At 31.7% G+C, this 52,625-nt stretch overlaps 6 protein-coding genes and 4 pseudogenes across 7 annotated transcripts; 8 read left to right on the top strand and 2 right to left on the bottom strand.

Moving 5' to 3' along the window:
* Window positions 1–5,863: 5,863 nt before the first annotated feature.
* LOC107017463 lies at window positions 5,864–7,317 on the top strand (annotated as a pseudogene).
* A 1,703-nt stretch (window positions 7,318–9,020) lies between these two features.
* Window positions 9,021–10,675, top strand: LOC107007505 (protein DMR6-LIKE OXYGENASE 2-like). Its single transcript, XM_015206156.2, has 3 exons — window positions 9,021–9,652; window positions 9,829–10,156; window positions 10,235–10,675. Exons 1-3 carry the CDS (start codon window positions 9,180–9,182, stop codon window positions 10,487–10,489), a joined length of 1,056 nt encoding a protein of 351 aa, XP_015061642.1. The 5' UTR covers window positions 9,021–9,179; the 3' UTR covers window positions 10,490–10,675.
* A 677-nt stretch (window positions 10,676–11,352) lies between these two features.
* LOC107007498 (receptor protein kinase TMK1-like) lies at window positions 11,353–22,997 on the top strand. 2 transcript variants are annotated; one of them, XM_027919230.1, is made up of 4 exons: window positions 11,353–12,669; window positions 19,867–19,903; window positions 20,423–21,298; window positions 22,256–22,997. In XM_027919230.1, exons 1-4 carry the CDS (start codon window positions 11,356–11,358, stop codon window positions 22,780–22,782), a joined length of 2,754 nt encoding a protein of 917 aa, XP_027775031.1. In that variant the 5' UTR covers window positions 11,353–11,355; the 3' UTR covers window positions 22,783–22,997. The 2 variants fall into 2 exon arrangements, with proteins under 2 accessions (XP_027775031.1, XP_015061628.1); XM_015206142.2 differs by lacking the exon at window positions 11,353–12,669 and having other exon boundaries at window positions 18,776–21,298; window positions 22,256–22,972.
* A 181-nt stretch (window positions 22,998–23,178) lies between these two features.
* On the top strand, window positions 23,179–24,925 carry LOC107031618 (annotated as a pseudogene).
* Window positions 24,926–26,075: 1,150 nt separating this feature from the next.
* Window positions 26,076–27,538, top strand: LOC107031567 (salicylic acid-binding protein 2-like). Its single transcript, XM_015232985.2, has 3 exons — window positions 26,076–26,788; window positions 26,884–27,021; window positions 27,241–27,538. Exons 1-3 carry the CDS (start codon window positions 26,348–26,350, stop codon window positions 27,523–27,525), a joined length of 864 nt encoding a protein of 287 aa, XP_015088471.1. The 5' UTR covers window positions 26,076–26,347; the 3' UTR covers window positions 27,526–27,538.
* Window positions 27,539–30,467: 2,929 nt separating this feature from the next.
* On the top strand, window positions 30,468–31,829 carry LOC107028447 (salicylic acid-binding protein 2-like). The gene is made up of 3 exons (XM_015229523.2): window positions 30,468–30,923; window positions 31,024–31,152; window positions 31,341–31,829. Exons 1-3 carry the CDS (start codon window positions 30,516–30,518, stop codon window positions 31,623–31,625), a joined length of 822 nt encoding a protein of 273 aa, XP_015085009.1. The 5' UTR covers window positions 30,468–30,515; the 3' UTR covers window positions 31,626–31,829.
* Window positions 31,830–32,312: 483 nt separating this feature from the next.
* Window positions 32,313–34,861, top strand: LOC107009079 (polyneuridine-aldehyde esterase-like). Its single transcript, XM_015208350.2, has 3 exons — window positions 32,313–32,757; window positions 32,845–32,976; window positions 34,346–34,861. The coding sequence occupies exons 1-3, from the start codon at window positions 32,365–32,367 to the stop codon at window positions 34,628–34,630; spliced, it is 810 nt and encodes a 269-aa protein (XP_015063836.1). The 5' UTR covers window positions 32,313–32,364; the 3' UTR covers window positions 34,631–34,861.
* Window positions 34,862–35,939: 1,078 nt separating this feature from the next.
* On the bottom strand, window positions 35,940–42,165 carry LOC107009072 (3-hydroxyisobutyryl-CoA hydrolase 1-like). Its single transcript, XM_015208340.2, has 14 exons — window positions 42,085–42,165; window positions 41,839–41,919; window positions 41,331–41,399; window positions 40,550–40,607; window positions 39,874–39,953; window positions 39,703–39,786; window positions 39,135–39,219; window positions 38,748–38,833; window positions 38,182–38,303; window positions 37,788–37,848; window positions 37,562–37,660; window positions 36,617–36,718; window positions 36,511–36,552; window positions 35,940–36,419 (listed from the first exon to the last, which is right to left on the bottom strand). Exons 1-14 carry the CDS (start codon window positions 42,115–42,117, stop codon window positions 36,282–36,284), a joined length of 1,140 nt encoding a protein of 379 aa, XP_015063826.1. The 5' UTR covers window positions 42,118–42,165; the 3' UTR covers window positions 35,940–36,281.
* Window positions 42,166–46,646: 4,481 nt separating this feature from the next.
* On the top strand, window positions 46,647–47,511 carry LOC107026313 (annotated as a pseudogene).
* A 1,058-nt stretch (window positions 47,512–48,569) lies between these two features.
* On the bottom strand, window positions 48,570–50,757 carry LOC107026305 (annotated as a pseudogene).
* Window positions 50,758–52,625: the final 1,868 nt, after the last annotated feature.

The following is a 52,625-nucleotide window of genomic DNA, read 5'->3' as shown; positions in this document are numbered from 1 at the left end:
GTGTACTAATTCCATACGAACATCTACTTTTAGGTGCAGGCACAGGTGGACGCTAGAGCTACAGGTTCGTTGTTGCAGCTATCCGGACGTCAGTATTCATCCGGAGTTTGGTAGGTCCTCATGCTTTCGAGGATGCTACTGTTTTACATTCTAGCGTAGTTTTAGAGTTGAGCTAGTGGAGCATGTTCCGCTAGCGTTTCTTTCCTGTTTTGGTTCAGACTTTGTATTGGTGCTATTTTGGCCGATATACAATTAATACTTAATGAATTATTTCTTTCAGTTGCCTATCTCTTAAATGTTAGATGGTTGATGATGAACGATTACGAAACGCTAAGAATGTTTAGCAAGTATGATTAAAGAATCAAAAATTTCGAATTTTCCGCTAAAATTAATCTATGTAAAGTAAGAATGACGTAAGTAGGCTTGTCTGCGACCTCTGAGAGGTCAACGACGCCGGTCTCGTCTGGGGTCTAGATTCCGGTCGTGACAATCTTGTTCTTGGTGTAAAAAGGTTGGGTTAAGTGGATGACGTCTATCTCTCTTGATTAGCTTCGTTATGCCTTTGCAGGGATATCTGAAGTGGCTGAAGCATATTTAGCAGCAGTGAAGAGTGTATCTGCTGATTCACATGAGGTTCCACAGAAATCAATCCAGGAGAAGGCCAATGCATATGCTGAGAATCTTCGTGCTGCTCATAGCACAGCCATGGGCAAAATTCAGGACGGCCTTCAATATTTACCGTACAACCTCAATGCCTGCTGTTTGAAGAATTTCTTGATGCAAAATTTCACACTTAGTCCTCCTTTTAGCTTTCCTTTTTCTCTCCCTCCGCACTCCTCTCTCTTTCCTGTAAATAACTGTATTTGGTTAGTTCTCCATATACCTTTATCCCTTGAGACTTGTAAAATCTGGGAGTGCTGTCTTCCATTCTTCATATGGTGAACTTGTGCGATTGATATCTCACATTATTTGTCCTACCCCATTAAATTATTTCATATAATGAGTTTTGTCCATTCTACTTTGTAAATATGGGACTGCTGTCTTCCATTCTTCATATGGTGAACTTGATATCTCCATTAACTCTTAGCTACAGAGAGTTTTACTTTCCTTTCTGTTTTTATCTAAAGGAAAGAAATAAATTTTATTTTATTGAAGAATTCAAGTCTTAGCCTTTGATACATCAAACATGAACCTTCTTATTTTTGGCTTTCTCTTGTGAGACGTGTGGATCTATTGCTTTAGTAATAAGTAATTAGAACAGTCGACTATATATGTGACTTTTTCTTAAAAAACAGTAACCTAAGCTACTAATTTTTTAAATTCAAATCTGGCCATGTCTCCTCAAGATATTGATTAGTTACATTGATCTTTGTAAATCTTGTTAAGTACATAACGTTAAATATGAAGAATTATAGAGGATATGATTTCTTATCACCATTTTCAAAATTTAATACTTCCCTTCTCATACGTGTAAGATTTCTTATCACCATTTCCAAAAGTTCTATTCCTGAACAGTAGATCGTCTTTAAAACAATTTTCTAATAGACTAACTAAATTTAGATACACTAATACGTGGTTTTAAACACTTGCAGGGCGTGAGACTCTTGATAAAAAGTCAAGAGAAGTGCTGAAAATATCCCTAAAATTAACGAGATTTAGGGGTGTATTTCACTCTTGTTACAAAATCGGAGTGTACTAAAGTTCAATTAGTCGAATAAGAAAATGATTTTAACGCGATCATTAGTTCAGAGTTGAAACTAATAATTCACGCCAAATTTAATAGTGTTTTTATTACTTCTTTTAAAATTTACTTCTCTTAAGATTAAATTTGTGAAAGACTACAAAATCAAATTGAACAAAATTAAATTTCTTTTCTTTTTTCCAAATAATCTCTTGACCATTTAAATAGAAAAAAAAATGGGCTTTTCATATTTCTAATAATAAAATTAAAATCAAATTTGCATTGCTAAAGAAACAAATGTCTCAAAGTTAAAACAACTTGAGAAAATGCCAAATATCAAAATATGTCTATATTCAATGTAGCCATTCAGTCTTATCGCTATATACTAGTTCTGGAAACGTGCCTTGCACGTTTGACCTCTGTTACTGTTATAATTTATATAAGTCCAAGATATAAATTGCTCGACATTATCTGATGTACTCCTATATGTCTTTTTGTGCATATAAAATAAACTTTTTTTAGTGTTTACTTTTTCCTTAAAACTTAAATATCAACAAATTTTTTGGTGGATGATGAGCAACTTGGAAGGCTAGAACTAAGCCCCAGTGCTGAAATTTCTTGGGATATAAATACACTAACAATCATTAAAAATAAAAAAATGAATGAAGGACACAAACCAATAAGAAAAATAGTGACCAATAAAAAAATATTACAAGAACTATTACATTATGTGTTTCTCCAACAACCATGAAAATAAAAAATGAACGAAAGCACAGATCAATAAGAAAAATATTGACCAATAAATACTACTTACAGAAGAACTATTAGATGATGAAAACAAAGTGTGGTGGATTAATATTATCCAATTTATAAAGGGAGAAATTAAGTACATAAAAGGTTTGTGCATGAATGTGTTTAATGTAGAAGCTAAAAAGTTTTAACAATCAAATTCATTAAGAAATGAAAAATGATAAGTTGTAACATCTAATCATGTATTTAGTCGAGTTTTAATTGTCATTATTGATTTAATTTTAAAAATTAGTAAAAAAAATTATAATTTAAAAAATTGGCGAAGGGCATTTTCGTAATCTAATTGTGAAAGACTACAAAATCAAATTGAACAAAATTAAGTTCTTTTCTTTTTTCCAAATAATTTCTTTGACCATTTAAATAGAAAAAAAGTGAGTTTTTCATATTTCTAATAATAAAATTAAAATCAAATTTGCAATGCTAAAGAAACAAATGTCTCAAAGTTAAAAACAACTTGAAAAAATGCCAAATATCAAAATATGTCTATATTCAATGTAGCCATTAAGTCTTATCGCTATATACTAGTTCTGGAAACGTGCCTTGCACGTTTGACCTCTGTTACTGTTATAATTTATATAGGCCCAAGATATAAAATTGTTCGACATTGTCTGACGTACTACTATATGTCTTTTTGTGCATATAAAATAAACTTTTTTTAGTGTTTACTTTTTGCCTAGAACTTAAATATCAACAATTTTTTTTGGTGACTGATGAGCAACTTGGAAGGCTAGAACTGAGCCCCAAGGCTGAAATTTCTTGGGATATAAATACTCTAACAATCATTAAAAATAAAAAAATGAATGAAGGACACAAACCAATAAGAAAAATAGTGACCAATAAAAAAAATTATAAGAACTATTAGACTATGTGTTACTTCAACAACCATGAAAATAAAAAATGAAAGACAAATCAATAAGAAAAATATTGACCGATAAAAAAATACTCCTTACAGAAGAACTATTAGATGATGAAAACAAAGTGTGCTGGATTAATATTATCCAATTTATAAAGGGAGAAATTAAGTACATGAAATGTTTGTGCATGAATGTGTTTAATAGTAGAAGCTAAAAAGTTTTAACAATCAAATTCATTAAGAAATGAAAAATGATAAGTTGTAACATCTAATTAATCATGTATTTGGTCTAGTTTAATTATCATTATTGATTTAATTCTAAAAATTAATAAAAAAAATTTTAATTTAAAAAATTGGTGAAGGACATTTTCGTAATCTAATTGTGAAAGACTACAAAATCAAATTGAACAAAATTAAGTTCTTTTCTTTTTTCCAAATAATTTCTTTGACCATTTAAATAGAAAAAAAATGAGCTTTTCATATTTCTAATAATAAAATTAAAATCAAATTTGCAATGCTAAAGAAACAAATGTCTAAAAGTCAAAAGAACTTGAAAAAATGCCAAATATCAAAATATGTCTATATTCAATGTAGCGCTATATACTAGTTCTGGAAACGTGCCTTGCACGTTTGTTCTCTGTTATTGTTATAATTTATATAGGCTCAAGATATAAATTGTTCGACATTGTATGACGTACTACTATATGTCTTTTTGTGCATATAAAATAAACTTTTTTTAGTGTTTATTTTTTGCCTATAACTTAAATATCAACAATTTTTTTGGTGAATGTTGAGCAACTTGGAAGGCTAGAACTGAGCCCCAAGGCTGAAATTTCTTGGGATATAAATACTCTAACAATCATTAAAAATAAAAAAATGAATGAAGGACACAAACCAATAAGAAAAATAGTGACCAATAAAAAAATATTACAAGAACTATTAGATTATGTGTTACTTCAACAATCATGAAAATAAAAAATGAAAGAAAGCGCAAATCAATAAGAAAAATAGTGATCAATAAAAAAATAATGCTTACAGAAGAACTATTAGATGATGAAAACAAAGTGTGGTGGATTAATATTATCCAATTTATAAAGGGAGATATTAAGTACTTGAAAGGTTTGTGCACTAATGTGTTTAATGGTAGAAGCTAAAAAGTTTTAACAATCAAATTCATTAAGAAATGGAAAATGATAAGTTGTAACATCTAATCATGTATTTGGTCTAGTTTAATTGTCATATTTGATTTAATTTTAAAAATTAGTAAAAGATTTTTTAATTTAAGAAATTGGTGAAGCGCATTTTCGTAATCTAACTTTAAACTTAAAATCTTCCCACTTATAATAATACTAGTTTCTGATAACGTGCGTTGCACATTTAATTTTTACTATTGTTATATAATTTAAAATTGTGCTATCAAATAGAAAATGTTTATATCAACAATATTAATTTTCCCAATTATATTTCATGTATCAACAAAAATAAATAAAAAGGAATTCTGCATTTGGCATCAAGGAAAAAGTATGTGAAATTAATTAATATAACATAGTCTCCTTTAACTTTGTATAAGTCTTTTTTATGATCTAAATATTAGTGATACCTTTTATAGCTATAAATGAATATTAAAAATACATGAACACTTATCGATAAGATTTCTATTTTATTTTAATCAGAAACGATAGAGTGAAATATTTACATTATTTAAGTAAGGTTCTAAAATTAAAAGACAGTATTATCAAAATTATACAAGATTAAAAGCAATTACATTTAAAATATAAAATTGACAGATATATAATTTAAATACTGAACTTCATACATACATCTATTTCAAAAGCTCATAATAATAGCTAAAAGATTACAACACCACAATGATTTTATTAGAAATGCAAAAGAAATTAGAAACAACAATAATCTTCGTGATGGAGAATATATATCGAAAGAGATATGAGGACTTAGGCATGTCTAAGAAGAAGTCTTCAAGTTCTTCTCCCCACTTCAAGTATTCTATTTTTTCATGGTTTTTTTGTCTATCATAGATGGAATAGTTTTTTGATTATCAGAATGACAATTTCTTTCATTTTTCAATGGTTATCACCTAGTTCTTAAATAGTAGTAAAAATGTCTGTTTAAATTCTATATTTTTCAGTTCTAAATAATAGTCTTTAATATATACATAGATAAAAAGATGAAAAATACAAATCATAGTTAAACTTAATAAGAGAATTAACATTACCACTAATAATTATTGCTTTGAACTTGGAATCTAATCTAGTTTGAATAATTAATTAAAAAGATGAAAAATACAAATCATTATAATTAATAATAAATGAGGCAATACAAGTCATTTTAATAATTTATTATTAATTCATTCATATATAATAACACACTTTTAATATCTTAATAATAATAAATCAAATAAATAAAATCAGCCCACACGAGGATTAACTCCAAAGTTAAAAAGAACTTGAAAAAATGTCAAATATCAAAATATGTCTATATTCAATGTAGCTATTCATTCGTATCGCTATATATCATGTGACAAATTACACAACAAAATTCTCCTCTAACTTGTAACAAAAGAAAAAGAAAGGAAGAAGTGAAATATCTATTATCTATCATGGAAAATATGGATGAATCATTTTTTCAAGAAACAGAGCACAGGCCAAAACAGAGTACAATTGAGGCAGAAGACATACCCATAATTGATCTCTCTCCCATTTTAACCTCTGATTCTTCAGAAATAACAAACCTTGTTGCACAAATTGGTGATCAAAGGAATTCTTCTTGCTTCCAACTGAAGAGAAGAGGAAAGTGAGTAGAGATGAAGATAACCCTATGGAGGTTTATGATACAGAGCATACCAAGAATGTTAGGGATTGGAAAGAAGTTTTTGATTTTGTTGTGGAGGATCCAACTCTCTTGCCTGCTTCTCATGAACCCCATGATACGGAACTGAAGAATCAATGGCCTGATTTCCCTATCAATTTCAGGTATTTTGACTTTGGCATGGAATTTATGAATCTAGTGGAAAACTTACTAGGATTAATTTTATTTTTTTGTCGCAAACTTACTGGGTGTGCCCCATTTCCCCCTTTTTCAATTTTTGAGGCATCATAGATTGTATCGTATCAATAGGTGCTTTTAGAATTGATTCTATGATCTAATGGAGTAGTTTGGAATTTACAGGGAGGCATGTGAAGAATATGGACTGTCCTACAAGTTGCTAGAATTAATTGCTCTAAGCTTAGGCCTGTCATCCAAAAGGCTTAACAGCTACTTTAAGGACCAAACAAGTTTTATGCGATTAAATTACTATCCGCTATGCCCAATTCATCATTTGGCTTTGGGGGTTGGGCGGCACAAGGATGCTGGTGCCCTGACTGTTCTTGCTCAAGATGATGTTGGAGGCCTCGAGGTGAAACGCAAAACAGATGGAGAGTGGGTACAAGTTAAATCAACTCCAGATGCTTATATTATCGACGTTGGTGACATAATTCAGGTATGGCTACTGTCCAATACTGCCTAATTCTGGATAGAAAACCAAAATACTTTGATTGAGCTCGCAAAAAAAATATCACAGGTTTGGAGCAATGACATATATGAAAGTGCGGAACATAGGGTGATAGCAAGCTCCAAGAAAGAGAGATTCTCCATTGCATTTTTCTTCAACCCGTCTCACTATGTAATGGTTGAGCCTCTGGAGGAACTGACAAATGAAGAAAGTCCAGCAAAATACAGGGCTTACAACTGGGGAAAATTTCGCACTACAAGAAACCTTAGTAATTTAAAGAAACTTAATGTCGACACGTTCAAATATATCATTTTAGAAATGGGTGACCTGTAATGACAAATCATGTAGTGTATGAGAAGTATTATTAAGGTGTTGTTTTCAGCTGGAGGGAAATAAAGTGGTAGTCTTTTTCTTGTAAATGATTTGCTCATCTTTTTATAATCTTAAAGGCATTATTTAGAATTACAAGTTTATGATCTGTAAATCAAACCAGTGAAAGATGCATGCAAGAAGTGGGGATGCCAAATCAATCTTTTGACTGCACTCTAAGGACACTCCCCATGATTTATTACTCGGAAGAATCCCAGTTCTTGCATATTGGATGGAAGTCAGTTAACGAAAGTCATATTTTTTATTAATCAATTACTCATTTTTGGGATTATTGAAAAAAATAAAATTTTTAAAAAAGTGTTTAAATTGAATTTAAGGTTGTTATAGTTATTTGTGAATTTTTTACTTTAATTTTATATTTTTTTCATATTCTTCCTATTTTTTTTTTATTATAATCAATTACTCATTTTCGAAATTTATTAAAAAAAATAAAAATTAAACAAAATTGTTGAAAATCGATAATTTATTTAAAATGGGATTGATATATGGGTGAGATTAGATGTTTATGAATCTGAATATCTTTCCATTTTCATATAAAGGTCATGTGGTAAAGTCAAAATGACATAACAAATATATTTCAATTTACATATAAATGTCATGTGGTAAGGTCAAAAATGACATGACAATTGAAAAATGAGTTGAATATGTCCAACATAGCAACTAACGCCCATAAGGGCATATTTAGACCAAAAGTTGGACGGCGAGTGCATGAGTGAACCAAACTTTAAACGGAGATTATATCTGACATTTTCGAATAGTTTAAGGGCATATTTGACCCCTTTTTCCTTTATTCAATGATAAGCTTCCTTACCAGCTTTATTCTATATCTTTTTTTCTTTGAGTCATTAAAGTTGCTTACTCTATCCAATTAAATCGAATCTCTTCCTCTCTTTATTTAAGATATAATTATTGTATATAGTGAAAGATGTAATTCAGTTCCAAAATCTCCTCATCTTCCCTTATTTAAGACTCATAAATCATACTTTAATCATTTTGATTAGGAAAATCATTTCAAAATTAAGATTTTATTGAATACATATGAAAGTTTAAAAAATCTAAAAAAAAAAAAAACATATATAGATGCTGAGTTTTGGAGGTGTGAATTCACCATTTTCATTTCCCAACTATATAGTTATATATAGATTTTCTAAACTAAATTTCGAGTAAAATTAAAATTGCACGATAGGTAATTTTTTTCTAAAAACAAATAAATAGAATGAAGTTGAAGCAAAGATCCGTTAATTATATTTTAATGAAATGATAATAATGAGAAAAGTTTTTGGATATAAATGTTAATAATGTGCCAAATTTATATTAATTCCTTAATTTTTTAGTTTATAAAGAATAAAAATACACTTACCACTTTTATTAATATATATATATATATACTATTTTCATTAAATTTATTAAAACATTTTAATTTATGGGAGGATAAAATCGTAATTCAACTTTTGACTCGAATATATATATCAGAATAAGGTGCCGATATCAAGTCAATTGAACTTTTTGAGTATTTATTTCTCTTCTTTTATTTGATGGTGAATGATTAAACTTTGGTTTACTTGACCGAAAGATGAAAGAAGAGAAATGACAAATGTAGTCTATGAGAAGTATTGTATTATTATGCCAGTGGGAATAAGGTGGGGCTAGTTTTTTTCTTGTAAATGGTTTGTTATATTGATAACCTTAAATCATTATTGAGAAACTACAAATGACATGAAGTGGGAAAGGTACTAATTACCTACTTTCATAATTTAATCATCTAAAGTTGATGCAAACAAAACTCCTCCAATGATTGTAATAAAGAAATGTAGCAGGTAAATGGTATCTTGGCACGGAGTATGTGCTTGAGCCATCGTTGTGATTATAAAACTCCAGTAACTTGAAACAATTTTTGTACGACAATTGTGATCCTCTAAGCAAATAATTGTGCAATGGTAGAAGTCCATCCAGCAATCATCCAAGATGTTGAACACAGGCCAAAACTCACCAAAAGTACTGAAGCAGAGGGCATTCCAGTGATTGATCTCTCAATACTGAATTCTCCAGACACATCGACTGACGCGGAGTTATCAAGTCTAGTTGGTGAAATAAGAAATGCATGCAAGAAGTGGGGATTCTTCCAAGTGATCAATCATGGGGTGTCCTTAGAGTGCAGGGAAAAGATAGAATTGGCATCAAGAAAGTTCTTTGCTTTACCTAAAGAGGAGAAGATGAAAGTGAAAAGAAATGAGGTGAACTTCATGGGATATTATGATGCTGAGCTAACCAAAAAGATCAGGGACTGGAAAGAAGTCTTTGATTTTACTGTTGAGAAGACAGCTATGGTCCCACTTTCTCAAGATCCTAATGACAAGGACCTCAGGGAGTTTCACAACCAATGGCCTCAGTACCCTCCAGGATTAAGGTAATTAATTATATTCTACCATCAAAAAAATATCTTAGGGAAGAAATTTTATTCCTGAATTTGAAAAACACCAAAAAGCTGTTTTTACTCCAAAATGATTTTTTAAATGTAAAGGGTATAATTGATCCCAAAGTATAACGGAATATTTCGCGATTTACTTATGATTGGATTTTCAGGGAGGTGTGTGAAGAGTATATTCAAGAAATGCAAAAGTTGGCTAACAAGTTAGCAGAACTGATATCACTCAGCTTAAGCTTGCCAGCAAAAAGGCTGAATGAGTTCTTTGAAGACCAAGTTGTTTTTGGAAGGATAAATCATTATCCTCCTTGTCCTGTCCCTCATCTGGCATTAGGAGTTGGTAGACACAAAGATGCTGGTTTATTCACCATTTTGTCTCAAGATGATACCGGAGGGCTTGAAATAAAGAGGAAAACTGATGGAGAATGGATAGGAGTTAAACCTACTCCTGATGCATACATTGTAAATCTTGGTGACGCTACACAGGTACGTCTTATCAAAGAAAATAATGTATTGTTGATATATATATTATATAACTGGTACTTATAAATGATCGATCACCAGGTGTATAGCAATGATGAATATGAGAGTGTGGAACATCGCGTTGTGCTGAACACTGAAAGGAGTAGATTTTCAATTCCTTTCTTCGTCAATCCATCGCATAGTACTTGGATACAACCCTTGGAAGAGAAGGTCAATGAGAAGAACCCTGCAAAGTATAAGGCCTATAACTGGGGAATGCTTTTCACTCATCGCAGAAAACACAATCCCAAGACGCGTGATGAGGAAAACCTTACACTTGATCATTTCAAGGCTTGAAACAAATCAATTTTATGTTTATGTCTTCTTCAAGTAAATGTGTCATGTAATATCAATAATAACATCTTTATTAGTGTCTATGTCTACTTAATTTCCTATATGTGTAATCCCAGCAAATGTGTCAATGTAATTGTTTTCATCTCATCTTATATCATAATGCTTAATGTGATCTTATCTTTGGTTTAACATATCATATCCAAGAATAGTTCTGTGACTGATGTCCATGCAGAACAGGAAAAACTTACTGTCAGACTGATTTCCTCGCAAAAAGTAACAAGTCTTAGATATTTGAATGACTCTAAATTTCATAATTTTATTAAGGGTAAAAAGAGAATATTAATGTAATGTTGTTTTTAATTATAAAAGGATAACATTTTTTTGGGAATGAATTGTAAAAGAAAAGTGTGTCAAATAAATTTGTTGTATCTAAATGAGCGTTTTTCTTCTTAATCTTAGTATTATGATGTCATTTAGGTAGAATTTTCATTTCATAATAATTTTAGAGGAAAATAGAGAAAAAAATATGAATATGAATTTGTTATGGAGCACAATTATGCAAATTTTGTTATAGCATACAAATATGAATTTTTTATTTGCTATATGTGAAAGTTACCCAAAATAAAATTATACTCTTTAAGAGAGTTTCTTGGTAACAATATCTTGCTATAGTAAATTTCTTCCCTAAATTTATTATTAATATTTGATTTAACCAAAATCCAACCATTAAATTACCATCCATAAAAAAGGGCAGAATAAGCGTATTCTTTCTTCATGAGTCAAACTTACCATTTGGAACTCTCATACTTCTATAAATTCATAAAGAAGGCAAACAAAAATTGCACATTCTTAAACATTTGTTGAACACAATGAAATCGAAGAAACCCCATTTGAGTCTTGTGTGTTTCTTTATACTCTTTTCCAACGTTGTCTCTGTTTACTCTCAGGGCAGTGCTGCTACAGATGCTGCAGTGATGCAAGAATTCAAGAAACAAATAATAAATCCGAATCCACTTAACTGGAACGATCCAGATCCTTGTAAATGGGATAAAGTTCAATGTACTAAGGATGGTCGCGTAATTAGGATTCAAGTAGGGGATCAAGGCCTAAAAGGAACTCTCCCATCAAACATTAATACCCTTACTGAATTGCAAGTTTTTGAAGTTCAAAGAAATACATTCACTGGTCCGCTCCCGAGTTTTTCTGGATTAAACTCATTGCAGACCATTCTTCTTAATGGCAATGGGTTCACTTCAATTCCTAATGATTTTTTTCAAGGTATGACTAATTTGCAAAGTGTTTACTTGGATTCAAATCCCTTTTCATCATGGACTGTACCAGAAAGTCTGAAAAGTGCTACTGCTCTTCAAATTTTCTCCGCTTATTCTGCTAATATCACTGGTAAAATCCCTGATTTATTTGGTGGAAATACATTCTCTAGTTTAACAACTTTGCATTTGTCGTTTAATAATTTGGAGGGTCCTCTGCCCTCGAGCTTTTCGGGTTCTTCTATCCAATCGTTGTGGTTAAATAGTATTAGAGGTAAGTTAAATGGCTCAATAGATGTGATACAGAACATGACCAGATTAACCCAGCTCTGGTTTTCAGGCAATCAGTTTTCAGGCCCTTTGCCTGATTTTTCGGGTTTAACTCAGTTGGAAGATTGTAATTTGAGAGATAATAGCTTCACTGGTCTAGTCCCAGACTCTTTGGTTAATCTTCCTTCATTAAAAGTGGTTAATTTGACAAACAACATTCTGCAAGGGCCTACGCCACGATTTCCATCTTCAGTACGAGTGGATATGTTGGATAATACCAATAGTTTTTGTTTGTCACAACCTGGTCCTTGTGACTCGCGGGTTAGTACACTGTTGGATGTGGTTAAGGACGTAAGGTATCCCACGAAGTTTGCTGAGAACTGGAAAGGGAATGATCCTTGTTCGCGTTGGCTTGGCATAACTTGTGATGGTGAAAACATTACAGTACTCAATTTTCAGAAAAGTGGACTTACTGGGATCATCTCTCCAAACTTGTCGTCTATTACGTCAATACAGAGGTTGATCCTAGCAGACAATTCTCTTACAGGGACTATCCCAAATGAGCTCACATTGCTGCCAAACTTAACGGAATTGGATGTTTCTAACAATCAACTGTATGGGAAAATCCCACAATTTAAGAGCAGTGTAGTGGTTAAAACTGAAGGCAACGTCAATATTGGGAAAGATAAGCCACCTACATCTGCACCTTGAAACGCGTTCTGATAAATGTATTAGCAAATGTAATCTATAAGAAGATTTGTACTATATATTAAGCTATTCATCTAAAGTTATGGTTCTCGTTTTTTTCGAGATAATATTTCTTGTAGTCATTCAACTAGTAAGACTTAATTTTGATATCAAAACTCACTATAACTGAAGGGGCATCTCAATGATTGAATCTCAGTATCTATTGAAAAAATAATATTCAAAAAGGAAGAATTAAATCAATGAACAAAAAAACAATGGACATAGGAAGATTAACAATATCACGTACCAAAACCTATTTATTTCTTCTTTTTTTTTGGCCATTTATCAAATAAGGAAAAATTATATAAATTGATATATTTTAATAAATAATTACAGATTTTAGCTATACTTTTTATTTATTATCATTTATAGCAATACTATGTTAAATCTGCAATATGTATCAAAATTGAATTATGTATGCAATTTATATGAATTATAATTGTTTTTTTAAAATATATAATGTTTGTTTGGTAAAAATTTGACACATTGTATTATAAGTGTATTAAAATGTGTGATAAATGTATTAACTATCAATAAAACTTGTATTATATGTAAATGATAAATTGTTCTTTGTAATGTGTATTAAACTTGTATTATAAATGAATTAAAAGTGATTAAATGAAAAAAATATTATTATTATAAATGGTAAATATTTTTTATTAGTAGTATATTTATGTAAATTTTCCAATTTTAAAATACAAAAAGTTCACCTAAATATTAAAGATATTCACATCTAATTATTTCTTTATCAATAGTCAAATTTAATTTAGTTTATCATTAAATGCTATTATTTTCTTTTCCTAAATATTTCTCAGTTCCTCCGTTTTCGTATTTTCATTTCTTCCCTATTTCTTTAAATCACCTTTTCCCCCTTTTCAGTTTCTTTTTATTTATTTTTTAATTTATCCAATTCAAGAAACTTGTATTTCTATATAGTAATATATATAAAGTCTTCTTTTTGAAAAAAATAAAAATACGATTTTGTTCCCTAAATCATCACTTATGATATTTATAGCATCTTCTTAAGTCACGTCTTCCTTTCTTATACTTTTTTACTTTTTATTTACTTATTCACGTCAAGAAATTGATGTCTTTATTTAGTATAAAGGTTTCTTTTATCTTATCTTTTTCCTTCTTTAGTTATTTTTAAAACCATATCTTATATCTATTAAACTTCTATATTAAAAATAAAATTAATTTCATGACTTTTAATTTACATATTCACAACTTCTAACTATGAAATTATAAAATTTAAGGTACTTTATGATGTTTCTTCATTTTTGTCAATATAAATGCATAATTTTTTGTTTTATGAAATTTCTACTCAAGATTATTTTTTTTATATTTTATTATTTTTTGTAGTATTATTCTATCATCAAATTCAGGTGTTAACTTGACACGATGAAGAAGACTCTTGAATGTTGATTAATTTGACAAAAAAAGTGGGCACTTATTTTGTTTTCTTATTTTTCTCTATTTTCTTATGATAAAGATTATAAGGAAGATGTGTGTGTTTGTGTGTTTTTTTATGTAACTTCTTTTAGTTTGAATTTGTATAATTTTTTTATTATTGCAAGTTTATATTTTTGTTTAGATGCAAATTAGTTATTGTAACTTTGTGTTTAATAATATTAACTACTGTCCAATGTTCAACAATATTATTGTACAAAAAATTATTTAAGTTTTTTTTTAAAAGATTCATCTATTTTGTTCATATAAAATTATAATTTTTTATTTCATGAAAGTCCTATTCAAGATTAATCTTTTTATTTTCATATTGGAAGTCGTGTTTTCCATGTTTTGTTACTGTAGTAAAGGTAGACTCAATAAAGAGGACTCTTAGATATTGATCAGTTAGTCGGAGAAAGTGTTGATAAGAGCTCAAAAATTCATACGTCATACATGAGTGCACACTTATCGTTCTGATTCTAGAATTAGAACAACTTCTCCTTCCTTGTATCAAAAGGAGGGCAAGATCAACTTAAACTTAGCATTCGAGCTTTGGCTTTCTGCGCTCTAGGCTAAAAAATTCATCCTTGACTTAGTGAAATGTTGTCTGAGTGAGAATGATTGAACCAACACAAGTCGTAATTAATTACTAAAATAATGTGATTAGTTATTCCATGAAAGATGGAATAGCTAATTTTATGGTATATTTTTGTCTGTCCAATTTTAACCAGAAAAGGACACTGAAATTGCAGTGATTTAATTTTATGTTTAGGTAACAGTTGACTTTGATAGTAATTGGTATCCATTCTTGTCATAGAAATAGACAAATCAATCTAATGAGTCAATCTTCAGAGACACACTTATATTATACTAAGGTTCTATTATTCCAAAATTTATTTTATAAATAATTTTCTGTTTTTTTTGGGCCTACGTGGCACTAGATTGAAAAAAAAAGCAATCGGCGTTCGACTCATAAGATAGTGTCACGTAAGCAAAAAAGGGATAAAAAATTATTAATAAAATAAGTTCGAAAGTAATATGACCTTAGTATAGTATAAATGTGTCTCTAAGATTTCGGACATAGATTGAAGGGATACTTGTGCATTATGAAATAATGAATCATCAAACGTCCAAATTTTTTAATAAATATCCATCACTATTAATGTAAAAGGAAAAAATAACACACATATTCAATATAAAATTCCCAACAAATAATACCTGGCAACAGGGAATTAAGTTAGAAGGTCAAACACCTAGAGTATCTATCAAGTTGACGTTATAATGGACCATACAAAATTGAATAGCGGTGCAGTTGGGTTAAGCTTCCACAAAAATAATAATAAGAATATAATCACTGAATTATATTTTGATGACCTTTGGTCAATTTAGTATGGGGTGTATAATTAATTTATTAATTACATTATTGATGTATGTGATAATTGATAGAAGAATTTTCAATTACCCTTTACTTTGTTGTTGTCTGCTACTGTAACGGTTGAAACAACTTTCACAATAATGAAGTTATGAAATTTTAGATGATTGCATATATAGTACCTTAAATAGGAAAAAAAAATGTTTCTTACTATTTAATTGATCTATTCTAAAATATTTTAGGAGATGAAACCTTGTTTAATATAATTGTTAGTAATATATTTAAGTTATGTTATTAATAGTAATTTTTTCTTCATGTCTTCTTATGATAGTTTCAAACTATGCGATCACTGATTTATTTTAAAATTTATAATTTAGTAATTTACTATTGGTTGATTGGATTTTAATTTTTTTTTATACACCTAGTCATTGGAGATATCTTTTTATGTCTGAATATTATTTGTGGAATTTCTAAGTATGACACTATATTACCGTACGTATATGATTGATATTTCTACGTAAATAAACCAAAACAATTTTATGTCGTTATCGTTACTTAATTTGTATTTTCTGTTCCTTTCTTCTTCTTTTTTTGGCTTGTCATTTTGCTGTTGTGTTCAAATTTTGTCCCCACACACTGAAAATGAGACCACCAATAGTACACCCAACAGAAATAATTAGGAACTATTTTATGCTCTTCCTAGAAAGAATATCTCGAGGTTTAATTTTTACTAAATATTTTGAAAGTTATATAAATATTTTTTTGATTGAATTTCTTTATATGTTTATTAAAATATTTTAGTTATTAATTACTGTGGTTTTCGATAAGCACAATTCCGGACAGAAGAAGTATATAGTTGAGACTTAAAAAGTTTTTAATAAAATTCAAAATTTAATCGTACTTCAATATGAAAATCGAACGCGGAATAAGAAAAAGAAAACTAGGTACGTGGTTGGCTTCATTAAATACGAAAAACGGCGAGCTTCCTGAATACCAAAAGGAAGCATTGAAAGCTAACTATTGTAGTACTGAAGTAATTAAGATGATGCATTCATAATTATTTAACTAATTTTCGGAGCTGCACTCCCAAATTATTATTGTTGTCTTGAAGAAATTTTAGACTAAAGATGGTCATCACTGATATCATTTATGTATGGAACTTCCTCGAAAAATTATACAATATATATGTTAAATGACAATCTATAACATAATAATAAAGATATACATGAAGATCTCTAGCATAATGAAAAAGGCCTATATAGGATATGCCTGAAATTATAAAGATATAATATGTAAATACGATCCTTAATTTGACGTCAGTTCATAACTATGATCTTTAACTTTGGGTATGCATAAGTAGACACTTAAATTGTATAAAATTGAACAAATATACACATTCATCCTACATGACACTCTACTAGACAATTTTGTAACTTACGTGGCGTCTTACGTGTATTATGTCATGTAAGACACATGTGTTTGTTTGTTCAATTTTATATAAATTCAAGTGTCTATTTGTGCACACTCAAAGTTGGAGGACATAATTATTTACTGAAACCAAGTTAAAGATTATGTTTATGTATTGACATAATATATAAATATGTCCTTTAACTTGGCTTCGAATCACATTTATACCCTTCAACTTTGGGTGTGCACAAGTAGACGCTTAAACTTGTATAAAGTTGAACAAATAGACACACATGTCCTACATGTCATTTTTTGTCCTACGTGGTGTCCTACGTGTATTGTGTCATGTAGGACTCATGTGTTTATTTATTTAAAAGTTGGATAGTTAAAGTGCTTGTTTGTGCATTATGAAAGTTGGAGATCAAAGTTAAAATTTGAAGCCAAGTTTAGGATCAAATATATATATATATTATGCCTTATGTATTATGCCAATACTATAAAACTATATTAAACTTATACGACACTCAGGTTTAATTATTATTTCAATTTGATAAATGATCAGTCTCCTAGATGGGAAGTGTGTAGGATCCCTCTCTTTGCCCAAGTTACCATCATTCTTGTACCTTTGCGGTTAGGTCTTTCACCTATTTAAATAGGCAAAACAAAGGTCATTTTACCAAACCTAACATCAAGGCATTATACGTTGACGATGACAATTTTTTTTTTTTAAAAAAATATAACGCAACGATATATGTCTTATAAGAGCGATCATCGATCCACTTGTTTTTAGTTAAATTTCATCTAATATTTAATATTCGTATCAAAATTTAATTAAATTCATATATAAAAAAAATCTCAATTACGCACTATATTCTAACGCGACATTGTTGTCATCTCCAAATATTAATAAGATTGATCTCCTTGTAATAATTAGAGTAAATTGGCCAAATAATAACTTGTTATGTTGATGATAAATAGGTTAAAAATACTATTAAAACAAAATAAACATAATATTAATTAGAATTATCCTAAAAATTAATCAAGCATGTCCACATTAAGACCAAAGTGGGGACCCCACGCGCAAGTGACAGCTGTATTCATTTATTTTTTCTCTCACTTCATTACCCACAAGAGACTTCGCCCTTTTATAGAAAGCCTAACAACTCCCATATTTATCATCCCTTTACCTTTTGCACCCCTAATATATACACTATTTTGCATGTTCTAAACCCACTTTTTAAATAAACTTTTTTTTTAGTGATACGACTACATTTCACCTCAAATAAAATCATTTTAAATTGTATAAAGATAACATTCTTAAAAGAATGTGTCAAATAAATTGATACTAAAGAATTTATTTAAATAAATTTGTTTTATAAAATTATTTTTATAACTTATATTACGAAAATCTAAGTTTGACTATTGATAATTTATGTTAATATTCAATAATAAAAATAATATACTTGTTGACCTTTCACTTTCCTTAATAACTTATTTACTATTCTACTAAATTATTTTTATTCATCATATTTTGAAAATCTAATTGAATTATTGATACTTGGTAGAGATACTCAATAATAAATATAAATTTTTTTTATTAAACTAAAATTGCATAATTTTTTTTTTAGGACAAAATAGAATGGAGGTGATGATGACAAATTTGTAAAAATAAAATAAATTTAGCAGCACGGGGTTAAAGTGGAAAAAAGTTGTATTTATAGGTATCGGAAATGCAAAAAATACATATATATATATGTTCTCCCCACTCCTACTCACTTGACTTTTTTATCCACTCTATAAAGAAAGCAAACAAAAATTCCAAATTCCCAACCTTTTTCCTCTCCCCTTTCTTCCCACAGTCTCCGCCGTTCAATCTGCACAACTTTTTCATTGTCACACTCTGCGATTCTTCTTTATACCCAACTGGAAGAAAACCCTAACACACTTCTCTTTAAGGAAAAAAAGTTAAAGTTTTTGAGTCATTCTGTAGAATTTTCTTGAACAAAATGAAGTTGAAGAAACCCCATCTGGGTTTTGTGTGTTTCTTGATATTATTGTCGTTTGTTGTCTCTGTATACTCTCAGGGTGCAGCAACAGATGCTGCAGTGATGCAAGAGTTGAAGAAGGGAATCAGCCCACCGAGTTCACTAAAATGGGACGATCCAAACCCCTGTAAATGGGGTAAAGTTCAGTGTACTAAAGATGGTCGTGTAACTAGGATTCAAGTAGGGAATCAAGGGCTAAAAGGTTCTCTACCACCGAGCATGAATAACTTGACGGAATTGCAGGTGTTTGAAGTTCAAAATAATGCACTTACTGGGCCGATTCCGAGTTTTGCTGGGATGAATTCGTTGCAGACCATTCTTCTTGACAACAATGGGTTCACTTCAATTCCTATCGACTTTTTTGAGGGTATGACTAATTTACAAACTGTTAACTTGGATTCCAATTCCTTTTCGCCATGGTCTGTACCAGAGAGTTTGAAAGATGCTACTTCTCTTCAAAGTTTCTCTGCTAATTCTGCTAATATTACTGGTAAAGTCCCTGATTTCTTTGGTGGAGATACCTTTGTTAGTTTAACTGATTTGCATATGGCCTTTAATAATTTTGAGGGTCCCCTGCCCTCGAATTTTTCGGGTTCTTCTATCCAAACGTTGTGGTTAAATGGTATCCATGGTAAGTTGAATGGTTCAATAGATGTGGTACAGAACATGACCGCATTAACCCAACTCTGGTTTTCAGGCAATGAGTTTACAGGCCCTTTGCCTGATTTTTCGGGCTTGACTCAGTTGAGAGAGTGCAATTTGAGAGACAATAGCTTCACTGGTCCAGTGCCAGACTCATTGGTTAATCTTCCTTCATTAAAGATGGTTAATTTGACAAACAACTTTTTTCAAGGGCCTACGCCAAAATTTCCATCTTCAGTGCTAGTGGATATGTTGGATAATACCAATAGTTTTTGTTTGTCACAGCCGGGTCCTTGTAACTCACAAGTTAATACGCTGTTGGCTGTGGCTAAGGATGTGGGGTATCCCACGGGGTTTGCCGAGAATTGGAAGGGGAATGATCCTTGTTCGTCTTGGATTGGCATAACTTGTGATGGTGGGAATATTACAGTGCTGAATTTTCAGAAAATGGGACTTACAGGGACAATCTCTCCCAACTACTCGTCAATTACGTCGTTACAGAAGTTGATCCTAGCAAATAATTTTCTTACAGGAACTATTCCGAATGAGCTCATTTCGCTGCCAAACCTAAAGGAATTTGATATTTCTAACAATCTAATTTATGGAAAAATCCCACCATTTAAGAGCAATGTACTGGTTAAATATGATGGCAATGTCAATATTGGGAAAGATAATCCACCTCCTTTTGCACCTTCCGGGAGCACTCCTAGTTCACCCGATGGAGGTGGACAAACTCATGGGAATGGTAATAAAAAATCTTCAACTGGAGTTGTTGTGGGCTCAGTGATAGGTGGTGTTTGTGGAGCCGTTGCGGTTGCTGGATTATTTGTGTTTTGTCTTTACAGGACTAAGCGTATGCGGTCCGGTAGAGTTCAGAGTCCACACACAGTTGTTATTCATCCTCATCATTCAGGATCTGACCAAGATGCTGTTAAGATCACAGTTGCTGGTTCAAGTGTCAATGGAGGGACAACTGAAACGTACAGTTGTGGAAGCAGTGCACCTGGGGACTTGCACATTGTTGAGGCTGGTAACATGGTGATTTCCATCCAAGTTTTGAGGAATGTCACGAACAACTTCAGCGAGGAGAATATATTGGGGAGAGGTGGATTTGGAACTGTTTACAAGGGGGAGTTGCATGATGGAACTAAAATTGCTGTTAAGAGAATGGAATCTGGTGTTATGAGCGAGAAGGGGTTGGATGAGTTCACGTCTGAGATTGCGGTGCTTACTAAGGTCCGCCACAGGCATTTGGTGGCACTGCTAGGATATTGCTTGGATGGAAATGAGAGGTTACTTGTATATGAATATATGCCACAAGGGACAGTCAGCAGGTATCTTTTCAACTGGAAGGAAGAAGGGATAAAGCCCCTTGAATGGACAAGGAGGCTAATCATTGCACTGGATGTTGCAAGGGGTGTTGAATATCTTCATGGTTTAGCTCAACAGAGCTTCATTCATAGAGATCTGAAGCCATCTAACATTCTTTTGGGAGATGATATGAGGGCTAAAGTTGCAGATTTTGGACTTGTTCGCCTTGCTCCTGAGGGAAAAACTTCATTGGTTACTAGGTTGGCTGGAACTTTTGGCTATCTTGCACCAGAGTATGCAGGTAAACTTCATCATATGACCTGTTAATTTTACTTATATTTTTGCATATATTTGATTGCATAAATGGACGTAGTTAGTGTATTTAAGGCCAATAATATTAGATTAATAGGCTTAACAGGAGACGGTGGAAGTAGGAACTGCTTCCTCTCTTGTTTTGGTCTGCATCTACAGACCATCAGGGAAGCCTATTTTAGCCGGATTTTTGATGTTTTGAATGGGTCTCAACTTGAAATCACTCTCTAAAATCCAATACCTAGTTATTTGTTTAGCTGGATTTTGTCCTTTAAATAGTGTTGACACCTTTTTTGGATTTTGTAAGCTCTTTGATTTTAGCTAGGTTCTTGTACTGGAGCTAACTCTCTTGTATACTTTTGCTAATATCATCTCCCTGATACAGTGGAAGTAAAACCAATAGAGAGTTGGGAACATTACCTTTATCAAAAATACAAATCAATTCCTATAGAGAGTTAGAGAAGTTTCTATGGTGAAAACCTGAAAATAAGCAATATGCCTCTAATCAAGGCAAATTCAAAGACTTCTTAGAAATGCTTGACTTTTTGCTTGACAGTCAAAACCTAAATCTACTTCTTCCATAAGATGTAGGAATTCCTGGTAACCTTTCTCTTATCTCCACAAGTTAGTTATGTTACCGCCATTTAGGTGTTGTGCTCTTGTGTTGAATGATGATTTTTTCATATTACGGAAAAACACTTGCCTTTCTGATTGTATATTTTCTTCCTTGATGATAAAGCTGTGTTGCTGTTGTTCATTTCCTTTAGGCTCAGATCAAGTGTAGTTTATCTCCTTTAGGCATTTATCGGGTTCTTTCATTTGGTTTCTTGTTTACATTTTATTCTCCCTATCCAACTTAAATTCAATTTAATAGCTCTCATCTTGAATTGCATCATTAGTATGAAAAAAACTGTTAATACTTGACTATCTTGTTTCCATTGGGCAGTTACGGGCCGAGTAACCACAAAGATTGATGTGTTTAGCTTTGGTGTAATCTTGATGGAGCTAATTACTGGAAGAAGAGCTCTGGATGAATCTCAGCCCGAGGAAAGCATGCATCTGGTCCCATGGTTCCGCAGAATGCATATAAATAAGGAGACATTCCGTAAGGCCATTGACCACACAATCGATCTTGATGAAGATACTCTGGCCAGTGTCAGCAAAGTTGCTGAGTTGGCTGGTCACTGCTGTGCTAGGGAACCCCATCAGAGACCAGACATGGGTCATGCTGTCAACGTGCTTTCCTCCCTGGCTGAGCTCTGGAAGCCAGCAGAAGTGGACGAGGATGAAATATATGGAATCGATTATGACATGACGCTACCTCAAGCAGTTAAGAAGTGGCAGGCTCTCGAGGGAATGAGTGGCATTGACGGCTCTTCTTCATATATTGGAAGCAGTGAAAATACACAAACAAGTATACCCACTCGGCCATCTGGATTCGCCGATTCATTTACGTCAGTGGATGGACGATAATTTGATTGTCCAACTATACTGGTGGGGCTTTTGACCCAAATGTATTGCCCTTTAAAGGGTTGGTTTGTTCATTCCTTGTGCTCATCCATCTTTGCCTTCTTTTTCTCCCCGTCCCGGTTCTTACAGGTTTTGTTAAAAGATCCTAGTGACAATATGAAGTTGCTTTCATCTGATTCTTCTTGAACTTTTACTACCCTGCCTGTGCCTTCTTTCTAGGAGTTATCCAATGTGCAAAAATCTCTGATTTCATATTAATTAGTTTGGATATTCATTCATATTTTATGATCCCCTTTGAAAGTCTTTTCGCTGGTGTCTAGATTATAAGTCATCAAGAGATTCTAATATGGGAATATCAACACTTGGCCTTGCAAATATAGATTCTCTTGTAACCTTTATGTAATGAAATAGGTTATCTTATTAATGGCTGATGATATGGATCCCACGTTTGGCTACAAAACAAAAATAAAGGTGGGGCTGCAGATTTTTTTGTCATGATTTGCAGAGATTTAAGTCAACCACATCCATTAAAAATGCTGTGAAAAGAGACGTGGAGGAATTATTACTTGTTAATTAGTGTCATGTGATATAAATATTAAACTAATGCAAAGTTCCATTTTGCCTGTTTCTTTTAAGATTGGGATCATTAATGGATATGATTACCCATTTGTCCATTTGTAATGAAACACTGAATCTCCTGTCAGATCAGCCATGTCGAGGTGAAAATTCCACGTGTTGTACCAAAATTGCCAAGTGCAAGACCATAGATGTAGTTGAGCAGAATAGAGAATTCAAAATTCAAGACTTTTTTATTAATAATAATAATTCAGGCAAAGTGTCACAGCAGAAACGGAACTCTTTTAAAAATCAAGTGCCTCAAATAATAGCCAAATATAATTTAGGTTGCTTCCGTGTGTAAGCAGAAACCAACCTCCTTCAACTATAAATCTGCCATGTAATGTTTCATATTATGTGCTCATGGAGAAAAGCAAGTTTTTAACAAGTCTAGTAGTTGTTATACTTCTGTTACCTTATGCTAATTCAACATCTAAGAAGCACTTTGTACTAGTGCATACGGAGCCTGGACCTGGTACAAGATTGTGGCATTGATGACATCTTCAGGGCATAATGTCACAGCTCTGGACTTGGGTGCTTCAGGGATCAACCCCAAACAGGCTCTCGAAATCCCAAATTTTTCTGATTACTTGAGTCCACTAATGGGCTTCACTCCCTGCTGATAAAAAAGTAGTTGTTGTAGGCCATAGCTTTGGTGGACTCGGCATTTCTAAAGCCATGGAAACCTTCCCAGAAAAGATTTCCGCTGGCTGTATTTCTCAGTGGTCTAATGCCTGGTCCAAATATCAATGCAACCACCGTCTACACTAAGGCACCAATATCCATTTTCCCAACTTTAGACATGAAATGATCTGTTATGTTTGCTTACACTTTACATCTTTGAAACTAACACTTCGTTGTAGGCAATCAATGCAGTAATAACTCAACTTGGTACTCGTCTTACATACGATAATGGACCAACAAATCCTCCAACTACCGTCATCCCACAATACTTGGGAACTTATATTTATCAACTGAGCCCAATTGAGGTAAGAAAATCCTAATACAAATATATACTGTAACTGAAATATATAGGTTATTAAACTCTGGTCATGAGAATGGCCCTAAAGTGACTACTTTCACCAAAAACTATTAATTGGCATTACCTACTGGAAGATTTTAATAGTTAATCGAAATTACAGATCTATTTGCAACATCAACTTGGAACTGATTTAAACGGTTTTTTCCCTTGTTGGTGTTAGGATTTGGCGTTGGCCACTACACTAGTAAGGCCATTTTATTTATACAGCGCTGAAGATGTTTTTAAGGAGATAGTTCTTTCAAGCAAAAGGTATAAATCCGTTAGGCGAGTGTTCATTGTTGCTCCTGAAAATAAAGCTTTGAGATGGAATTTTTACGGTTGATGATTGAAAAGAATCCACCGGATGAAGTGAAAGAGATCCAGGGTTCTGACCACGTGACCATGATGTCTAAGCCCCAACAACTTTACACTACTCTTTTGAGCATTGCCAACAAGTATTGATTTTTAGCTTTTAGTTAAGAAGAACAAGTAAGACAAGTTTAAGACTAAAAATAAAACTTCAGATAATTCACATATCTGATGGCTGATGTATTTTATTTGACATTTCAATCATTTTCTTTTGGTTGTTATTTCCTTCATTGTATTTTCAGTGTTTGGAATTGACATCAATAAACGACTTCTATTTCCTATGATTATTGAATTTTAGTTCAATTTGGTTAAATCTCATCAATGGGGTCAAGGGAGTGGCTAAGAAAAAGAAGTTCGTGGTCCTGGTGGATTCTCGAGCAACACACAGTTTAATAAATACAAATAGAGCAGGAGAGATCATAAAGTATGTGCCCAAAAGCGAACTAGTCTGTTCAAGATGTCTACTGTTCTTGCGATAGACAGATTAATGTGCAACTAAAACGTTGTTTGAAATTTTGATTTCAGTTCATTATTTCTCTAATAACTTAAACTTTTACATTGGATGATCACAGAGTTAAAACTAGTTACTGAAGACGATAATAACATTTAGTGGAGTGCCTTTAGTAGGATGTGCTTTGGAAATCCAAGAAGTCACAAGCCTAGAGGTACCTTAGCTTGCCCACTTCTTCAAATGATAGCCAAACTCCATTAGAAATCAAATGCCTCAAATAATAGTGGCTCTTAATTTATGAAGAATAAGGCGGACATGAGTAAGGCTGAGAATAAAACTTGAGTCAATTCACATATCTAATGCATTTATATGGAGATCATGGAAGTCCACATTATCATGCTAATCAATTTGACATTTCAATAATTTCTTTTTCCTTTCATTCTAATTTCAGTGTGGATTTGACATCAATAAAACAACCTCTATTTCATGTAATTACTTAATTTAGGTTGAAGACCACACAGCTAAATCTCATCAGTATGATAACTGTATTTGTGCATGAACAAGACATTGCAAAGAAACTAGCTTTGTCATAACAGAATTATGGATGTCTTTTAGAGGTAGCTGGGTAATATATATGAGTATCCACTCATATTTACTCATTTTAAATGGGTTGGGTGGCCAACTCATCTGAAAATGGGTAAAACGAATAATACTCATATTTATCCATTTAAAAGTAGGTATTTGACTGGAGATTCTTACATTTTTTTGGGATTGGGGGGGGGGGGTAGTGCGTTCATTTAAATTGAACGGAGACTCGGGATTAGAATAACTGCAGGACAAGCTAAGACAAGTTCTTTTTATTTATCACTCTTGCCATTTTATAGTAGGATGTAATTTGGCAAACCAAGAAGGGACCTTGCTGGGCCAAGCTAGGGCTACTAATAGTGAGGCTACAATCCCCAGGCTTCTAATACATTGCTTGCCCACTTCCTCAAATACTAGTCAACTTAAGTTTGCTTCGGTATGGAAGAAAGAGTTAGCAGAAACCAAACTCCTCCAACTATAAAGCTTCCTTGTGAAGTTTCATATTATGTGCTCATTTTTCAATAGATATGGAGAAAAGCAAGTATCTGACAAGTCTAGCAATTCTAATACTTGTGTTTCCATATGCAAATTCAACCTTGCCAGGGCCTAGAGCTAAGAAACACTTTGTGTTAGTTCATAGGGGAAGCCATGGAGCCTGGTGCTGGTATAAGATTGTGGCATTGATGAGATCTTCAGGGCATAATGTCACAGCTATTGACTTGGCGGCTTCAGGTATTAACCCCAAGCAGGCCCTTGATGTCCCACATTTGTCCGATTACTTTCGTCCCCTAATAAAGTTCATGGTTTCACTTCCTGCACATGAAAAAGTGGTTCTTGTAGGCCATGAATTTGGTGGCTTTGCCATTTCTAAAGCCATGGAAAGTTTTCCCGAAAAGATTTCAGTTGCTGTATTTGTCACTGCTCTAATGCCGGGTCAAACTCTCAATGCGACCACCATCTACACCGAGGTACGATTTTCCATATTCCGAACTTTGGCCATGAGATGATCTGTTATTTTTGCTTACACTTTCACATATTTGAAACTAGATATACTTTGTTACAGCTCTTGGCATTCACTGGTGTATTATCTGCACTTGATAATCGTGTTACTTATGATAATGGACCTACCAATCCTCCAACAACCTTGAGTTATGGTGCCAAGTACTTGGCAACTAAGTTTTACAATAAGAGTCCAATTCAGGTAAGCAAAGCATAATACAAATATATAATTGAAGTAGCCACAAGTTCTGTTATTCTGGTCAAGTGAATGGCCCTAAAGTGACTAATGACTTGTTTTGCAAAAAATTATTAGTAAGCAAACATTAAACTAGTTTATTCAAATTCTAGATCTATTTGAGTACTTACCGCAACATTGACATGTAACTGACTTAAGTTAGTAATTTTCCCTTCTTGGTGTTAGGATTTCGTGCTGGCCACTACAGTCTTAAGGCCGATATATGTATACAGTCTGGGAGATGTTTCTAAGGAGATAGTTGTTTCAAATAGAAGGCATGGATCAGTTAGGCGAGTATTCATTGTTGCTGCTGATGATAACCTTCTGAAGAAGGAATTTCAAAAGTGGATGATTGAAAAGAATTCACCAGATGACATGGAAGAGATCCAGGGCTCTGACCACATGATCATGATGTCAAAGCCCCAACAACTTTTTACTACACTTCTGAGCATATCTAACAAGTATAGCTAAGACTTGAGAGATTGTTAATCATATATTATTAAAAGTGTGAAGCTCCTAATCTCAAAGTTGAATTACCATTTTGTCCTTCATTTAAATAATTTTTTTAATGTACAAAATGTAAAAATGTATTTTAATAACTAATTAAATAATCAATGTTAAGTATTCAATTTAAATAATTGTAATTAAGATATAATGGAAGATTAAAGGTCATTCAACTGAATGAAATAGGTTATATTAATTTGCTAGGAGGAAGTTCAAACATTTCAAATGAAAAGAAACTGTTATATATTACAATCCTCAATTCTTCATCCCTAATTTGTATGTTTTCTCTTTCAGGTTTTCTTTTACCGACAATATTGTGTAGTTGAATTTGGTTTAGACAATGTAAGACTCTCATCTTCCTCTCCTTTTTTACATAAAATTCTATGGTATGTTCTTTCTTATTTTGTATTCCGTCTAATATTTTAATTTTTTATTTATCATATAAATCATGCTCAATTCTTTAATTGTTGTCTAAGGATTTGATCTTTCACATGAAAATAAACCATTAAAATTTTGTTGTCACCATTTATGAGGTAGATTTTTAATTTCAGGGATAAATATATGATGTTTTTGCAGGCAGTTGAATCACTTTTTTGCTTCAATCTTTCATGATAAGTATTGGATATGTCTTCTTTATTTGCTAAATAGATATTTAGTGTTTACCTTCATTACTGTTAGGAACTTGAATTTATTATTTTAATAATTGAAGAATTTTTTATAATGTCTTTGTGGATTTTAAGAAGTTTATATTTGCTTCGTAAGAGTAACATACGCTTAAAAGTCAAAAGAATGTTAGACAAAATATAGATGACCGTTTTACTTCTATATTAAATTAAAATGTTTAACTATTTAATAAATTCGATATTAAATAGTAACTCATCACATTAGTCATGAATCAACCACCATAATGTCTATGAAATATATTTGTATTGATTTCATGTTGGAGTAAATTATGAAATTTTTTTGTTCTTTTTGTATTCCAATTGAAAATATGAATGGTTGTGTTTGTCCTCCAAAAAGAAAAAAATTGGATCTATATTATATATAGTTTTTATATATAAAAATATTTGTATTAATGTTCCACTAACTCTCCTTTATGTAAATATAATAACTTTCGCTAATTATTTTCATTATGATTTTTACTCCTACCTCTCATTCATGATCTCATATGAGTTAATGTCATATACATGAGCCATGACAACTCTTGTGTTCTTCGATCCTATCTATAAATAGTGACATTTGACACAAGATTGTACACACTCAAAATAGTTGAAAAAACTGTATAACTCTCTATGCTCTCTTCTGTTTATCTCTTTTTATTTGTTTTGTTTAATGTTTCGGTTTCTTTATTGTTTTCATTGCATAACATTCTATGTATATATATATATATATATATATATAAACTAAACATGGAAAGCTTCAAAATAAAAAGTTAAATTATCATTTTATCCCTAGACTTAATTAAAGGATCAAAAAATATATTTAAATCTATTTAATTATTCCTTTAAAATCCAAAAATGATGAAGTTGAGTAAATTAAATTAATTATAGTCCAGTTTCATTTGACTAATAGTTCATTTACTTTTAATATGATAATGTTTTAGGCTTTTAGCATTCTCTTTGGATGTAGGTATAATGCATTAAGTTTAGAACTTAAATCTCTGTTTTAAATAATGAAAAAAAGACCATCTCATAATAATTTAGGTCTTTTCAACTACTCCAAACATCTTATAATAATGTGAATCTCTTTTATTTCTCCTAACATCTCATAATAAATTGTCTTTTCTACTATTCTTAAAATCACGTTATAAATAAGTCTTTTTACTATTTCATTTGGTTAAAATATTCACAGTTTCTTGAGTCTTTTTCTCCACCATCTTCGGCTTCATGTACTTATCAACCCCATCCCTTACACCCACCCCACCTTCTTTTTTCTTTTTTTGCTTACTTTCTTAATTTCCATATATTTGAATCAATACAAGGTTCTATGACTTTTAACCACATTTGGATTGGTCATGATGCGATCCTATATATCCAAGATAAATAATTTTTCATTACAATATGTATTTATCTTTAAATTAGAGTACTATATATATGTCAGAAAAGTACTATCGAATTTGCAAGAATTTCTAATCTCAACTTATGGACTTGTTATTTTTGTTTTCTATTGTATTTGATTTTTTTTTGGTAGCACATAAGAAGTCTATAGTAATATGTATATGTCATTAAATTTTATCATTTGTCATAAAAGAATTATTTTAAGTATTTTGGGATAAACGTGCGATGCACGTTCCCAGAGACTAGTAAGAAGAATAAGAGTAACAGGTGTACTTAAGGCTGAGATCAAAACTTCAGCCAATTCACATATCTGATGCATTTATTTGATCGACTATCTCAATTTCTTCCATATAAGTCCTCCTCCCGAGCTAGTTAATTTGATATTTCAATTAGTTTCTTTCAGTTGTAATTTCCTTTCATTGTTATTTCAATATTTGCAATTGACATCAATAAACAATCTCTATGTCCTGTAACTACTTAATTTTAGTTCAAGATCAAACAGTTAAATTTCTATGCTCACTCAGAGAGGTGCACCCAATCAATGTAAGTGTGAGTTCACACATCTATGTTTAAATATTTTTTACAAAAATCTAATACTCCTATTTATGATTTAGAGATGGGAGAATGGGTTCATGAGAACCCAAGACCACCCACCCCTATGAATACAAGTATCCAATGCCTCAAATAATAGCCAGTACGGGTTGACAGCTTTGCATGGAAATAAGTAAATCCAAAAGTTAAAGTCTTAAAAAAAATCAAATGCCTCAAATAATAGCCAAGGTGGGGTTGCTTGTGCATGGAAGTTAGCAAAAACCAAACTCCTCTAATTATATATGAAGTTCCCTTGTATGGTTTCAAACCATCTGCTCATTCTCAAAAAAAAGAAAAAGGGAAGAAGATATGGAGAAAAGCAAGTGGCAACATGCAGATGCTACTATTTTAGAGCCTAAAGTTAAGAAGCACTTTGTGCTTGTTCACGCGGCATGCTATGGAGCCTGGTCCTGGTACAAGATTGTGGCACTGCTGAGATCTTCAGGGCATAATGTCACAGCTCTGGACTTGGCTGCTTCAGGAATCAACCCGAAACAGACCTTCGAAGTTCCACTTTTTTCTGATTACTTGATTCCCCTAATGAAGTTCATGGCTTCTCTTCCTGCACATGAAAAAGTGGTTCTTGTAGGCTATAGCTATGGTGGACTCGCCATTTCTAAAGCCATGGAAACCTTTCCAGAAAAGATTTCGGTTGCTGTATTTGTCACTGCTCATATGCCTGGTCCAAATATCAATGTTGCCACAATCTACACTGAGGTAGCAATGTTCCATATTTCCAATAATTAGCAATGAGATGATCTGTTATGTTTATGCAGCTAGCTTTTACATGTTAGAAACTAAAAATACTTTGTTACAGTTATTCAAGTCAATATCTCAGCCTGATAATCGTATTATATACGATAATGGGCCTACAAATCCTCCAACCACCTACATCCTAGGTCCAAAGTACATGGAAACTGATGTTTACCAGCGGAGCCCAACTCAGGTAAGCAAAGCATAATTCAAATGGAGTATATAGCCAATAAGTTTCGTTATTCTGGTCATGAGAATGGCCCTAAAGTGACTCCTTTTGCCAAAAAGTTACTGATCTAGTATTCAGGTACTTAATGGCGACAATAACTTAGAGCTGCATGGTTTAATATACAATCGGGGTTTTTTCCTTGTTGGTGTTAGGATTTGGCGTTGGCCTCTACACTAGTAAGGCCAATAAACTTTTACAGTCTGGAAGATGTTTCTAAGGAGATAGTTATTACAAGCAAAAGGTATGGATCAGTTAGGCGAGCGTTCATTGTTGCTGTTGAAGATAAACTTTTGAAGAAGGAATTTCAACATTTGATGATTGAAAAGAATCCACCAGATGAAGTGAAAGAGATCCAGGGCTCTGACACAATGATCATGATGTCTAAGCCGCAACAACTTTTTACTACTCTTGTGAGCATTGCTAACAAGTATACCTAAGATCGAGCTGTTGATTAAGAAGAGTAAGTGTGAGAATAAAACTTCAGTCAGTTAACATATATGATGCATTTATATGACTATCTTAATTCTTCCATATAAGTTCTACAGAGCTAGTTAATTTGATATTTCAGTTGTTATTTCCTTTCATTGTAATTTCGGTATTTGGAATTGACATCAATAAACAACCTTTATGTCCTGTAACTACTCAATTTGGTTCAAGAGCAAACAGTAATTAAAATCACATCAATGGGAAGGAGGACGTAATTATCATACCAACTGAGTAATCCAAGTAAATCTTTTAGAAGAGTACAATTTTATTTTGATTGGGAACAATGAGAAGAACACTAATGGTAAATAAAAGTTCGTTACAAGAAACACCAAATTTTGAAAGTTCATTCCAAATAAACACTAAATTTGCAAACAAACGATTAACTTAAAGCATAAAAAACTGTAACTCCATCACTAAATATATTTTTTTTAACTAAGGGACAGATTTGGTCATAAAATTTTACAGTAATGGAAAAAATTAGGAATATCCACAATTTGAAAGATGTAAAGAATCTAGGACCCCCCCCCCCCCATGAATATAATTAGCCGATGCCTCACCCCTCAAATAATAGCCAACGTGGGGTTGCTTGTGCAAGGAAGTAAGCAGAAACCAAACTCCTTGAATTATAAAGCTACCTTTTGTAATATTTCATATTATGTGCTCATACTTGTAAAAGAAGGGAAAAAAGATATGGAACATGCAAATGCTATTGTCTTAGAGCCTAAAGCTAAGAAGCACTTTGTGCTTGTTCATTCAGCATGCCATGGAGCCTGGTGCTGGTACAAGATTGTGTCATTGATGAGATCTTCAGGGCATAATGTCACAGCTCTTGACTTGGGTGCTTCAGGGATCAACCCGAAACAGGCCCTCGAAATCCCACATTTTTCTGATTACTTGAGTCCGCTAATGGAGTTCATGACTTCACTTCCTGCTGATGAAAAAGTAGTTGTTGTAGGCCATAGCCTTGGTGGACTCGCCATTTCTAAAGCCATGGAAACCTTTCCAGAAAAGATTTCAGTTGCTGTATTTCTCAGTGGTCTAATGCCTGGTCCAAGTATCAACGCATCCACTGTCTACACTGAGGTACTCATTTTTCATATTCCCAACTTTAAATCTGTTCATTTTTATTTAAAATCTTTCATATTTGAAACTAAATATACTTCATTATAGGCACTCAATGCAATAATACATCAACTTGATAATCGCGTTACATATGGCGATGGACCTACGAATCCTCCAACCACTCTCATTCTAGGTCCCAAGTTCTTGGCTGCTAGTGTTTACCATCTGAGCTCAATTATGGTAAGCAAATTATAATACTGTCATTGAAATTAACTTCTGTCATTATCAGAATGGCCCTAATTAATGTGACTTCTTTTGTCTAGAATAGTTTATCCAAAATTACCCATCTATTCGATTAATATTAGGCTTAAGTCATCGATAACCTCTTAAAGTTGTCCACATAATTCACTAGGACACCTTAACTAGGAGTTGTACCTATTTGAACACCTAAATTGTTCAAAACATGTATCTATTAAACACAAAACGCTGATATGAAAAAAAATTATGTTTTTCACTTACCTGAAGCACAACACGTGAAAGATTCAAAACAATTGTTTTTTTTATCTTTCATTTTTTATTGACACTTGCACTGTAATTAACTTAAAAACATTTTTTCTTCATTCATTTACACTTTTTTCAAAAAAAGAAAAAAGCTCCACACCCCGTACCACTCATCTTCTTCATAATTTAGTTTGCAAAACTTTGTTCATTTAGCTCTAACATTGTTTTTCTTTATTTTTTTTATATAAAAAAAGTATTATTTCTTCCTGAAGATAAATGAAAATCAACTATGAAGAAATCATACAATTCAGAAATCATACAATTCAGATTTGAAAGAAAAACTTTCTTTTCTATGATTTATTTCAAATCTCATAAAAATAATGGAACAAATATGAAGAAAAATAAAAAAGATGAATGATTTTTACGTATAAAAAAAGTTAGCCGATATTTGTTTATCACAATTTTTGAACTTTTACTCAAATACAAATATAAACCCATTAAATTTATCAAAAATAATATTTTAAAATTTGAATGAATTAATTTTTAAGCTATTAATTTTTTTTTGTCATCGATGTAGATTTTCTTTCTTCTTCATTCTTAGTATGAAAATATATATCTTTTTAGAAAAGTTAATCTTCAAGTTATTTGAAAAGAAATTAGGTTTTGTGATTTGAGAAAGAATTTATTTGGGAAGAAGATGAAGTTGAAGGGGGTTGGGAAGGGGTAGGTAAACAGTAAAATAGGTTGACATTTTCATTTTTGTTAAAAAATAGATATAAAATGTGTTTGAAATTATTTTAAACATTTTTTTATATAATTTTGGAGACCATTGTCACATGTTATTTTTTTATTAGCCGTTTTTGCCATGTCAGCCAAGTGTATCACACATTGTTGATATAAAAAAATGCCTAATAGGAATAATTTTTGAATAGCTAAAAGTATTCAATTGCAACTGAGATATCTCAGTTAAGGTGTCTAAGTGAATTATGCAGACAACTTTCAGAGACCATCAATGACTTAAGTCATTAATATTACTTAAATCACAAGATCAACTTGCAATTATTGAAAATGATCTAAATCGGGGTTTTCCCTTAAATCTTGGTGTTAGGATTTGGCGTTGGCCACTACACTAGTAAGGCCATTTTATTTATACCGTGTGGAAGATGTTACTAAGGAGATAGTTCTTTCAAGGGAAAGGTATGGATCAGTTAGACGAGTGTTCATTGTAATTGCTGAAAATAAAAGTCTGAAAAAAGACTTCCAACAATTGTTGATCGAAAAGAATCCACCTGATGAAGTGGAAGAGATCGATGGCACTGACCACATGCCCATGATGTCTAAGCCCCAAGAACTTTTTACCACTCTTCTGGGCATTGCCAACAAGTATACCTAATTAGAGCTGTTGATGATGAAGAATAAGGGGTCATTTGTAAGGCTGAGAACAGAACTTCAGTCAATTAACATATATGTGATGCATTTTATATGGCCATCTTAGTTTTTTCATGGGAATTCTAAAACCTTGCTAGTTAATTTGATATTTCAATCATTTTCTTTTGATTGTTAATTTCTTTCATTGTAATTTCAGTGTTTGGCTCCATCAATAAACAGCCTCTATTTCCTGAAATTACTGAATTTTAGTTCAATTTGAATCATATATTACTAAAAGCATGAACAAAAAAGTTAAAAGTTGAATTACAATTTTACCCCTTCTATAAATTAAATTGTTATAAAATATTTAAATATTTGATTGTATAAATTTAATTAAAATATTAATGACTTTTAGACTTCTTAAGATTAATTTCAAATTAAATATCTAATTAATTAATATTTAACATTTATAATCTATATGTATATAATAATTATAATTTTAAAAAAAAAATTGTCTCGACAATCTGCAAAATGGAGACACACATTGATACTGTCCTCTTGACTATTATTAAAGAATGACTCTATCTTCACAAATTTAAATTTTTTTACGCTTATTACGTGATAAGAACTTTAGTTGTTCTTTCTACGTGGTTTGCTAATTTTAATTTTCTTTTTCATATTCTTCATTTATTTATTATTATTTGTTAATTACTTATTCAACTTTTATACTCTTAATATTCATAACTCTCATCTTTTCATATTCATAACCTCCAAATATTTAAACTAAAACTTTAAGATTTCTTTTGATATTCCTTCTATTCTATCTATATAAATTCAACTTCTTTATCTCATGAAACTCCTACCAAGATTATTAGACTATCATTTTTATTCTAAAGTAGATGAAGAAGCCTCTTGAATTTTGATATGATATGGAAGGAGTCAATAAGAACTCAGAGAGTTATGTACTAATTTTGTACTTATTTTTTCATCTATACATACATCAGTCTTATAAGAATAATGTCTACATTATATTTTTTCTTAAATCTGTTTCTTTTTGTTTTTTTTTTCTCTATTAGACTTCTTAATTTAGTTTTCTATGAATGTTTTATTGTGTAAGTCTTTATTCTTATTTTGAAATTGTTACATTTTATTATTCATTACAATTTACATATATATTTCCATGAAACTTTAGTCATTCTAACGTATCTATAAAAATTCACATGGAACACACGTGCAAAGCACGTCCTCAGAAACTAGTAAATCTCATAAATGGGAAGAGGATATACAGATGTTGATACTGAAGAATCAGAACAATATGAATGAAAAATATGATGTAGATGGACAAGAATTTATTGATCTCATTGAGGCCATTTGCTAAGAAAAAGAAGTTAGTAGTACTAGTGGACTTTGGAGCAACCCACAACATTATAAATGAAAGAGAAAATAATTAGAGCAAAAGTATTATTTAGTACTGCACAATCTATCCCTGTGCTTGAGTTTGACATCTCTATTCAATGGCAAGTATATCATGTACTAATTTTACGATACTAATTTATTTGGTGAACCACGTCGTAATGATATTAATACTGTTTTAATAGTCATTGACACCTTCATTATGATCTAGAGAACAGAGGGCAACATGCTTCAGAGTATTGCATGATCTTCAGAAGTCAATTTTAAAGCTTGCCAATTGCATATCGAGGCAAATTTGATCTTGGAGGCAGCTTTAGGTCTTCCCAATCTTCATCATCTATCTTGCAGAAGTAACGATCAACATCATCATCTCTAATTAGTTCCAGTTTGGAGGGCTCCCACTGAAAATATGAGAAAAGATGAGCACAAGAATGAAAGAAGCTCTTGATATGTAAATTCAGGATTATCCATGATCAAATGAACAGAACGCACCTTAGGATTTCTATCCCTGTCGATCAATATGGCTCTGTGACCCTGCAGTTAAAGTGTCAGTCTTGTAATGCAGTAAAATGGGTGGCTGAAAGATGGCATATTCTACCTCAAAAAGATCCTTGCTAAATTCTCCCCTGAGCACATGACAAGCCATCCGATACTCACGGACAAGGCAACTACCAACACTTTGAAACCTCCCTTCTCTTATCTGGAACAGAAAAAGGAAACAAATGACCAATCTGCAGATACACTAGAACTCTCCAAAAATGTTGTGGCCAAATCAAGGCATTAGGACCGTGCAGAAAGAGATTCAAGATGTGGTTGTGAGCAAGACTTCATCATATTCTTTATTTGAAGAACTTGTGTCACCAGCAATACTAGTATAGTATCAAATTTTAAAAATTCAAAATACATAATCTTAATCCGAGAGTGAAATTCAAATTATCTTTCTGAGGTAACGGTTACAAAAAAAAATGAGGCCCAAGGGTCACCATTTTAGATAAGTTAGCCAAGTCAGCTTGGTCTAAGAAAGGAACTTTTCGGTCATAATTTAAAGGTTTTTTATTCTATAGAGTTCCTCAGGGACAGCGACAAAGCCAACAGAGGTGAATATGAAAAGGTTGAGCCAGGAAAAGAGTGGACATATATTGTGGCTTACCAATGCCGTTATTATGGTACCATCTCATAAGATTGCAAAATCTGTATGGATATATGATAATACGAATAAGAAATATGATTTTGGTATTCATCTACCAACTCTTTCCATTAGGCACAAAAATTCAACAGCAGTGCACATAAATACTTACAGTTCCTAGGATTATGCTGAAAATAATACCTACTATCCTTAATTATATGCATTAACCTCCCCAATTATATGCATTAACCTCCCCAATATCAAACCAAGCTAAGAATCTTTCCTTTATTAATAACTAGAGATATGACGTTTTCCCGATTTCATCCTACATGACCAATTTCTGATCAACCTGAAGAAAGAATGGTACAGAAGTTTAGGTGACAAAGTAATGGTATCACAAGGTATTGATTGACTTACTGATCTCAAGGAAATTTTAAGGCTTGTAGGGGATGCTTTCTTCAGCGATTGAATAGTTGAAGAGATCCATTCATCCTTCTTGTCCAAAGCCTCACTTTCCTAAAAAAAATTCATGCATAGTTCTTACACAGTATTTTAGTAACTAATATTATCAGAACTTTACAAAGTAATTTCACCACAGGAAAAAAGAGGATACATCAAACGACCATCCATCTCCCAAACTTACAAGAGTAGATATGATTTCTTCAATTGTCCTTCGAGAGAAACAGTGATTAATAATCTTCATCCTACATGCATAAAATTGCAGAAAGTAAAACTGGTGCACAGTTGAGAAAGAGGTAATGAAAATCCAAAGACTAAAGATTTGTTCTAATCTTAAGCTTCTAATGGTGATATAAAGTAGAGGAAAGTAGTCCTAAAACAACAGGAAGATAAAATAATATGTGAGCAAAATAAAAATAAAGGGCATAGACGATGACTTTTGTGATATGCCATCAATATAATGTTCTTTAATAAGTTCAAACAATCACCTCTAGGCACTGGGACTGTGTTTAGAAGGTAAGCTTCCAATAAATTAGCAAGAGAAAACACATCACAATAGAGATACTAAATGAACTCACTTGTGATAAGGACTTTCTTCTTTCAAGTTTGGTGTGTGGGAGAAGCAACTTATGATAGCAGATATAGCATCTGGATCACTCGAATTGACTTTAACTAGTGCTTGTTCTAAAAGTGGCAATTTCTGTGAACAGAAGGAAGAGATAAAGGATTGAAATTAGATCAGATAAATAAATATTACGCAATCTGATGTATATCGAGAGCAATGAACCACATTTTAGATATGCCAATACAATTCACAAAGGCCTTCTACACCCCGAAATGCAAATTATAGCTCAAATATCTACTAGTGGCTAAAAGAAGATTCCAAAAATCCATCTAAGAACACCATTCCAAGCATGGCTGACAAAATCCGAATTCCAACAAGCATGCTTAGCTTGGAACTGCAGGGAATATTTTTCCAAGTACTTTGACTTCATATTTATTGGTACAAAGGGCATATCAGTGTTGCCTTTGTGATAACATACTGACCAGTTTACACATAATAGTAACAGAAACCTAATTGATTTCCTATAGAAGCAATTGTAAATGGGAAGAACAAGCTGAAAATTGAGAATGGAGAGTATACATCCGATGATACAAAGTGGGTTGCAAGACCACAAGCAAGCATTTCAGCTCCATCCAACCTAGAACCAGTAAGACCAGCATATTCCCCTGCCAAAGAGTATCAAAATTAGCTAATGGAAAACAAGATATAATATTTGTATGTACAAATTCCTTGGGCATCATTGACAGCGTAGAAATGATCTTCCAAAATAATAGCAACATAATCAGAATAAACGATGAAACTTGAGTGAATTATCCTCAACTAGTGGAGCTCGAGGAACCACGTAGTGACTTGAATTTCAAACAATGAAAAGTAGCAGAGAACTCCACAATGAAACTTGAGTAAATTACAGTAATAGAAGTATTTTTATTTATAATTATGAACAATATAATGTGGTAGTGAAATTACCAAAGAATCCTGGAAGTCTTGATAAAAAGTAAGAGGCGCCTACATCAGGAAAGTGTCCCAAAACTGTTTCAGGCATAGCAAATACCTACAGAGAAACATACACAAATATTACATTGGACATGAAGTTTCTGGCATCAAATTACACAAAGCAACCAATATGAATAAGCTACATATTACTTCCTAACAAAAAATAAACCCTCAAGTCAAATCCAAGGTACAAACTAGAACTCATGAAGATTTACAGTTTGTACGGTTTTCCTCTAACTTTGCTCTAGTTATGCTAGAGCCTCTTTGTATGAAGAAAAATAAAAATTAATAAATTATTGAAGGCTCTGAGACATAGTACGAAAAGTTCTGCTGGATATATCCTTCAATTCCGAACTGCAAGAATTTCAAGAGCTATTTTGCTAAAGCTATTCCACATGAACATTCGTATATTGGCTTAATCCCTAAAACAGAAGATATAAAAAGACAAATTTGAAGCAAACCACAAAGAATGTGGCAAAGATCAAATACAAAAGGGTAAAAAAGACAACGAGATAATCTACTACTCAAGTAGAGGCAATACCGACTTTTCTGTTGCAACTCGAAATCTACCATGTATAGAAGCACCAGCTCCGCCTCCCATGACAATTCCATCAAGGATGGAAACCTTCAATGGGCAGTCCAAACAAGATGAAGGAAAATCTCAACGAAAGTTATATCACAGAACCAAAATTAGACATCAATTTAATGTAACCTGGGTTTTGCTATACATTGCCATCACATAGTTCAAGGTGTACTGCTTTAGGAAAAAATTAGCACCGATTTTCCAGTTACCTGATAAGCATGAGTAAATAAATATGTTCGAGAAGTCATCAAGAGTTAGTGAGACAAGGTTCAAAACTCTGTGGATAATGGGTCTACCTCTCTGGCCTTCCCTCACTTGAATACCAGGCTATTACAGCAAAGGTTTGAATCTGTGACATGTGCCTAACCCACACGACATGTTTCGTGCGCTTAGCACTAAACTAAAGTCTAAGGGGTCATTTGTAGTGATATTTTGAAGTTTTCTTGATTTTGGGATACTTGGAAAGGAAGGGCCTACTAATTTTTGCCTCCCCTTTGAACTTGAACCCCAGACCTCATTATTCTCCTCTCAATTCATTGACCACTAGATCACATCCATGAGTGGACATTAACTGTTACTATATATTGATTGCTAAAAAACTAATCTCTCAGGAAACTGAGAAACAAGATGGGAGTTGCCAGGTTAAGAGCAAAACTAGTGCAAAGATATGGACTCAGACAAACTATGAGCTTATGAGATTGAAAGAAATTACATGAGGAGTTAAACTTCAGATCACATGGATCCAATTTTAATGCCACCTATCAATCGTATTTGACAAGATACTACCAATTTAGCAAATACTTACGAAGAATCTGTAGAATAAGTGAAAGATCACCACCAACACAAAAAGCCCTTCCTTGTCCCTGGAAAATATTGATACAAGAAAAGTAGTAACAAGAAAAGCACTATATACAGGGGAATTAATAGAACTTTGAAGCACACAACCAGGGCTTGTGACTAAAACCATAAAACATAAAACTGCATACACTACTAAAAAATCACTATTCTCCCATTGAAGTTCCCCAAATAAAAATGCTTGGTGGTTATTACCACAAGATATTTGATTGAATCGGTGGAAAAGAAAAAACAGTAGATTTTTCATATGGAAAAATTAGGAAGCTTTCCAATATTTCAGCAAGAATCTATTTCCACCATGCATTTTCCCAGTGAGCTGGTTCGATGAGAAAATCATGCTCTATAACAAAAAAAATTCCAGCAATGGGAAAAAACTCTAGTTATAGTGGTGAAAAAATAAGATACATAATCTTAAGGCAATAATAACTATTTAATACAATTCCTAACAGATTCTTGATTTAATTTCAACAAAATCATTTTGGTAAACAGTTTTTTTTTTATATTGTGGACTGTTCCGAGTGTCAAGAAACATAAGCCTAATATAAGCCGAGTTTAAAGCCAAACACTAGATTGGTCAGAACCAGTGAGATATCAACTCAAAATCAATGCAACTCTGCCTGCATGTAGTCTCTAAATATTTTTGTGTGCAAAATCCATCAGCAGGTCACCAAGTTACCCTCATGTTAAGCTATGACAGGAAACTTGATTATCACAGAAGATCCTGAAAATACCTTTAATATTATCATCTTCACATTGGGATCTTCTTCACTTGCATAGAAAAGTTCTGTAAGCCGATGTATCTGGACAAACAAACAACTATGACTTATATCATGTCATCATATGTCAAATCAATTTCAATTTCAATTTAATGAAGATTATATAACAAAGTTGCATGTTAGTACATCCTTTAACTAGTACAGTGAATAAAAAACATCTTAAAGTATTTAAAATATTTTTATATCTTGTGATCTGTTTAATTAGATTTGTCAAATTAGGAAAGAGTATTGTTTTTCTATAATAAAAAGAATATATATTTTATTACATATGAAAAAAAAATCGATATAGGCCATTAACCAATATAGGAAATAATTTTTTCTATTTATCATATTAATGTTTATGAAAATAAAGGCATTATTTATTTGTTACATTATATTTATTTTTATTGACGGCGCTAAACACAATAAATTAACTAATTTTTATAATTAAAAAATATCATTTGGAACTAGCAATTTGTCATACCATTTGTAAAGAAAGTGCATTCAACATCTTTGGCCTATTTAATATGAATGTTCTAACGCTTCCAGTCTCCTCCACCAAAATCTGAAAATAAAAAATAACAGTTGCTATTATTTTTGTGATTTGGTATATGTGGGGGGCTATACAGTGTAACAATTTTTCTAAAATAAAAGGGGAAAAAATGCATTATATATTAGATCAATTCCCTTGTATTTCCAAAAAAAAACAAAAAGTTAAATGAGATTACACCTCATTGATTCCTCCATTGTTGGAAGAGGCCATGATGGGTTTTCAGCTTCTTTGGAAATGAGAGAGAAGACAAGTTTGTTGTCCTAATGTTTATAAGCTATATATAGATATATATATCTATATTACATAATTAAATTAAATTTTAATTACTCTAAAATATAATACTCTATTTATCCACTCTTGTTTCTCAAAATGTTAATTTGACTAATTTTTAAAGTTAAATTATATTACGTTATTAAAGTAAAAATAATAAAAATAAATCAAAAGTCATAAGTTAGAAATCTGGCTTTTGGCTTTTAATCCAAACAGCCCCTAACATAAGACTTTTGGCTAATTTTTGTTATTTTGGCTTTAAAATAAGTATTTGCTTTTTAAATTTATCCAAACATTTCAAAACTGGTTTAAAGCTATTTTGACTTAAAAATACTTAAAATAAGTCAATCCAAACAGGCACTTACAAACTATTTTTTTAAGTCAATCCAAACGGACCTTAAAACTTTTTACTGTAAAAAAAATTAAAGCATATATCTCATTTCATAAGGTTGATAATTTTTGTTTGACTGATATTAAATATATATTGTATTAATATCATAAACATTGATACTTGTTAGGATTTTGTCCTGATTTTCTTACTATATTTGAGTTTTTAATTTTCCCTCAAAGAAAATTTTAAGCATTACCATAATTGATTTTACTTTTTTCGAAAAGAAAATATAATTATTTTTCATATTTTACTCATTCTTTCTTTATATGAAAAGTTTGGAGGTCTATAAATTGAAGATCCATATTCTAATAGCAAAATACAATATAATCCATAATATGGTCGTTCAGAGAGTTTTGTTTACGGAGAGATTTTCTCTTTAACTTTTTATTCATTTATATTATGTAGGCCAATTGTCATACCATGTAATAATATTATGTGTTTTAATATAGTTTTGTGTATCGTCTAATTTATCAATTATATTATTTGCAATCGTAAGCTATCGCATGACGCCCTAATTATTTTCAAACCCAACAATAATTTTGCTTAATTAATAATAAATCAGTATATAATTAAATTTCTTATTCATAAATTACTTATTAGTCAATAATACTATAAAAATATATGTATATTATTGTGATATCATTAATGTTTCTTGAAATTACTAATCACAATAATAAATTAGAGCAATATGAATGAGAAGATGTTTATCACTTGAACAACCCCTCTCTTCTGAATTATTCATTTTATTTGTATGCTCCAAATAAATTACGATGAATTCCAACTGGGCACATCCTATTATTAGTTGCCCACGTTCATTTACATTTATGCTCAAATCAAGAGTTGATTATTTTGTCGGCATGATTAAATAAGAAAATCTAAAAGCATTATAATAGTTCATCACACATTTAACTTAAGAAAAAAAAAGTTATGATTACTAATATATCAGACGAAAGGTAATCAGTTTCTTTAGATCGATCCATTAAACAATTTTAAAAAAGAAAATAGTACTTCACGCTTAAAGAAAAGAGAAGATATCAGAAACAAAAGAAAAAACAACACCGTTTATTTTTTTAAGATTGATATTAAGCAATCTAAGAGATAGTTTGTGGTTTACACTTTATTTCCTTGAGATTTAAAAATTGAATTTAGAGCAAATTATTTAATTTGTGAATTTTATTCCGCTACATCAATTAAAAGAGGATAAAGCTTACACCGAATGTTGTTTCAATTTTTAAATTTTGTTCTGTAATGTGGTTTTGTCCGGTATTCTGTTATCCCCTTAATTAGTACTTACTGCAAACATATTGTTATAGTTTATATGTAGGTGTGGCAAATGGGGGAATGAGTTTGAGTATGTAGTCACTCTCCTCAAAGTGCGTAAAATAAAAAAAATTAAAAATTAAAAGGTAAAATCATACACATGGCATTTTTTTATTAGCCAATATCTAAATAATATTTTTAAATTTTTTTTTTACAAGTTAAAGTTAAAAGAATGTGAAATTTCTTTTTTAATAAGTAAATGGAATTTGTAGGTTCAATTATTTTTAAAAATATTTAATTTTTTTGTTCTCTATTTATTTTGTTGTCTTCCCCAAATGTCTTCTTCCCCATTGAAGCACTCCTTATATCTTTCTTCTTTCATATTAAATTTTTTTTCTTCATTTTCATCTTTCACCTCACACGTTCTTCATTAATCACAAAAATTCAACACCCAATCACATTTATTGAATGCAAACTTTCTTTAATTTTAAGTAACCCATTTTGAATTCTATTAGTTGTGATGCAAAAAAAAATGTGGATCTATCAACTTTTTCACACAATATTCATGTTTCATTTAAGTTGTTAAGAAAAAAAATAACTTTTAAAAAATATTATTCTCCAATGGGAAAATTTGTGGAAGAGAGACGGTTCGAAGAATAAAAAGTAAGTATTTGATGAATGTTAAAGAAGAAAACAACCATTGAAAGATGAAAATTCGGAAAAAAAAGAAGCTAGTGAAGGACGAAAATTGTGAAAATCAAGAAAGAAGAAAGGGGGAGGGGTAGAAGAGAAGGAGTTGAAGAAGAAGTGACACTTTTGATTTTAGAATGTATTTTTAATGAATTTGATTAGTGTAATGAGTTTAAGAAAACAAAAGGATGAAAAAAAATTAAAATCAATGATATGGTGCTTAGAAGTGGTGCTTACATGGCTACGATGTGACATGTGAGAGTGGTGTTTTATTTTTTTAAATAGTTTAAAAATATTAAAGGAATATTTAGACGCTCGTATAGTTAAAGTGCTAAAGTAAATTTTACTATCAAGTTGAAAGAGAATTTGATGTATTTTCCCTAATCATTCATATATTATTATAAGTGGGAAGCTCCCAACTTAAAAGTTGAATTACTATTTTGCCCTTATTTTATCTCTAAACTAAATAAATATTAATATATAATTTATTTAATATTAAATAATATTTTTTTATTTAAATTCATGCCTCTAGACACAATAGTTCAAATTCTTTTGGGAAATAGTTACAATGAAGAGGAAAGACCAAAAGTTGTATTTTCCTTAATAAATGTGTATATCAATTCTTCTTTATCAAAAATCAATTTAATTTTGGCTTGGGACTGTGTCAGTGATTATTTCTTATCACTTTTTGTTGTTAATAGAGAAAAGATATACAAGAAGTAGTATATACACTAAAGGTAATTTCATTCATATTGAATCTTTATGTTTTTTCTTTTTTATTATTTTATTTATTTAATCTTGATTTTGTTTATTGTATTTTAATATATTTTCTTTAAGTTTTTTATTTTGTTTTCATCAAATTGTGCTAAGAACCTGTAATACAATTTGTTAATTTTGTGTGATCTTTTTAGTGTTATGTGCTTTTGATTCTTCTTTCTTAATATTAGATTTTGATGTATTCTTTGAATATCAACTTTTTTATTGGTTTTATGGTATTTGATATGCTTAGCCTCATTGTGGTTTCAATCTAGACTAGAAGAGGTTTACACAGTTACTATTTTATTTTTGTGTGGTCTTGTTAATATGTTGTGTCATTGAATGTTTCTTTATATTTATTTTTTGACTATTTTTAGTAATTTTGAAATGTATTCTCGAGGTATTGCTAAATTTTAAACGTTACGTGATAGTTTTTTATTTTTTATCTTGGGATTTCCATTTTTGTTGGTTCTTTGACGAACTTTTTCATCCTTTAAGAAATGTAGTTATTACTGTCAACACATAGCATAGTATCATAGAGACATTAACTTTCAGAAAGTCATCGTAGTAATTTTTACAATTAAAATAATAAGGTTGAACCTCACTTTTATGGTACCAATTAAACTGAAAAATTGAAAAGTCATGCATATATATAATACAAGTGTATGTAGTACAAATGACCAGTGAATAAATATATGGTTCTCATATCTATATTTGATAATAGGGTAATGTTACTTGACGTTTCAATTAATTCACAAAATTTGGAATATACATATCACCCTTCATTGTTTTATGTTTATGAGTATTTTTCTAAAAAATCTACTTTATGCCTCATTTATATATTTTATATTTGTGTCATTTAAAAAAATGAACTATTAATTACTAGGGTACACGTGCGTTGCACGTGAGCAAAGACTAGTTTTTAAAAACACGTGACAATTAAAATGGACGGCTAGAGAGTACATCATAAATGACTAAATGTTGTAAACACCCCTATACCCCACCACTCTCTTTCCTTTCACGTCAATCAAACAAACACGTGATTTACAACAAGTTAGTATTATCCTCTCCATTATTGATTCTATTCATTTACATGAGATGTTGAGATACGTGCACATCAAATATATGGATTAGTATCCTCTCCATTATTGATTCTATTCATTTTCCCACCTACACACCGAATTAAAAATATCATATGTCATAATTAAAAATTGAAAATGGAGATTTATTTTATATATTAAGAAAAATCATTAAATAACATGACAAAATTCTAATGAGAATTCATCACATATATCGTGCACTAAATCCCAATTAAAAACACCAATTCCAAAAGAAGTAATGTTTATTCAAACTTTGTGGTAGTTGTTCAAAAATGGAGAAAAGCACGTCACCATTTATTAAGAAGCACTTTGTACTAGTACATACTGGATTCCACGGAGCGTGGTGCTGGTACAAGATTGTGGCATTGATGATTTGTTATGTTCCCTTAAATGTTTGAAACTAAATATATTTGGTTATAGGCAATCAATGCAGTAATAACTCAACTTGGTACTCGTCTTACATACGATAATGGACCAAAAAACCTCCAACTACCGTCATCCTAGGTCCACGGTACTTGGGAACTTATATTTATCAACTGAGCCCAATTGAGGTAAGAAAATCCTAATACAAATATATACTATAATTGAAATAGATAGCTAAATAAATTATGTTATTCTGGTCATGAAAATCGCCCTAAAGTAACTACTTTTGCCAAAAACTATGATCACCTACTGGAAAATTTTAATAATTTGTCCAAATTACAGATGTATTTGCAACATCAACTTGGAACTGATTTAAAATCTTTTGTTTCCCTACTTCGCGTTAGGATTTGACGCTGGCCACTACACTAGTTAGGCCATTTTATTTATATCGTGTGGAAGATGTTTCTAAGGAGATAGTTCTTTCAAACAAAAGATATGGATCAGTTAGACGAGTATTCATTGTTGCTGCTGACAGTAAAGCTTCTAATAAGGAATTTTCACAGCTGATGATTGATAAAAATCCACCTGATGAAGTGAAAGAGATCGAGGGCTCTGACCACATGACCATGACGTCTAAGCCCCAACAACTTTTTACTACTCTTCTGAGCATCGCTAACAAGTATAGATAAAGAGCTGTTAACTAAATAGAATAAAACTTCCTTCAATGCTCATATTTGATTGTTATTTCTAGTAATTTGATATTTCAAAACTTTTTCTATTTATTACTTGTTATTTCCTTCATTGTTATTTCAGTGTTTGGAATTGACATCAATCTATTTCCTTAATTACTGATTATTTCTTCTGTGTTTGAAACTCTTATGGAAAATATCAGTAGCACAAATTGTAGAGAACTATTTATAGCTTAAGGATATTTCATCCAAGTGTATCCCACAGAATGGTTAAGGTCTGATTATATGTAAGTTAAACAGACCAGACAATTTGTTTTTAATGAAAGAGTCGTACACATCTAGCCAGCTATCGAAATAAGACAATTTTTTTTAATGAAGGAGTTGTACACATCTAGCCAGCTATCGAAATAAGACAATGTTTTTTTAATGAAAGAGTTGTACACATCTAGCCAGCTATCGAAATAAGACAAATTTTTTTTAATGATTATATGTAAGTTACAACCGACCACATTTGCTTGTAAATCAAATAGTTCAGAGTAATACTAGTACGATTAAATGGCAAAAGTGTTTGGATTTTATTAGCCCTAAATTTTTTATCATAAATAGGTTTTTCTTTTAGGAAAAGGTTTTAGATTGACTTTCTTTTTCTAGTAGGAAAAAGTTTAGGACTCTATAAATAGAGACATGTTCCTTCTAACTTAATCAGCATTCACAATGTAGTCTTAAAGGGCTTTGAGAGTTTTGGTTAGGGGGAGAATTTGTGGGTCACAAGCTTGATACGTTATCACTTGTGTGAACCTCCCATGTATTCCGAGTAAATTGGTTGAGTTTGTTTCCCTTTGTATTTTGTACTCTTATATTTATAGTGGATTGCTCATCTTGTTTGTGGACGTAGGTCGATTGATTGAACCACGTTAAATCTTTGTTTCTTTTGGTATATTTCTCGTTGTCTTCTTACTCATGGTCTTTCGAGGTTTGCATAGCTAGCTTCCGCATTTACACCTACTTATTTCGATCCTAACAAGTATTATTCAGTGTTGCACAATCTACCCTTGTGCTTGAGGTTTGACATCTCAATTCAATGGCAAGTATTTCATGTAGTAATTTATCTTAAAACTTGGGCATTTATACAAAGGAGTGATGTGCAGTTGTTTGGTATGCCACTTTGCAATAATATTAATTGAAACCTTCATAATGATGTGGTGAACAGAGGACAACATAATGTAGAATATTGCATGATCTTAAGAGGTTAATTTTAAAGCTTGACAATTGCATATGGAGACATATTTGATCTTGGAGGCAGCTTTAGGTCTTCCCAATCTTCATCATCTATCTTGCAGAAGTAACGATCGGCATCATCATCTCTAATTATTTCCAGTCTGGAGGGCTCCCACTGAATATATATGAAAAGATAAGCACAAGAATGAATGAATCTCGAAATCTAAATTCAGGAAATCCATGATCAAATGAATATAACGCACCTTAGGATTTCTATCCCCGTCGATCAATATGGCTCTACATCCCTGCAGTAAAAGTGTCAGTCTTGTAATGCAGTAAAATGGATGACTGAAAGATGGCATATTCTACCTCAAAAAAATCCTTGCAAAATTCTCCCCTCAACACACGACAAGCCATCCGATACTCACGGACAAGGCAACTACCAACACCTTGAAGCCTCCCTTCTCTTATCTGGAACAGAAAAACGAAACTATTGTGGCCAATATGTAGATACTCAACAACTCTCCAAGGAAAATGTTAGGCCAAATCAACGCATTAGGACCGTGTAAAAAGAGGTTCAAGATGTGGTTGTGAGCAAGCCCTCATCCAGCAATACTAATTTAGTATCAAACTTTAAAGATCTAAAATAAATAATCTTAATCCAAGAGTAAAATCCAAATGCTCTTTCTGAGGTAATTGTTACAAAAGAAAAATAAAAAAATGAGGCCCAAGGGTCACCATTTTTCATAACAAGGTATTGATTGACTTACTGATCTCAAGGAAATTTTAAGACTTGTAGGGGGTGCTTTTTTCAGCGATTAAATGGTTGAAGAGATCCAGTCATCCTTCTTGTCCAAAGCCTCACTTTCCTATTAAAAAATCATGCAAAGTTCTTACACAGTATTTTAGTAACTTACATTATCAGAATTTTTACAGAGTAATTTCACCACAGAAAAAGAGAGGACATATCAAACGACCATCCATCTCCCAAACTTACAAGTGTAGATATGATTTCTTCAATTGACCTTCGAGAAACATCGATTAATAATCTTCATCCTACATGCATAAATACCATTGGAAAGAGGTCATGAAATTCCAAAGAATACAGGTTTGTTTTAATTGAACATTTTCTCCAAGAGACAATGGACACTTTGAAATGCTATCCATCATCTTAAGCTTCTAATAACGAAATGAAGTAGAGGAATAATAGTCTTACAACAACAGGAAGAAAAATAACATGAGAGCAAAATAAAAATAAACGGCATAGATGATGACTTCTGTGATATGCCATCAATATTAGGTCAGCTTCCAATAAATCAGCAAGAAACAAACATCATAATAGAGATACTAAATGAACTTTACTTGTGATAATGACTTTCTTCTTTCAACTTTGGTATGTGGGGAAAGCGACTAATGATAGCAGATATAGCATCTGGATCACTCGTATTGGCTTTAATTAATGCTTGTTGTAAAACTGGCAATTTCTGTGAACAGATGGAAGAGAAAAAGGATTCAAATTAGATCAGAGACAGGAGGAATTAACAAATAAATAAATATTATGCAATTTGATGTATCTCAAGATCAATGAAACCACATTTTAGATATGCCAATACAACTCAGAAAAGGCCTTCTACACCCCCCAAAGCAAATTATAGCTCAAAAATCTACTAGTGGCTAAATGAAGATTCCAGAAATCCATCTCAAGCACGGCAGAATAAATCCAAATTCAATACAAGCATGTTTAGCTTGGAACTGCAGGGAAAGGTAATTTAGAAATCAAAGAATTTTTCTCCAATTACTTGAAATTCATATTTGTTGGTACCCAATTACCGTAAAGGGGCATATCGGTGTTGCCGTTATGATAACATACTGACCAGTTTACACATCATGGTAACAGAAACCTAATTGATTTCCTATAGAAGCAATTGTAAATAGGAAGAACAAGCTGAAAATTGAGGTAGTATACATCCGATGATATAAAGTGGGTTGCAAGACCACAAGCAAGCATTTCAGCTCCATCCAACCTAGAACCAGTAAGACCAGCATATTCCCCTGTCAAAGAGTATAAAGAAATTACTAAATGGAAAAGAACACCGTACAAATTCTCTGGGCATCACTGACAACGTAGGAAATGATCTTCCGCAATAGCAACAGAATCAGAATAAATAAATTCACCGAAGAAAAGGAAGGATCAAATTTCCAAATAAAATCGGGTATAATTCATTCAAAACATTTCAGCGATTTATTAAAAGCCCCAACTTTAAAATATCCCGTAGAGAGATTATACATGTCTTCAAAGTATATTTTACATTTGTGATGATTAAAGAAATTCAGGAATCATCATGAGAAGTTGAAAACTAAGGCAGATTTCCTATAATAACTTAAACTTAAAAATTCAGCATAACTATGAAAAAGTTTTATAGACACTTCTATGTGAGAAGGATTGACCTTAGTTTGTTTAAAGAGTGCAATATTACTTTTAATGGGATAACATGATCAGTGGATGGAAAATAGTGAAAAATATAAAGCCTCAATGCAAATCCAAGGTACAAACTAATGCTCATGAAGATTTACAGTTTTGTATGGTTTTCCTCTAACTTTGCTCTGGTTATGCTAGAGCCTCTTTCTATGAAGAAAGGTAAAAATATATAAATTATGTATCAAGTACATTTACATTGAATATGATAAACAAAATCGAAGATTCAATGAGTTGATACTTAAATTTTGACCTTTCCCAATAATAATCAATTTTCGAGTTTCTCAAATTTTCAGACGGTTTAAAATGAGTAGTTCGGTATAATTTAAATAGTTCAAGGGTTATTTTAAGTACTTCTCGTCATGTTCTTTATAATCTTTAAGTAATATTCTTACACGACTAGTATTTTTTTTTTAGTATTTTGAGTGCCGTATCAAAAATATTTTGATTTTTAATAAATATTTCAATTCGTTCCTGTAAAATTTTATAGTTTAAATTGCTGAAATTATTTAATTTATATTCGAATTAACTAATTTATTTCGTCCAAGTTTCCTTAATTAATTTATAGAAATTCATCTTGTTTGCGTGTTGATCAAATCCACCATCTAAATTCTTATCAGAACCCCAACTGGTTATTATGGCAATTTCAGCCGATCTTTTCAAACATTTGCAACACCCAAATTGGGACCAATTAAATTCAGCCCAAACCTTCTTCCAAATTTGATCCATCCTCAAATTTGCTGAGCCTAACCCATATTGACGACTCTACTCGCAGGTGATACGTCGATAGTCGAGGACAAAAGATCAATCAGTATCGTTGCCGTCTTTTTCAAAATTTTGGGGTTTGCTGAAATTTGAAGATAAGAAAATTATGGAGGAACTTTTTCTTCTTGTCTATTCATCTGTGTAGTATTCTTCTTTATACAACTCTATGTATACAGAAATAAATAATAAAAGAAAAGTAATATCTACACTTGTCCATTTGTCATTTGTCCAAGGCTGACAAAATGTAACTAATTATATTCTTTCTTCTGCCTTATCACGTGTTCTATTATAGCTGGAACTGGAATTTTCTAGAGGGTGGATATCATGTCCAACACATAATTGATCAACGATCCTTAAAGCTCCACGTGTCTTAGCTTTATGTGAATTAAGAACTGAATCATTTTGTTGTTGATTGTGTATTATGAGCATAGATAAAGGTAGGTATTAAATCTACATCTTGACTTGGAGCATGTCTAAGCCATTTCTGTTTGTCCTGCAATTGTTTGAAGTTGAACGGTTTACGTTTAGATTTGTACGCAATATTATGTGTATCGGGGTTGCTTGACGTCACTTCTTGGTTTTGACTTCTGCTCGCGAGTAATACTCTGTTTTCTTGGTCCATTTTCAAGTCCATTCCTGATGCTGTTACTATTTAAAAGAGGAGTTCTAAATCTATGAATTTTCTTACTGTTGGTTCCAAATTTGGCTTTGTTTAGCTTAAAGTTAATGTTGTTCTTGGT

The sequence above is a fragment of the Solanum pennellii genome, chromosome 1, assembly GCF_001406875.1.
Source record: "Solanum pennellii chromosome 1, SPENNV200".
Classification (NCBI taxonomy): Eukaryota; Viridiplantae; Streptophyta; class Magnoliopsida; order Solanales; family Solanaceae; genus Solanum; species Solanum pennellii.
Note: the sequence above shows the minus strand (reverse complement) of the source record. Positions and strands in the feature narration are given on the sequence as shown.

What these genes read in the sequence shown, in the direction of transcription:
- LOC107007505 (XM_015206156.2), top strand. Translation starts at nt 9,180, where the DNA reads ATGGTAGAAGTCCATCCAGCAATCATCCAAGATGTTGAACACAGGCCA. An exon ending in CAGTACCCTCCAGGATTAAG is followed by an intron (nt 9,653 to 9,828) that starts GTAATTAATTAT and finishes TTGGATTTTCAG; the next exon opens with GGAGGTGTGTGAAGAGTATA. An exon ending in ATCTTGGTGACGCTACACAG is followed by an intron (nt 10,157 to 10,234) that starts GTACGTCTTATC and finishes ATCGATCACCAG; the next exon opens with GTGTATAGCAATGATGAATA.
- LOC107007498 (XM_015206142.2), top strand. Translation starts at nt 19,006, where the DNA reads ATGAAGTTGAAGAAACCCCATCTGGGTTTTGTGTGTTTCTTGATATTA. An exon ending in TCTTGCACCAGAGTATGCAG is followed by an intron (nt 21,299 to 22,255) that starts GTAAACTTCATC and finishes TCCATTGGGCAG; the next exon opens with TTACGGGCCGAGTAACCACA.
- LOC107031567 (XM_015232985.2), top strand. Translation starts at nt 26,348, where the DNA reads ATGGAGAAAAGCAAGTATCTGACAAGTCTAGCAATTCTAATACTTGTG. An exon ending in CGACCACCATCTACACCGAG is followed by an intron (nt 26,789 to 26,883) that starts GTACGATTTTCC and finishes ACTTTGTTACAG; the next exon opens with CTCTTGGCATTCACTGGTGT. An exon ending in ACAATAAGAGTCCAATTCAG is followed by an intron (nt 27,022 to 27,240) that starts GTAAGCAAAGCA and finishes TCTTGGTGTTAG; the next exon opens with GATTTCGTGCTGGCCACTAC.
- LOC107028447 (XM_015229523.2), top strand. Translation starts at nt 30,516, where the DNA reads ATGGAGAAAAGCAAGTGGCAACATGCAGATGCTACTATTTTAGAGCCT. An exon ending in TTGCCACAATCTACACTGAG is followed by an intron (nt 30,924 to 31,023) that starts GTAGCAATGTTC and finishes ACTTTGTTACAG; the next exon opens with TTATTCAAGTCAATATCTCA. An exon ending in ACCAGCGGAGCCCAACTCAG is followed by an intron (nt 31,153 to 31,340) that starts GTAAGCAAAGCA and finishes TGTTGGTGTTAG; the next exon opens with GATTTGGCGTTGGCCTCTAC.
- LOC107009079 (XM_015208350.2), top strand. Translation starts at nt 32,365, where the DNA reads ATGGAACATGCAAATGCTATTGTCTTAGAGCCTAAAGCTAAGAAGCAC. An exon ending in CATCCACTGTCTACACTGAG is followed by an intron (nt 32,758 to 32,844) that starts GTACTCATTTTT and finishes ACTTCATTATAG; the next exon opens with GCACTCAATGCAATAATACA. An exon ending in ACCATCTGAGCTCAATTATG is followed by an intron (nt 32,977 to 34,345) that starts GTAAGCAAATTA and finishes TCTTGGTGTTAG; the next exon opens with GATTTGGCGTTGGCCACTAC.
- LOC107009072 (XM_015208340.2), bottom strand. Translation starts at nt 42,117, where the DNA reads ATGGCCTCTTCCAACAATGGAGGAATCAATGAG. An exon ending in ATGCACTTTCTTTACAAATG is followed by an intron (nt 41,400 to 41,838) that starts GTATGACAAATT and finishes TTGTTTGTCCAG; the next exon opens with ATACATCGGCTTACAGAACT. An exon ending in AAGAAATCATATCTACTCTT is followed by an intron (nt 37,661 to 37,787) that starts GTAAGTTTGGGA and finishes AATTTTTTTTAG; the next exon opens with GAAAGTGAGGCTTTGGACAA.